The following is a 72,089-nucleotide window of genomic DNA, read 5'->3' on the forward strand; positions in this document are numbered from 1 at the left end:
GGTTAATTTTTACCCGCTAAGGTGGAAGGGTTGGTTCCAATGCCTAGTTATGGTGGTGTCTGAGGAAATAAAGGTCCTTTTAGACATCCCGATACTGACCATGAAAACCAGCGCCAATCGACGATACAGCGTGTCACAAGGAGCAATCATCGGTAATGTATGGGGGCAAACAATCGTTACTACACCAGACCCCGCACCGATCTGCCAGTCCAGCTGCCTCCGGGCACTGGACAATACTGCCGGAAGCAGATGGCTCCGATCACTGCATAGTGGCCGTTTGGCAGAACTGCAGCTCGGCCTCTATTCTTTGACCGGAGCCATCTGCTTCCGGCAGTGTTGTCCGGTGCCCGGAGGCAGCTGGAGTGGTGGATCGGTGCGGGGTCCAGGTGTCGGACACGCACCGATCATATATTGATGACCTAACCAGTGGATATGTCATCAGTTGTCAGAACGTGGAAAACCCCTTTAAAGGGAAGGTGTCACGTAAACTTTTTTTTTATATACGATTGCTTTTAGTATGTCATTAAAATAAATTGTATTTATTTGTGTTTTTGTGTTGTACTTTTTACTTTTTTCTTCCTTTTACTTATCTATTGGGACTGCCGTTTTTTTTTTTACATCTCTGTATCTGTCCATTAACGACACATACAGAGATGGAATACGGCACATACATCCAGATAGAGAATGTGAACGGGAGCCGTTCTATTCACTATAGCATACGCCCAGGGCCGCCATCAGGAATTTCAGGGCCCCATACAGCTAAATTTTCTGGGCTCCCCTACCGTGGCACCGCCTGTTAACGGTACTCCGTCCAGCTCTATATCATGCTACCCAGGACCGCCATCAGGGGTGTATTAGGTGTACTGATGTCAGGGGCCCGGCCAAACCTAATTGAAAGGGGGGCCCGGCAACTGTCGCGACTTGCCTTTGGTAGAAAAAAAACAGGCCCCTGCAATTGGGCCCGTTTTTTTCACCAAAAGAATGTCATGAGCTGCGCGCCCCCCCCCCTCTCGTCATGGGGGCCGTCAAACAGCGCCCGCGTGACCGATCCCGCGCACCCGCAAACTCCCGCGCGTGCGTACTCGCGAGCGTCCACGCACCCGCGACCGCCCGCGCGCGCACCCGCGTCCACCTGGAAGCGCGCACCGAATTTTTAGACAGATTTTGACCTGCCCACACTATCTTGCCACATTTTTTGCCTCGCGGTGATTGAGGACAGCAGACAAAAAACGCAGCGAAAAATGCATTTTCTGCCTCCCATTGATTTCGATGGGAGGTCAGAGGCGGAACCGCGGCAAGAAAGGACGTGCTGCTTTTTCTTTTTTCCGCGACTGGCTCCCATTGATTTCAGATTAAATCAATGGGAGGCGGTTTTGGAAGTTGTTTGGTGCTGATTCTGACGCAGTGTCCGAGTCAATATCAAGGCCCAAAAACTCTGTGAACTGGGCCTTATTGTTAGGGCTTATTCAGACGAACGTGTAATACATCCGTGCAACGTGTGTGATTTTCACGCGCCTCCCACGGACCTATGTTACTCTATGGGGCCGTGCGGACTGTCAGTGATTTTCACGCAGCGTGTGTCCGTGTGTCCGCTGCGTAAAACTCACGACATGTCCTATATTTGTGCGCTGTTCGCGCATCACGCACTCATTGAAGTCAATGGGTGGGTGAAAATCACGCCCAGCACTCCCGCAGCCGTATAAACTATGAATGAAAACAGAAAAGCACCACGTGCTACAAACATACAAACAGAGTGTCATAATGATGGCGGCTGCGCGAAAATCACGCAGCCACGCATCATACGCTGCTGACACATGGAGCTGTTATGGACCTTTTGCACGCGCAAAAAGCACACGCTTGTGTGAATCCGGCCTTAGGGTAGGAACACACTAGGCATGAACACAGCGGATTTTATGCAACACATTTTATTGTGGAAAATCCGCAGCGTATTACAGTCGCAGCAGAGTGGATGAGATTTGAACAAATCTCATTCACACGCTGCAAAAAAAATTGACCTGCAGTGTGGCTTTTTAAGTCGCAGCATGTCAATTTATTCTGTAGAATCGCTGCTCCTCTGTTGCGCAAATGCTGCGGTTCTGCCGCAAAAATCACGGCTCCGGCCGTAGTTTAGGTGACGCGATCCTCTATTCTTAGCGCAGCCTGGCCTCCTGTCATGACGTTTCATCCCATGTGACTGCTGCAGCGGTCACATGGTCTACAGCGTCATCCCTGTGTCGCTGAAGCGCGCAAGTGTGGGCGTTCGCGGGTGCGGGCGTTCGGTCGCGCGCGCAGGCGGGCGGTGTTTGACGGCCCCCATGACGAGAGGGGGGGCCCGCAGCTCACGACATTCTTTTGGTGAAAAAAACGGGCCCCCTTGCAGGGGTCCGTTGTTTTCTACCAAAGGCAAGTCGCGGCAGTTGCCGGGCCCCCTTTCAATAAGGTTTGGCCGGGCCCCTCACATCAGTACCCCTAATACCCCCCTGATGGCGGCCCTGCATACGCCGTCTGTGTGGGAACGACGCATGCGCAGCTCCCACACAGACCAAAATGAAGGTCTTTGGTAGAGCGACATCCGGCGCCATTTTCATGTGGACCAGAAGCCACGACCAGACAGTAAGATGACGACTTCCTGTCGCGGCTTCCGGCCATATGTTGAAGGCAGCGCAGACACAAGGACTAGGAGCGGCAGGGCGGAGGTGGCAGCGGTGGCAGAAGCAGGTAAGTTATGTTTGTGTATGTGATGTGTGTGTATGTTAGTGTTATACTGTCTGCTGAGCACTGTATCTAATTTGCAGCAATGAGGTTGCTTTACCACATGCCAATGCTGCAATTTTGGGAATTGCTCCCTCTAGTGACCAGCACATGGAAATGTTATCAATTAGAATCTAATTTATAATATTTCCTGACTTGTGAAAAAATTAAAAAAATTAAAACAATGTGTAATCATTTATATACAATCTGTTTAACTGAAAAAAATAAATAAAATTCTAGCGACACATTCCCTTTAATACTGGCGTTTCATACACCAGTCCTATTAAACAGTTTGCTGGAGTAAGTAAGATGCAACACATTTATTAACAGGCGAACGACTCTTAATAAATGTGTCGCATCTTTAAGCTGCAACGCGGCCTGTCATCAGTACTTTCTACGTGCTGCGGCCTGGTGTACATTTAAAGTACATTTTTAAAATGTATTTTATTGTCTGATTGGGGGGGCACACGGCCTGATTGGGGGGAGGTATGGGTCTGGCACGGACCTTTGCCTTGTTACGCCCCACAGAGATAAATCTGGGCCGCACTATACATATAGATTTCTGCTATAATTGACATCAGTTACTGGCTTAAATTATAGTAAAATTGTTGGCCATTTCTGCTAAGCCCCGCCCATTTTTTGCCCCCCAAAATGTCAACATTTGTGCATTTTGTGAATTTTCTACGCTAGTAAACTGTTGTAGAAAGGTTAATATATTCCCCCCAAAGGCTACAGAGCTAACACAATATCTTAACCCCTTCCCTCTTTAGCCACTTTTGACCTTCCTGACAGAGCCTCATTTCTCAAATCTGACATGTGTCACTTCAGGGGCGTAGCTAGGGGGGGGGGGGCAGGCGGGGCATGTTACCCGGGCGCAGCCTAGAGGGGGGCACCTCCTCCTGCACTATAATTGTACCTGTGTCTATAAGACACAGGTACAATTAGAAGCAAAGAATGACCGGGCACGTTCCGTGCCTGGCTATTCAGCGCTTTTGCATCGGTGAAGCGACTGGTACCTTTTGTACCAGTGACGCTTCCGTCGATGAAAGGCGCTGATTGACAGGGAAAGTCATCCTGCCCAGCCAATCAGCGCCTTTCATAGATGCTGCGTTCAACCCCCAGGAGACCTGCCCAGAAGAGAGCAGACCTCCATGGCTGCCGGGCGGCGTGGGTGCGGGATTAAGGTGAGTTTAAATAGTTTTTTGTTTTTTAAATTGTAATAAAAGTGTGTGGCTGTATCTACGGAGGGGGAACTTTGTCTACACGGGGGGGCTTTATCTGCGGGGGGGACTTTATCTACAGGGGGGACTTACGGGGGGGGGACGACATTATCTACACGGGGGGGGGGTTTATCTACGGGGGGACTTTATCTACGGGGGGACTTTATCTACGGAGGGGGGACTTTGTCTATACGGGGGGCCTTTATCTACGGGGGGGGGACATTATCTACGGAGGGGGCACTTTGTCTACACGGGGGGGCCTTTATCTACGGGGAGGACTTTATCTACGGGGGGCGGCTATATACTGGGGTGGGCTATCTATGGAGCACCATATACAGGGGTGGGCTATAGCTACAGGGGGGCTATATAGTATATAGCCCCCTGTAGATATAGCCCGCCCCTGTAGATATAGCCCACCCCTGTAGATATAGCCCACCGCTGTATATAGTCCCCCTGTAGATATAGCCCACCTCTGTATATAGTCCCCCTGTAGATATAGCCCACCTCTGTATATAGTCCCCCTGTAGATATAGCCCACCTCTGTATATAGTCCCCCTGTAGATATAGCCCACCTCTGTATATAGTCCCCCTGTAGATATAGCCCACCCCTGTATATAGTCCCCCTGTAGATATAGCCCACCTCTGTATATAGTCCCCCTGTAGATATAGTCCACCCCTGTATATAGTCCCCCTGTAGATATAGCCAACCCCTGTATATAGTATCCCACAAATAGCTCCCCCTATAGTGCTCCACAGAAAGCCCACCCCTGTATATAGCCCCCCTGTAGATATAGTCCACCCCTGTATATAGTGCTCCACAGATATATATATAGTATATACAGGGGTGGGCTATCTGTGGAGCACTATATACAGGGGTGGACTATCTAGTGGAGCACTATATATAGGGGTGGACTATATGTACAGGGGGGCTATATACAGAGGTGGGCTATCTGTGAAACACTATATACAGGGGTGGACTGTATGTGGAGCTATATCTACAGGGGGTTACACACAGGGGTGGGCTATATACAGGGGTGGGGCACTATATACAGGGGTGGGCTATATACAGGGGTGGGCTATCTGTGGAGAACTATATACAGGGGTGGGCTATATCTACAGGGGGCTAGAAACAGGGGTGGGCTATCTGTAGAGCCCTATAGGGGGAGTTATTTGTGGGACACTATATACAGGGGTGGGCTATATGGGGGCACTATCTACAGGGGGCACTATCTACAGGGGGCTCTATCTACACGGGGCATGGTGTGTGTGTGGGACACGGTGTATGGTGCTATTATAATTAGAGGTGCAGTGTGTGGCGCTATTATATTTAGGGGTGTAGTGTGTGGTATAATGAGAAATTTATCTTTATTTATAGGTGCATAAATGTTGGAAAAGTGAGAAGCTGAAGACATCTGAGCGGCAAACTGCAGAAATGGTCTGTCCCCGGGAGAAGTCATCATAGAGGTCTGGACCGGATGGAGAAAAAGCCATGCTGGGAGCTGTGGTTTTACGCCGTACAAACTTGTACAGCAGGGGTTGCACTAAATTGAACTGTATTTGTGCTGGGGCTGTATATATGTACTGAGCTTGGTTCTGGTGTTGTGTATAGAACTATATTGCTTAAAGTACAAATGTTTTTATGCTCGCGTTACATAAAAAGAAATGTGGAAAAGAAATGACACGTCATTGATTGGTAGAGAAAACAAACACGGTGAGGGGGAAGGAGATGTCGGGAAAGAGGTTGGGGGGGGGGCGCCAAACTGAATCTTTGCCCCGGGTGCTGGAGAACCTAGCTACGCCTCTGGTCACTTTATGTGGTAATAACGTCGGAATGCTTTTAGCTATATAAGCGATTCTGAGATTGTTTTCTCATGACACATTGGACTTGATGTTACTGGCAAAATTTGCTCGATATGTTCAGTATTTAATTGTGAAAAACACCAAAATTTAGCGAAAAATTGCAAACATTTGCATTTTTCTCAACTTAAATGGATCTGCTTGTAAGACAGGCAGTTATAACACACAAAATTGTTGCTAACTAACATCCCCATATGTCTACTTTAGATTGGCATCGTTTTTTGAACATCCTTTTATTTTTCTATGACATCACAAGGCTTTGAACTTTAGCAGCAATTTCTCACATTTTCAAGAAAATTTCAAAAGTCTATTTTTACAGGGGCCAGTTCAGTTGTGAAGTGGCTTTGAGGGCCTTATATATTAGAAACCCCAAAAAAGTCACCCCATTTTGAAAACTTCACCCCTCAAAGTATTCCAAACAACATTTAGAAAATTTCTTAACCCTTTAAACTTTTCACAGGAATTAAAGCAAAGTAGGGGTGAAATTTACAAATTTCATATTTTTTTGTAGAAATTAATTTTTAATCCAATTTTCTTTATAACACAGAAAGTTTTACCAGAGAAATGCAACTCAATATTTAATGCCCAGATTCTGCAGTTTTAGGAAATATCCCACATGTGGCCGTAGCGTGCGACTGGACTGAAGCAGCGGCCTCAGAAGCAAAAGGAGCACATAGTGGATTTTGGGGCCTTATTTATTAGAATATATTTTAGGCACCATGTCAGGTTTGAAGGGCTCTTGCGGTGCCAAAACAATGGAAATCCCCCAAAAGTGATCCCATTTGGGAAACTACACACCTCAAGGAAATTATCTAGGGGTATACTCAGCGTTTTGACCCCCCAGGTTTTTTGCAGAAATTATTGAAAGTAGGCTCTGAAAATAAATATCTAAATTTTTTCAAAGAAAATGTAGGTTTAGCTAATTTTTTCTCATTTCCACAAGGACTGAAGGAGAAAAAGCACCACACAATTTGTAAAGCAATTTCTCCCGAGTAAAACAATGCCCCACATGTGGTAATAAATGGCTGTCTGGACACACGACAGGGCTTAGAACGGATGGAGCACCATTTGGCTTTTGGAGTTCACATTTAGCAGGAATGGTTTGCGGAGGCCATGTCACATTTACAAAGCCCCTGAGGGGATAAAACAATGAAAACGCCCACAAGTGACCCCATTTTGGAAACTACACCCATTGAGGAAATTATCTAGGGGTATACTGAGCGTTTTGACCCAACAGGTTTTTTGAAGAAATTATTGGAAGTAGGCCCTGAAAATAAAAATCTACATTTTCTTCAAAGAAAATGTAGTTTTAGCTCATTTTTTCTCATTTCCACAAAGACTGAAGGAGAAAAATCATTGCAAAATGTGTAAAGCAATTTCTCCCGAGTAAAACAGTACCCCACATGTGGTAATAAACGGCTGTTTGGACACACGGCAGGGCTTAGAAGGGAAAGAGCGCTATTTGGCTTTTGGAGATCACATTTAGCAGGAATGGTTTGCGGAGGCAATGTCGCATTTGCAAAGCCCCTGAGGGGACAAAACAATGAAAACGCCCCAAAAATTGACTCCATTTAGGAAACTACACCCCTTGAGGAATCCATCTAGGAGTATTTTGAGCATTTTGACCCCATAGATGTTTCATAGAATTTATTAGAATTGGGCAGTGAAAATAAAAATAATCCTTTTTCTTCAATAAGTCGTAGCTTTACCGCAAAATTTTTCATTTTCTCAACAAATAAAGGAAAAAAAGAACCCCAACATTTGTAAAGCAATTTCTCCCGAGTACGGCAATACCCCATATGTGGTCATAAACTGCTGTTTGGGCACACGGCAAGGCTCAGAATGGAAGGAGCGCCATTTGAAGCAGATTTTGCTGGATTGGTTTCTGGGCGCCTGTGGGACCAAAACTGTGGAAATTCCCCAGAAGTGACCCCATTTTGGAAACTACACCCCTCATTGCATTTACCTAGTGGTGTAGTGAGCATGTTAACCCTGCAGGTGTTTTGTAGAAATTATTGTGCACTCGATGTTGCAGAGTAAAAATGGGATTTTTTTTCCATAGATATGCCAATATGTGGTGCCCAGCTTGTGCCACCATAACAAGGCAGCTCTCTAATTATTATGCTGGGTTTCCTGGTTTTAGAAACACCCTTCATGTGGCCCTAATCTTTTGCCTGGACATTTGACCAGGCTCAGGAGTGAAAGTGTACCATGCGAAATCGAGGCCTAATTAGGCGATTTATAAAGTATTGGATCACAATTGCAGAGGCTCAGATGTGAAATAATAAAAAGAAACCTTTGAGAAGTGACCCCATTTGGAAACTGCACCCCTCAAGGCATTTATTAAGGGGTGTAGTGAGCATTTTCACCCCACAGGTCTTTTCCATAAATGATTGCGCTGTGGATGGTGCAAAGTAAAAATTGATATTTTTCCCTAGATATGCCATTTCAGTGGCAAATATGTCATGCCCAGCTTATGCCACTGGAGACACACACCCCAAAAATTGTTAAAAGGGTTCTCCCGGGTATGACGATGCCATATATGTGGAAGGAAACTGCTGTTTGGGCACACTGTAGGGTTCAGATGGGTGGGAGCACCATTTGGCTTTTGGAGCGTGGAATTTGCTTGGTAGTAGTTTTGTTTGAGTATTGCTGGTGTTTCCATTTATAATGTGGGGGTACATGTAAGCCGGGCAGAGTACATCAGGGGCATAGTCAGGTGGTATAATAATGGGGTAAAAAACCAATAAAATAATCCATAGATGTGTGTTACGCTGTGAAGCAATCCCTTCTGCACAAGCCAGTGTTGCACTGATATATGGCGTCTTTTCTTATGCCCCTTTTGGTCCACACTCCGCACCTTTGCAGTTTGGGGAATTTTGCTGTGAAGTGTTGTCCTGGTATAATACGGGCACCGTCTCTTCCAGCGGATATGTTTGGGCCCTCCCTTTCCTGGTTCCCTAATTTAGATCCTTGATAAATCGCCTCTTGAAACAGAAGAAATGTTCCCCTCGGGCACAACTGCATATTTTTTATTTCCTGACTTATTGGAGCCATAACTAATTTTATTTTTTCATAGACGTAGCGGTATGAGGGCTGTTTTTTTACGGGACGAGCTGTAGCGATTATTGGTACCATTTTGATCACCTTTTATTCTATTTTTTGGGAGGCCAGGTAAACAAAAAAACGCAATTCTGGCACAGGTTTTTTAGTTTTATTTATACAGCGTTCACCATGCGTTATAAATTACATGTTAACTTTATTCTGCGGGTCAGTACGATTCCGGCGATACCTAATTTATAGAACTTTTTTATGTTTTACAACTTTTTGCACAATAAAATTACTTTTGTAAAAAGAATGTATTTTTTCTGTCGCCAAGTTGTGAGAGCCATAACTTTTACATTTTTTTGTCGACGGAGCTGTATGAGGGCTTGTTTTTTGCGGGACGAGCTATAGTTTTTATAGGCACCATTTTTGGATACGTGCGACTTTTTGATCACTTTTTATTCCAATATTTGTAGGGCAAAGTGACCAAAAAACAGAATCTCAGGTAAAGTTTTTTACGGGTTTTTTTCACGCTGTTCACCGCGTGCAATAAATAATATAATATTTTGATACCTCAGATCGTTACGGTCGCGGCGATACCAAATACGTATGGTTTATTATATTTTTTACAATAATAAAGGACTAGATAAGAGTAAAAGGGGGATTGTGTTTTATTTTATTACTTGAAACTTATTGTTTTCAAACTTTTATTTTTTTCACTTTTTTTACACTTTTTTATACTTTCTTTGACACTTTTTTTCAAGTCCCACTAGGGGACTTGAAGTTCCAACTGTCTGATGTTTCTTTTCTAATACATTGCACTAGCTACGTAGTGCAATGCATTAGATCTGTCAGTTATTCACTGACAGCAAGCCGAGTAGGCTTCACCTCACGGCGGGGGCTAATCGGCTTCCGTAATGGCAGACCAGGAGGCCATTGTGTCTCCTGTTGCCATAGCAGCAGTCGCTAGTCCTGATTGCCTGTTAGGGCTGGTGATCTGCTAGTAACCACTACGATGCAGCAATCGCTTTCGATTGCTGCATCGAAGGGGTTAATGGCAGGGATCGGAGCTAGCTCCAGTTCCTGCCATTACAGCTGGATGTCAGCTGTAAAATACAGCTGAGATCCGGCGATGATGGCACAGGCTCAGCTTCTGAGCCGGTGCCAAACATTTGGCGTATGGATACGGCAATTTGTGGGAAGTCATAGCTTTCCATGGCGTACCCATACGGCAAATGTCGGGAAGGGGATAATGTAAGGATGTGTACACTTAATTGTGCAGCAACGCTTGTTGTCTCCATTCTATGTCAGTGTGGGAAGTAGATGTCCGGCCTTATGATTTTGTGATATGTGATAGACCCAGAATCCCAATCACCAAACCAAAGAATGCAAAATAAAGACACAAAACATTATAATTGGGTGTTAAATGGTCAAAACTTTTATTATATTATATGACCAAACCCAAAATGGCAAACCTCCGACTCACGAAGAGTCACCCTCCAGCACGCAGGAAAGGAAAAACCCCCTGTGGGGGAAACCTCTAGGGAAACCATGGCTGGAGGATTGCCCTTCCTCTGGGCTTAGAAGGTGCCAAAATATCATTTGTAACAGAATTTGTACGTTTTCTCAGATTTTCAAGGAAAGACAATACAACGAACGAACGAACGAACGAACGAACGAACGAACGAACGAACGAACGAACGACATAAAACACATAAATCGGCTGATCTGGTTGGCTAGGCGGATGTCTCTCTTCCTGGGCACCTATTAAAATTAATGGGCGATCCACGGATGAGACGGGTCCTCCAGATGCCTCCTTGTAGCACGTGTCTCCGCTCTGGCTAATAGAAGGGGATCTCCTGCTGGAAACCCCCCTCTATTACAGACAACCCGTATGAAGAGGATGGCATCACTGTGATGAAGAAGTGGTCTGGGGTGAAGGGTTTCCCTGCTAGAACCTCCAAATTACATCAGGTCGGCATTGGTGGGGAAGTCAAGCTCAAGGTCCTCAGTCCCATCCAATATGGCGCTGAATGTGGCAGTAAAACCTTCTAATATGGAATCTTCTTTATGTCATAAACATTTGTATTTATGACATCAGCACCTTCATCATCATTACTGCAGGAGTTTATTACCACTGCCGCCTCGTTCATTGTGACATCACCCACAGTGGTCTGAAGTGTTAACCCTTTAATGACTGGCAGTGTACTTACCACAGAGGCCATAAAGCTGAATAGAACATATCAGCAGCCATAAAGGAAAAGGGATAATGCAGGGAGCATCTCCGCACAAGAACAATCCATGACAAAGGGTTGTCCAGGATGAGATAACTTATCTGCTTTCTCAAAACACCAGCACCACACCTGTCCATAGGTTGTGTGCGGTACTACAGCTCATTACCATTCACTTCAATGGAGCTAACCTGCAATACCAGATACAACCTGTGGATAGGTGTGGTGCTGTTTTTGGAAGAAAGCAGCCATATTTTTCTAATCCTGCACAGCTCCTGTTAGAAACAGTTCAAAAAAAGTGGGGGGAGAAGGAGAAGAAGGGGAGAGGGAAAGAAGAAAAACAGGGAAAAAGAGGAACTCTGAGGTAAAAGATATCAAACTAGACTGAAAGGAGTCTGCTGGAGGTGCCAGATGGAAAGACATATTTCTGCCATGGGGACCAGATTAGTTGAAATGTATCTTGAAAGGGGGCTTCAGAGAGTGGGTTTTAGCACTTTCCTGCCCTATGAAGTGCTGTTGCATTGAAAAACTATGCAGTTCATCTTCGAATGCAGCGTCACAAAAACAAATTATTTTGTAAAAAATAAAACTATAAAAATTTGGTATCGCCATAATTGTAACGACCCGCAGAATCAAGTTATCATGCAATTCATGCCGCCCGATGAACACTGTAAAATCAAAACAAAAATGGCGGAATTACAGGTTTTTTTCTTCAATTCACCCCACAAAATGTAGGTTTTTTTACTTTTTTTTTTTTTAATACATTATATGGTACATTAGGCCGCAGGGTAAATTCCACATAAACAGCGCCATTCATCGGTTAACTGTTTAAATGATACCAGTTCAAGTGACCTTTATCGAAAAACTCTATAAGAATTTTTTTCCCAATTAACCTTTTAATTGGGCCTAGCATGTGTGATACTGTCTGCTGAGCCGTTGTATCTATGTATATTTATGCCCCAAAATACGCCTGAAAACACAGATATATAGATATAGATACGCTGTCTCAGATATATATTTCTTTTTTTTTTTTTTTTTAGGGGGGTGGGCAAAACACGTCTTGTGGCACAAGACAGGCTGATTAGTGAGGGAGATACGGGGTCTGGCTTAGGCCTTTTGTTGCACGCTCAATGTAATATTGTACACTAGCTCGGGGCTGGCGTTGATTTCTGCTTTACATTACGCCCGTTACTGGCGTAAATGATAGTAAAATTGTCGGCCCTTTCCGCAAAGCGCCGCACACTTTTCAAAAAGTGCCAAGCGCAGCATAAACTGCCCAAAAACTTTCCCGCACTTTTGGGACTTTTCTATGCCAGATAAGAGGCTTAGCAAGGTTAATAAATTCTCCTCTAAGGCTACAGACAGTAATACAATATCTTAATGCAAGGATCTGTACACTCAGGTACCTCTGACTGAGGTACCTTGGACCCACCAAAGGAAATAATTCTTGGGGGTCTACCCTTCAACTATATAGAAATAATTTGAACACTCTTAATTGTATACTAAAACGTGTGTAGTAAAACAAAGACCAACATTCCCACCATATTGTGACAGATATCAGTCCTACACAGGCATTCTGCAGACCATATAAGTGAATACAGTGCAGTGAAATTCAGTGACTCACAGGTGACATCTTCTCAGATTGGAGTTGTTCACGTTCTCTTTTCTTCTTCATAAGGCCCAGAACGCCATGATGACTTCTTCCAGTCTTCATCAACTCCAATGCCCAAGCGCGAACCACAAGATACATCATGAAAGTGTTGATGTAGCCTAGATACCACATGTAATGACGGGGTAGGGAGACAGACAGGTGAGCCCTAATCTACCCGCCACTCAGTCCCTGCCTTATTGCACGGCCCGTCCTAGGCGACGGCGTACAACTGACGAGTTACTGAGCCGGTTATTAAGGGAAAATTCGGCGAGGGAAATGAAGGAGACCCAATCATATTGACAGTCAGAGATAAAACACCTTAAATATTGTTCTAGAGACTGATTAGTCCTCTCGGTTTGGCCATTCGTTTCAGGATGGAAGGCCGAGGAGAAGGACAGATCAATCTCCAACTCTTTACAGAAATCTCTCCAAAACAATGAAACAAATTGTACCTCTCTGTCAGAAACAATATTGACAGGAAACCCATGGAGACGCAGGATGTGTTTGACAAACAAGGTAGCTAACGTCTTAGCATTGGGTAGTTTCTTGAGGGGCACATCTTACTGAAGCGGTCTACTACAACCCACACCACCGACTTGCCTTGAGATGGAGGCAGATCGGTGATAAAATCCATGGAGATATGGGTCCAAGGTCTCTGGGGAATGGGCAAAGAACATAGTAAGCCCGCTGGTCGGGACCCGGGAGTCTTAGACCTAGCACAAATTTCACAAGCGGCGACGTAGGACTTAACGTCTTTAGGCAACCCAGGCCACCAATAGTTTCTGGCAATTAGGTGCTTGGTACCCAGGATGCCTGGATGCCCAGATAGTGCAGAGTCATGATTTTCCCTGAGTACCCTTAGCCGGAATTGCAGGGGAACAAACAGCTTGTTCTCAGGAAGGTTCCCGGGAGCTGAACCTTGATCAGCCGTAATTTCGGAGACTAAGTCAGAATCAACAGAGGAAATGATTATACCTGGGGGCAAAACACAAGCAGGATCTTCCTCCGACGGAGGGCTGGCCATGAAGCTACGCGACAGTGCATCAGCTTTAATATTTTTAGACCCAGCCCTATAGGTGACCAAAAACTTGAATCTAGTAAAAAAACAACGCCCATCAAGCTTGTCTCAGGTTTAGCCTCCGGGCAGATTCTAGGAAAACCAGATTCTTGTGGTCGGTAAGGACCGTTACCTGGTGCCTAGCCCTTTCCAGGAAGTGGCGTCACTCTTCAAATGCCCATTTAATGGCTAAGAGTTTGCGGTTGCCAATGTCATAGTTACTCTCAGTGGGCGAGAACTTCCTGGAGAAGTAGGCACAGGGACGGAGATGGGTGAGGGACCTGGTACCCTGGGACAAGACAGCACCCACTCCGACCTCTAAGGCGACAACCTCCACGATGAATGGCTCCATTTGGTTATGCTGAATCAGCACCGGGGCCGAGATAAAGCACTTCTTAAGGACCTCAAATGCCTGGACCACCTCCGGAGGCCAGTGGAGATCAGCACCTTTGCGAGTAAGAGGCTTAGCGATGACCGAGAAGTTAGCAATAAATCTCCTGTAATAATTAGCAAACCCCAGGAAGCACTGTAACGCCTTCAGGGAGGCAGGTTGGACCCATTCAGCCACAGCCTGAACCTTGGCAGGGTCCATGCGGAATTCAAGAGGGGTGAGGATTTGACCCAAAAATCGTATCTCCTGCACCCCAAACACACATTTTTTGGTTTTAGCAAAGAGTTTGTTTTGCCGAAGGGCCTGGAGCACCTTCCTGACATGCTCAATGTGGGAGAACCAGTCTTTGGAAAAAACAAGTATGTCATCAAGGTAGACTACAAGAAATACCCCCAGGTAGTCTCTTAAAATCTCATTTATGAAATTCTGGAAGACCGCAGGAGCATTACACAACCCAAAGGGCATGACGAGGTATTCAAAATGACCTTCAGGTGTGTTAAACACAGTCTACCACTCACCCCTCTCTCTGATGCGGATAAGGTTATAAGCCCCCCGAAGATAAAACTTAGAGAACCATTGGGCCCCCTGAACCTGATTGAAGAGATCAGGAATCAAAGGAAGGGGATACTGGTTCCTTACAGTGACCTTATTCAATTTTCGGTAATTGATGCACGGCCTAAGACCACCATTCTTCTTCCCCACGAAGAAGAAGCCAGCACCTACCGGAGAAGTAGAGGGGCGAATGTAACCCTTGGCCAGGCATTTCTGGATATACTCTCTCATGGCTTCACGTTCGGGACAAGAGAGATTAAATATCCTACCCTTAGGGAGCTTAGTTCCTGGTACCAAATCGTTTGCACAATCGTATTCTCTATGAGGAGGTAACACTTCGGAGGCCTTTTTAGAAAAAACATCAGCGAAGTCCTGAATAAACTCAGGTAGAGAGTTCACCTCCTCAGGGAGAGAAATAAAATTAACAGAAAAACATGACGTCATGCATTCATTATCCCATTTGGTAAGATCCCCAGTATTCCAGTTAAACGTGGGATTATGCATCTGCAACCAGGGAAGGCCTAAAACCAAATCGGATGATAACCCCTGCATCACCAGTACAGAGCACTGCTGCAAATGCACGAAGCCAACAATGAGTTTAAAAACAGGGGTATGCTGTGTAAAATAAGAATTAGCAAGTGGAGTGGAGTCGATACCCACTACCGGGACAAGTTTAGGCAAATCAATCAATGGCATAGCTAGAGACATAGCAAATTCCACAGACATAATATTAGCAGAAGACCCTGAATTCACGAAGGCACTGCCGGTAGCAGACCTACCCTCAAAAGAGACCTGAAAGGGAAGCAAGATCTTTTTAGGTTTCATATTTACGGGAAATACCTGAGCACCCAAGTGACCTCCCCGATGGTCACTTAGGTGCGGAAGTTCTTCCGGCTGCTTATTCTTACACCTAGGACAGTTGTTCACTTGATGCTTGTCATCCCCACAGTAGAAGCAGAGACCATTCTTCCTGCGGAGCTCTCTACGTTGTTGGGGAGACTCGGAGGCCCCGAGTTGCATTGGTTCATCCGAGTTTTCCGTGGAAGAACGAAGCAACGGAACCTCAGGAGCCATCATGGGGGAGCCAGAGGAGAAAGCACAAAAACGTTCAAGTCGTCGTTTCCTGAGACGTCTGTCAAGACGTACCGCTAAAGCCATAACCTGATCTAGAGAGTCTGAAGAGGGACAACTAACTAACAGGTCTTTCAGGGTGTTCGACAGACCCAAGCTAAACTAGCACCTCAAGGCAGGGTCACCAGCTGACTCTCAGCAAAGGCAGTCTTGTCAGTCTCGTCATATATGAGCCCGAGAGCAAAAAAAAAAAAGATTAACAGATCTGGAGATCTGGAGCCGGGACATAATTATACCCACTCGAAGGCTCTCAGAACCTGAGGAGTGGGGCCTTAGAAGGAAATAGAGCATATAACTCTCCCGAAAGGAGAAAAAAGTCTTCCGGTCCCCTGAGAACCGGTCAGGCAACTTGAGGTGGGTTCAAGAGGTGAGGTGGGGGGCACTACTAGGGTTGCATCACGCTGGTTGCCCCTCTGAGCCAGGGCTTTTAAGCAGGTAAAAGGTCTGGAGTTGATTCCAGATGTGGCATTTGCATTCTGAAGCTGTTGTTGTGAACCCACAACATGAGTTGAAAGGAGCTCTCAATGCAAGTGAGACAGACCATCTTTAGGCCAAAAAAAAATTAAGAAATCCATCAGAGAGAAAACACAAATGTTAGGAGTGGCCAAATCAACAGTTTGGTACATTCTTGAAAAAAAAGAGCGCACTGGTGATCTCGTGAACTCCAAAAGGCCTGGACATCCACAGAAGACAACAGTGGTGGATGATCGCAGAATCCTTTCCATGTTGAAGAAAAACCCCTTCATAACATCTACCCAAGTGAACAACACTCTCCTGGAAGTAGGTGTATCAGTATCTAAGTCTACCATAAATACAGAGGGTTCAACACAAGCTGCAAACCATTAATCAGCCTCAAAAATAGAAAGGCCAGATTAGACTTTGCCAAACAGCATGTAAAGAAGCCGCCCAGTTCTGGAACATCATGAAACTAAGATCAACCTGTACCAGAATGATGGGAGGAAGAAAGTATGGAGAAGGCTTGGAACGCCTCATGATCCAAATCTCACCACGTCATCTGTAAAACATGGTGGAGGCTTTGTGATGGCATGGGCATGCATAGCTGCCAAAGGTACTGGGTCACTAGTGTTTATTGATGATGTGACTGAAGACAGAAGCAGCCGGATGAGTTCTGAAGTGTTCAGGCATTTACTTTCTGCTCAGATTCCACAACATGCAGCAAGGTTGATTTGACGTCGCTTCACAGGACAGATGGACAATGACCCAAAACATACTGCGAAAGCAACCCAGGAGTTTATAAGGCAAAGAAGTGGAATATTCTGCAATGGCCAAGTCATCACCAGGGAATGTGCTGTTAGCAAAAAAAAAAATTTTATTTAAACAATTAGTGTGTGGGTGATTAAACATTGTTCAAATTTTTTTTTTTTTTCACGAGTCAGGAAATATTCTAAATTGGATTCAATTGGATTCTAATTTATAATATTTACCATTTCTGGTCACTAGATGGAGCCATTCCCAAAATTGCAGCATTGCATGTGGTAAAGCAACCACATTGCTTTATGCTGCAAAATTGGGTAAAAAGCCCTCGCTCTAGTGAGCTCTCAGCATCCCCCCCTCCTTTATCCTGGCTAGTGCCGGGATAAACGAAGGGATTGAACAGTCTAACCTCCTACACTGTGTGTCGCCATTTTTTGAGCTAACACACAGTGTAGTAGGTTTACATACAGTAGTAAAGAACACACAAACACGAACATACATAGAAATCTCTTACCTGCTCCTGCCGCCGCGGCTCCCTCTGGCCCGTCCACTCCGTCTGCTGCCGCTGGTCCAAGTGCACAAGTCCGGAAGCCGCGACCGGAAGTAGTAATCTTACTGTCCGGCCGCGACTTCCGGTCCACAAGAAAATGGCGCCGGACGGCGCGCATTTCAAATTGGACTGTGTGGGAGCGGCGCATGCGCCGTTCCTACACAGACGGCGTACATTGAAGTGGATGGAACGGGCCCTGTTCGCAGTCCCTATGGGACTGGAGCTGCCGTATTCCATGTCTGTATGTGTCGTTAATCGACACATACAGAAATGGAAAAAAAAATGGCAGCCCCCATAGTGAAGAAAAAGTGTAAAAATAAGAAAAAGTAACACACAAACACACAAATTAATCCAAACGTTTTTAATAAAGCACTAACATCTTTAACATATTAAAAAAAAAATTGTGGTAACACTGTTCCTTTAAAGAGACTCTGTCACCACATTATAAGTGCCCTATCTCCTACATAAGGAGATGGGCGCTATAATGTAGGTGACAGTAGTGCTTTTTATATAATAAAACGATCTGTTTTCACCACTTTATTAGCGGACAAATTCTACGGTAGTGTGCATGGGGCCTAAGGTAACACAAGGTTTGTAATTGTAATGCATGTAATGTATGTTACTATCTGATGGTCTCCCCATTGTGTATATGGATAACTATTGATGTTTTTGTAAATGAAAATAAAAAAAAATAGAACTCCACTTACGTAAAACACAATTAGATTTTTAGATATTTCACTTGTAAAAATAAGATGGCCCGTACGGGGATTGAACCCGCGACCTTGGCGTTATTAGCACCACGCTCTAACCAACTGAGCTAACCGGCCATATGATGTCCCCATCCAAAAACATTTTTTTTATAGTATTACAGGAGTGTTTGCGTCCATCGTTGGGCCTGGGGTGGCTGATAGGCCCGGCATGATGTATAACTACAGTGTAGCAGTAATACCTGGAGAGCTCCTTCCAAATAGTCCTTTGCATTTTAGAGCTCCTTCCAAACAGTCCTTTGCATTTTAAGCTTCTTTGGCCGAAAGAAATGGTCTATACTGGACGTGAATCTTCCACTTTGACCTCGATGTTTAACCGACAGATCCGGGAAGACTTTATAAGCTCGGCATTGCTGGTTATCATTTTCCTGTTTATGTTTCTCATGAATTATCGGTGCCGGGAAGTAATAAGCAGCATTACAAGCTCGTAAGACCAGTCTTATCTAGGGAACTGCTTTATAGGTCGATGTGTTGTAAGCTCTTTACGGACCACGGCTTTTGCTGTCACATGCAACAAAGAAAATGTCAGGAAAATCATAATAGAACAGCTGAACTTTATATGGGGTTACTCCGAATCACTTTAAATAATGGCAGCTGTGTACTCACTACTATTTAACATGAGCTGAAATGTGATTCGCCAATTCTGAACACAACCACATCCCCAATTATAAGAGGGTGTTCACACTTATGCAACCACATTATTGTAGTTTAGTTATTTTTCCCCTATAAATGATTTCAGTTTGTTTTTCAATGGAATTGTACAGATTATGGGTCACATTAAAGGTGGAAAAAGTTCTGAAATTATTCATCTTGGTCTTATTTTTTGACATGACAAAAACCTGGCATTTTAAAGGCCTAAAAACGGCGTATTTTCCACAACCGATTAATTGCGGAAAACTCGCAGCGTATTACAATAGCAGCAGTGAGGGTGAGATTCCCACAAATCTCGTCCCCCCCACTGCGGAAAAATTTGCCGTAAAAACGCATATAAATTGACGTGCGGTTAATTCAGCGGATACGCAACTCTTCTGTTGCGGGTCTTCCCGATTTAATTCATCGGGGTGCTTAAACCCATAAATAAAAAAGCAGTGTGTGTTGCGATATTTGGGACGGAATCACAGCAATGCTTCTCAAAAATCGCAAGTAAGAAAAAAATGTAAATACATTTATATTTACCCAGAGTTCCCTGCTTTTTCTCCAGTCCGGCCTCCCTGGTTGACATAGCAGGCCATGTGACCGTTGCAGCCAATCACAGCCTGCAACATAATCCAGGGAGGCATGACTGGACATCAGAAGATGGAGGGAGTAAGCATGTGCGATCATTTATGCCCAAATTAATGCACTACAGTGGGGGTCAATATCAGAACATTACACCCCATGAGTTGGCAGATCAGGGGGTGCAGGAGTCTTATGTAATCACACACTCAGCCTCCTCCATTCATCATATACAGCGCCCCCATCTGGAGGAACAGGGAAGGAATAACCTCACTGATAATACAGCGGAGCGGGCTGAGCTGCGGACACCCATATACAGATACTGAGTAACATTAAGGAGATGTGTCACATCTGTCATCTATCAGACACTACATCCATCATAGCCGCTTATAAATTGTCTGATAGTCCAATCCACAACAGATCAGCACTGGAATAGAAGCTGCTGTAAGGACATGTTCACACACGGCTTATTTTCAGGCGTATTTCGGAGCGTAAGACACTCATATTACACTCAGAAATACGCTTTTAATAACCCTGCAAACAGCTTCCTATTGATTTCAATGCACATTGCACTGTGATACATTACACCTGCCACAATACCACCACCACCTTTGTTTCTGGAAATGAAAACTTTTCAAGATTAAAAAAACTAGAACCTCCTTTACCTAAAACACAAAAGATTTCCATTAGTCACTTGTAAAACAATTGAAATTGCTGCTCAGTGTCCATAGTCCTGTTTTCAGATGAAAGTAAATTTTGCATTTCATTTGGAAATCTCGGTCCCCGAGTCTGGAGGAAGAGTGGAGAGGCGTCAATCCAAGTGTCTTGCGGTCCAGTGGTTGTGAAGTTTCCACAGTCAGTGATGGTTTGGGGGGCCGTGTCATCTGCTGGTGTTGGTCCACTGTGTTTCTAATTCATTGAGAAGGACTAGTATATTCTACCTGTTAATAATTTGATAACTCCTGTGACTTTTTCCGGAGATCTGATCATCTGATGAAACAGGTAAATAATATTGGTAGATACAGATTGTTACATATTTACAGAGATATTTATGTTGGATTGTCATCACTTTGCCATATGGCAGATACAAATATGGGTCATAATAAGAGGCTCCATTGAGTACTATGGAGAGATTACGGGCTCAACTCTAGATGTACAAAGGTGCCACCCAACATGCCCCTTGTTTCATGTTTTTGAGCAACAGATTTTCAGAGTTTTCACTTCTCCGACTGTAAAACAAGGGGCCCATACAGAAATCAAACCCACCACCTTGGTGATATGTTCACCACACTCTAGGCAACTGAGCTAACCGACCAATTGACATTTGCTTCCGAAATTTTTTTTTTTTAATGTTATCAAAGGCCAGCAAGATATTGTCGTGTATTAAAAGAGGCATGGACTCGCGGGACAGGGATGTAATATTACCACTTTACAAAGCATTAGTGCGGCCTCATCTAGAATATGCAGTTCAGTTCTGGGCTCCAGTTCATAGAAAGGATGCCCTGGAGTTGGAAAAAATACAAAGAAGAGCAACGAAGCTAATAAGGGGCATGGAGAATTTAAGTTATGAGGAAAGATTGAAAGAATTAAACCTATTTAGCCTTGAAAAAAGACGACTAAGGGGGGACATGATTAACTTATATAAATATATTAATGGCACATACAAAAAATATGGTGAAATCCTGTTCCTTGTAAAACCCCCTCAAAAAACAAGGGGGCACTCCCTCCGTCTGGAGAAAAAAAGGTTCAAGCTGCAGAGGCGACAAGGCTTCTTTACAGTGAGAACTGTGAATCTATGGAATAGTCACCGCAGGAGCCGTCACAGCAGGGACAGTAGATGGCTTTAAAAAAGGCTTAGATAATTTCCTAGAACAAAAAATATTAGCTCCTATGTGTAGAAATGTTTCCCCTCCCTTTTCCCGTCCCTTGGTTGAACTTGATGGACATGTGTCTTTTTTCAACCGTACGAACTATGTAACTATGTAACCATGTATGTAACTATGTAACCATGTATGTAACTATGTAACCATGTATGTAACTATGTAACCATGTATGTAACTATGTAACTATGTAACTTTGTAACTATCAATTTATTCTCAGAAGATATTGAAGTTGATGTGTTGGAAGTGGGAAAAATGGACAAGTGTAAGGATCTGAGCGACTTTGACCAAAAAAAAAAATGGTGTCTAGAGTACTGGGTAAAGGCCGGTCTTGTGGGGAGTTCCCGGTACGCAGTGCTTAGTATTTATCCAACATGGTTCAGGGATCGACAACAGGTGTGAGGGTCATGGGCACCCAAGTCTAGCCCCTCTGGTCTTATCCTGTAGAAGAGCTGCTGTAGCATAAATTGATATAATAGTTTCTGCTGGTTATGATAGAAAGTTGTCAGAACATCGCAGCTTGCTGGGTTTATCTACCATGTGCCATTTATAATACTGGTGTCTTCTTATGTGGCCTTCATACCCTCTTTTACTTTTTAGCGAATTATTTACTAGAACCCCATTTACCTAAGAAAATAGAATGTAAAATAAGTGGAAAAACATTCTGGCCCGTACGGGGCTCAAACTTGCAACCTTAGAGTTATCAACACAACTCTCTCACCAACTGAGCATAGTACCACAGATCGTTACCGGCCTTGTTCATAACGTGATAACGCCTGCGACTCTTTCCAGAAATCTGATCATCTGATAATACGGATATATAAAATTGGTTGATAAGTTCATAACTTAGATGTGATGGATAAGGCCCCATGCACACCACCGTATTTTTCATCCGTAATTATGGACCCATTCATTTCTATGGGCTACGGACACCTTTCCGTATCTTTACAGATGGGTGTCTGTGCCGTAGAAAATATGGAACATGTCCTAATTACGGCACGGACTCCTCATAGAACTCTATGGGCGCTTCCGTAATTTCGGCTGGCTACGGATGTGCATCTGTAGCCGTCCGTAATTATGGAAGCTTTGCTATGCGACGCCAGGGGATTACACAAGATTCCTCCCGTTTTTTTTGCAGATCTGTAAATACGGATGCATTACGGATGACTATAAATGACTATGGATCTGTATTTACGGATGGATGAAAAATACGGTTGTGTACATGGGGGCTAAGAGGTGGATCCTGCTTTTTAGGGACACGCAGGACGCGCTGACACTGAACCCATCATGTGCATGAGGCCTTAGAAGTAAGAAGGAGACAGAGGGATTCAAAAAAGGACAAACTAAAGGAAAGGATTTCTCTATATGCCGATTTGTTATAATTTTTTGGCAATACTATGATAGCGATCCCGATTATTGGGAATATTTTAGATACTATTGATCAATTTTTCGGTTAATATATAAATTGTCCGAAATCTCTCCTGTTTCCAGTTGACCCAGGAACATATTTTCTGATAATCTCTACAGTTTATTCATCATAATTCATCCTTCAAATATTTGGGGGTTTTGGTCTCTAGAAGGGTCCAGGACTTTATCGATTTAAATTGAATCCCTCCTATTGAGCTAAAGTGAAAACCTGAAAGAGTCTCCCAATATCAGAGGCTTCAAGAGCGGCCCTTGTTATAATAGTCATGTGGCCACAGGTCATTTTTAATATTACAAAGTCCAATCTGGATTCCCCTAAAATTTATTTAAACTCTTGATGCTTTAATTTCAGAATTATTTCCAATCTTCAATGTCCAAAGGAAAAGGGGGGAGTCCCAGTCCCAAATATGTTGTATTAGGCTATATTCACATGACACCGTGTGACGGACATTTTTTTAATGCCTGGCAATTTTTTTTTTAAACTAATTGTAAATACTGGCCATCAATAAAAAGAACATGTTCTATTTTCAGCCGTTTTCTTGGCCCGATGCCCCGCATGGAACTTAAAGGATAAGTTCTTAACAGCCGTTTTTGAGAAAGCAATCTGTGTGACGGCCGCTAAAAAATGATTGGTTGCTAGCAGTTGCCCCGAAAGTGCTGGTGAAGCAAGAAAACCATTGGTTTCCTTCCCCGCCATTCAGCATTTTTATTTTGATGCATGCGGTGCAATGACGTTATTGTGATATCTGCGATGTTCCGCTGGAGCAGACCTGGTCAGAAGAGACTAGGCATGCCTCGCTGGAGGAGAGGATGGCACGGAAACGGGGGACAGGTGAGTGTTGCACTATTTACAGGGGCAGTATGGCACTATCTATATGGGCACTGTGGCAATATGTGGACACTATCTAAAGGGGACACTGTGGCGCTATCTATATTTGCACTCTGGCAATAACTACCGAGGGTGGTGTGTGGCATTATCTACATGGACACTGTGGCACTATCTACAGGGGGCACTGCGGGCACTATGTGCATAAGACCATGGGCCCTGGGCTTTTACCCAAACTGGGGCCCCCCACCGCACCGCCGCCCTGCCGCACCGTAACTATTTTTAACACTACCTTTTTGGGCAAGCATTAACAAATGGGTGTTACGATTCCCCTTGTCACAGGGCTGTATCCCTACATACTGACAGTATCACACTGTGCTGGGACACATCCTCCTGACAAGGGGAATTGTCTATCAGTCCTGGACTTCAGAAAGACTTTTTGTGAAATACAAGAATTTCCTATAATAAACATGTCAGGAGAGGTGACTCACAGGTGACCTCTTTTCTTATCCAACCAGTCCAGAGCTCATGACGACTTCTCCCGCCCATGACCCATTTCTGCAGAATATGCCACTCAGATGTCTGCGGCTCCTCACTTTTCCAACATTTCCACACCTATAAACGAAAATAAAGTTATCATGGTGCCACATACTATGCCCCTAAATATAATAGCACCAAAGACTGCGCGCCTGAATATAATAATACCAAACGATGTAAAACACCACATATACACAGCCCTCTGTACATAGTGCCACACACATCCCCCCGTAGAGAGCGTTACACACAGCCCCCTATAGATAGCGCCATACAACCCTCCCCCTCTTGTAAATAGCGCCACAGAGTCCCCCTGTAAAGAGTGCCATACACATACCACTGTGGATAGCGCCACACAGCCCCCCTTGTATATAGTGTCACACAGCGCTCCCCCTTAGTATCTAGGGCCACACAGCGCTCCCCCTTGCATATAGGGCCACTTAGCGCTCCCCCTTTGTATATAGTGCACACAGCGCTCCCCCCTTTGTATGGAGTGCCACACAGTACTCCCCTCCCCCTTGTATATAGTGTAACAGAGAACTCCCCCCCTTGTATATAGTGTCACAGAGCACTACCCCCTTTGTATATAGTGTCACACAGTGCTCCACCCCCCCCTTGTATATAGGCCCACACAGCGCTACCCTCCCCCTTGTATATAGGGCCACCCAGCACTCTCCCCTTGTATATAGTGCACAGCGCCACTCCCACCTAAAAAAATAAATATATATTTTACTTACCTTGCTGCGTTCTTGTGGCGGCCGCTCAAGCTGGACGCATGTGAAGCCTCCCGACTACACGCATGCGCAGACCGGCGTGATGTAGTACCTCATCACGCCGGCCTGCGCAGGGAGTCTTCCCAGCGCCTGATGGGCTGCAAGCCTAATGTGGCCTGCAGCCTATAATATTTGTTTGTATCTGAGGACTCAGATACAAATTAATGTGGCTACCGCTAGCACCGGGACCCTCTCCGTGCGGTCTTGTGCGGTTCGAGCGGCCATGGGCCCCCTGGGAGCCTTGGGCCCCAGGCGACCGCCCGAACTGCCCTAATGATAATCTGCCCCTGCGCTGTTTACATGGACACTGTGTGCAGCACTATCTACATTAGCACTGTGCAACTATCTACAGGGGGCAGTGTGTAGCACTATCTAGATTAGCACTAATTAAAGGAGCACTGTCTACGTGGGCCCTGCGTATGGTACTATCAACAGGGGGTAGTGTGTAGCACTACCTACATTAGCTCTGTGGCACTATCTACATGAGCACTAACTACAGTGGCGTTAAGGAACTATCTACATGGGCACTGTGTGTGGCACTATCTACAGGGGGCAGTGTGTGGCAATATCTACAGGGGCTTTGTGGCACTATCTACATGGGGTAGTGTGGCACTTTAAACAAAGGGTCCTGTGGTGGTTTCAAAAACCCCCTGACAAATTAAATTCATCAGTTTTTTTAACGGACATACGAAACGAATGTCACATAGATGACAAACGGCCGTTAAAAATGGTCATACAGCCAGGAAATATATAGAAATTTGGTGACACACAGATGCAAAATGTCCGTGAAATACAGTTTAACCCGTTTTTAACAGTTGTCTCTTTTCCCTGTCCTGTGTATATAGTCTTATTATCTGCCTACACAAATAAAATACTTTGCAGACCGGGAATCTGATATGGTAAACCAGTGGGTTGAACAATTATATTGTATGGCCAATAATCTTAATCTGTGTGAAGTATTAGGTGGAACTTTTTTATTCTGATTAAGATTATACCAACATGTCATATGCAACAGAAAATATGGGTAATTGTTAAAAAAAATATTTGTTGTTGTGGGATAGACCAGGGAAACCTCTCTTTGGGGCAAGTAATATTTAAAACATTTAAATAGGAATATTGGGAGGCATTTTTTTTTTTACATTTGTAATTTGTAGATTACATAATTTATCTGATCTATGGGTAACTGACAATCATAATAGACTCCTGTAAAACCAGGTTGCTTATTGTTATTGCTGCTTTCCAGGGACAAGTGTAGGGCAATAATTATTTGCTGGATACATTTTAACTAATTCCATTATTATTCTTTTTAATATTATTATTTTATTTTTTTTCTTATTTTTCTTAAATCCACAGGAGCAGGAGTTGGGGGTTCTGCTATAGATCTAATATACCTGTGGGGATAACTGACAGAACTACCGGTGAGCATTGTAATGTATGTTACTATCTATCTCCTGCTCTCCCCATTGTGTATATGGATAACAATTTATGATTTTGTAGATGAATATGAAAAATATTGAAGATAAAAAAACTCAGCTTACCTAACACAATAGATTTTGATATATTTAACTTGTAAAAAAAAAAAATTGGCCCACACGGGGATCGAACCCGCAACCTTGGCACTCTAACCAAATGAGCTAATTGGCCACATGACATCTACTTCAAAAATCTTTCTTTTTTTTTTTGATGGTAACAATAAAAACTCAGATGATTTTTCAGATATTAAGATCTATATTCTCTCTGTTTATATTGTGATAATGCCTGTCACTCTTTCCAGAAATCTGATCATCTGATGAAACATATAAATATTATTGGCTTAATACACATTGTTTTATCCATAATCTTTTTTCCATTTTTTTTTATAAAAAATCTTCAACGGCTGCTTGGTGTTGTATATATTTAAAGAGGCTCTGTCACCAGATTTTGCAGCCCCTATCTGCTATTGCAGCAGATCGGCGCTGCAATGTAGATTACAGTAACGTTTTTATTTTTAAAAAACGAGCATTTTTGGCCAAGTTATAACCATTTTCGTATTTATGCAAATGAGGCTTTCAAAAGTACAACTGGGCGTGTTGAAAAGTAAAAGTACAACTGGGCGTGTATTATGTGCGGACATCGGGGCGTGTTTACTACTTTTACTAGCTGGGCGTTGTGTATAGAAGTATCATCCGCTTCTCTTCACAACGCCCAGCTTCTGGCAGTGCAGACACAGCCGTGTTCTCCAGAGATCTCGCTGTGTCGTCACTCACAGGTCCTGCATCGTGTCAGACGAGCGAGGACACATCGGCACCAGAGGCTACAGATGATTCTGCAGCAGCATCGGCGTTTGCAGGTAAATCGATGTAGCTACTTACCTGCTGATGCTGCTGCAGAATCAACTGTAGCCTCTGGTGCCGACACGATGCAGGACCTGTGAGTGACGTCACAGATCTGCACTGCCAGAAGCTGGGCGTTGTGAAGAGAAGTGGATGATACTTCTCATCAGAACGCCCAGCTAGTAAAAGTAGTAAACACGCCCCGATGTACGCACATAATACACGCCCACTTGGACTTTTACTTTTCAACACGCCCACTTGGACTTTTGAAAGCCTCATTTGCATAAATACGAAAATGGTCATAACTTGGCCAAAAATGCTCGTTTTTTAAAAATAAAAACGTTACTGTAATCTACATTGCAGCGCCGATCTGCTGCAATAGCAGATAGGGGTGGCAAAATCTGGTGACAGAGCCTCTTTAAGTTGATACTGCTGGCTTCGTTATCCCTCCACTAGGTGGCACTTGTGCAGTGGTGAGACCGGTCACAGTCTGGCAATGATTTGGAGAAAATATGCTACGAATTGCTACATAGGAGTAAAGGGTGGTTGGTCCGGGCACCGAAGACGTCGTGTACATATTGAATCCTGTTGTGTTTACTGACGGTTTTAATAAAGCCTCATGCACACCGCCGTGCCCGTAATCACTGCCCGTAATTGCCTGACGGCTGCGGACAGCCACACGCATTTTCGGCCAGTGCTCCCATACAAAGTATAGGAGCACAGTCCGTAAAAAGCAAAAGATAGGACATTTACTATGTTTTGCGGCGGCTTTCTACAGCCCGGACACCCTCCCATAAATATACAGGACGGTGTCCTTGGTCAATAGAGTTGAATGGGTCCGTAATTGCGGACCGCAATTACGACCCGCAATTGCGGACAAATTCTACGGTCGTGTGCATGTAGATTTGTAATTGTAATGCGTGTAATGTATGTTACTATCTGATGGTCTCCATATATGGATAACAATTTATATTTTTGTAAATTAAAATAAAAAATAATAGAACTTCACTCACGTAAAACACAATAAGATTTTTGTATATTTCACTTGTAAAGAAAGTGGAAAAATATTCTGGCCAGTACGGGGATTGAACCTGCGACCTTGGCGTTATTAGCACCACGCTCTAACCAGCTGAGCTAACCGGCCTTGTGATATTTCCACTCAAAAACATATTTTTTTTTGCAGTATCACAACTGTTTATAGATTAGACACTTTATGTGGTCTAGTGGGTAACTGAAAATCTTAAAAGTCTCCTGGAAAACCAGGTTATTATTGCTTTCCAGGGACGAGTGTAGGGCAATAATTATTTGCTAGATACGTTTTCATTCCATTATTTATATTTTTATTATTATTATTTTTTTATTTTTCTTAAATTCACAGGAGCGGAAGTTGGGGGTTCTGCTATAGATCTAATACACCTGTGGGAATAACTGACAGAACTACCGGTGAGCATTGTGATATATGTTACTATCTGATGGTCTCCCCATTGTGTACATGGATAACAATTGATGTTTTTGTAAATGAATGTGAAAATATTGAAGATAAAAAAAACAACATTTACATAAAACCCAATAGATTTTCATATATTTACCTTGTGAAAACAGTTGGAAAAAAATAGGGATGAGTGCAAGATCAACAATGCTTGTATGACAGATAGTAATACCACACAAAATAGTTACCAATTAACATTTCGAATATGTCTACTTTATGTTTGCATAATTTTTTGAACATCCTTTTATTTTTCAGGGATAATCCTCTATAGGTTATTCTTCATAATTCATCCTTCAAATATTTGGGAGTTTTGGTCTCTAGAAGGGTCCAGGACGTTATCGATTTAAATTGAATCCCTCCTATTCATAGACTGAGAGCTAATTTTGATCAAATTGTGTGAGCCCACCTGCCATGACAAGGTGGCCTCTATAAGGTGGGTCCCTATGCCGCTCGTATCCCCAGAACTGGGACTATCTACACTATCTATCTATCTATCTATCTATCTATCTATCTATCTATCTATCTATCTATCTATCTATCTATCTATCTATCTATCTATCTATCTATCTATCTATCTATCTATCTATCTAGGCAAACAAATAGATCCAGCAGCACCGGCAAACAGTGGGTGCAAATCCTCAGGAACAGACCACGTTCCAAACTTGATAGTATTCAAAAAATAGGCAGCACTCCGCAGTAAATGTGAATAAAAGTGTACTTTTATTGCCCCCTGTGCACAGGGGGCAATAAAAGTACCCTTTTATTCACATTTACTGCGGAGTGCTGCCTATTTTTTGAATACTATCTATCTATCTATCTATCTATCTATCTATCTATCTATCTATCTATCTATCTATCTATCTATCTATCTATCTATCTATCTATCTATCTATCTATCTATCTATCTCATATCTATCTATCTATCTATCTATCTATCTATCTATCTATCTATCTATCTATCTATCTATCTATCTATCTATCTATCTATCTATCTATCTATCTATCTATCTATCTATCTATCTCATATCTATCTATCTATCTATCTATCTATCTATCTATCTATCTATCTATCTATCTATCTATCTATCTATCTATCTATCTATCTATCTATCTATCTATCTATCTATCTATCTATCTATCTATCTATCATCTATCTATCTATCTATCTATCTATCTATCTATCTATCTAGACACTGGTTAGATCAGATGATGATGTTTATTAGCAGTTTTTACATTTGGAACCAGAAAATACCCTGAGCTGTCAATGTGAGTTCTAAATCTTTTAAAGGACTAGTGTTATCAGAAACACCCCAGGGTGCCTCACCCCTTCATGTAGTATTACATGGCGGCCATTCAGATGAATAGACATCTATGTAATACATGGACAGCTTGATTCAGCCATAATGGTACCTGCTCTTACAGATTGGTGCTGGCACATAGTGGGCAGTGCCGTAACTACCGCTGTAGCAGCCATAGCGGCTGCTACGGGGCCCGTGGCATGAGGGGGCCTGTGCCGCCCGCCATCACGAGTCACCCCAGGCCCAGTGGCGCCGCTATGATTGCTACAGCGGTAGCAACGCCACATTCAACAGTATCTGCGTCCTTAGGACCAGGGTCAGACTGGGACTTAAAATCAGCCCTGGCATTTTTGAGCACACAGGCCCACCGCAGGCCATACACAGCCGCCAGTGTTGGACTTGGAGTACATGGGACCACCTTTCAGCTATACAAGACATGGGGAGATTTATCAAAACAGGTGTAAATGAAAACAGGAATAGTCCTGATAGCTCCAATTCCAATGAATCCACTGCTCTTCCACGAGAATAATGAACATGCTCGTTATTCTAGAGGATTTTTTTTTGCGGAGCGGAAAAAAATTCAAGCAGATTTATTATTGTAACTAATTAAAATTTGATATTCAGCCATATACACACACACTCACATGCAACCCACAACCTGGACACATGCTGCATTCATGCCACTCACACCTAGGACACATGCGCACGCGCACCACTCACTCCTAGGACATATGGCGCACATGCACCACTCACACCTAGGATATATCCTCCACTCTTGCCACTCACACCTAAGACATATGCCGCACATTGTCTACCCACATCAAGGACACACGTTGAACACGCACTACTCACACCTGGCACAGATCCTGCACACACCACTCACATACTAGACACATATACTCACACACTAGACACATACCACACACACTACTTACACTAGACACATACCGCACACACCATACAAATGCTAAACACATACCTCACATAACACTTACACACTAGACCTATACCACACATACCACTCACACTCACATTGAAAACAACACGCACACAAATGCCACTAATACATTAGAAGAAGACACAAAACTCACAAAAATTGCATATTTCACTCATACAATTGACATACACAGTGAACACTACATCAACCAGTCACACTACAAAAATCAATCCAACACTTCACTCACAATGTATTTACCTGCTTTTGACTGTATACTGCCGATTCTTGGTCACTGGCATGCAGGATGCTTGCAGTACATAGGCATCTATACCTGAGATGCCCCATCCACCACTAAGCCCCATCCATGTACCGATGAAGCCACGCCACTTTTACAAAGCTCCTCCCATCTGTGGCTCAAATTAACCATAAGCTGATGCTCCCCCTTTTAACCCTATAGCTCCTCCTATCTACAGTATCTGGACCCCCACACAAGCAGGTTGCTTGCTGATACTGTGTGCATCACACATGTCCTTTACACGTACTTATGCCCCCCTACCCCCCTCATTGTAGAAGGCTGCTCGCTGCTTACATAAAGCTGAAGCAGATAAAGAACTAAACCTGCTGGCATAACAGCCATCAGCATTATACCTTGCAGGTTCCCGTTCAATTTACAATTAATTGAAAACAACTCCATTTGCCCTGTAATTTTATTATTACAAATATATTCTATATAATTACAGTTCCAGAACCAATCTCTGACATAAACAGCCCTAGAACCAAGTTCACAACATATATATATAGCACTGGAACCAAGCTCATTACATATATACAACACCAGAACAAAGCTCATTACATATATACAACACCAGAACAAATCTCATTACATATATACAGCACAAGAACCAAGCTCTGTACATAAATAAAGCACCAGAACCAAATGCAGTACATATATACAGCACCAGAACTAAACTCAGTGCATATATACAGTACCTGTAATGACAGGGATAGGGAAACAGACAAGTGAGCCCTAATCTACCCGCCACGTCCCTGCCTACTTGCAACGACCCGCCCTAGGCGACGGGGTACAACTGGGTGGCGGTCCCTACGCTCAGTAAGTGCACGAGACAAACATACAAGGGAATACAAGGCAAAGGGAAAGGGGCAGTTGCCCACGGAAACACCGTGAGCAACAGAGTGGTGAACGAGCCAAGTCAAACCAGGAGAGCACGAGGTACCAAACGCAGAGCAGAAGAGTAGTCAGTAAGCCAGGGTCAGTATGGAGCAGGATCAAATAGTTAGGAGCTGTAGCTGGGCCAGGAAACCACACAGAAAGAATCACAAGCAAGGGAGAAACAGGAAAGGCAGGTATAAATAGACAGAGGGCGGGAGCTAGCTCCGTCTGGCCAGGCTGTGATAGGCTCTCCCACTCCTAAGCCTGCCATCCTGAGTGGTGGAAGAAGGAGTCAGTCTCAGAGACGTAGATTCAGGTGTAGACTGATTACCTATGGGAGTTAACCCCGAAGCTGTGCCTGGCAGATCCTTTACAGTACCCCCCCCTTTTATGAGGGGCCACCGGACCCTTTCTAAGTGGACCTGGTTTACTGGGGAAATGAAGGTGGAACTTCCTGACCAATACCCCAGCGTGAACATCCCGGGCGGGTACCCAAGTCCTCTCCTCAGGCCCGTATCCTCTCCAATGGACCAGGTACTGGAGGGAGCCTTGGACCATCTTGCTGTCCACAATCTTGGCCACCTCGAATTCCACCCCCTCAGGGGTGAGAACGGGAACAGGAGGTTTCCTCGAGGGAGCCAAGGATGGGGAGCAGCGTTTAAGGAGGGAGGCATGAAACACGTCGTGTATACGAAAAGATGGGGGTAACTCCAGCCGGAAGGACACAAGATTGAGGACTTCAATGACCTTATACGGCCCAATAAACCGGGGAGCAAACTTCTTGGACGGGACCTTAAGACGCAAGTTCCTAGACGATAACCACACCAGATCCCTGACCATAAACAAGGGGTTAGCAGAACGTTTTCTATCAGCCTGAGTTTTTTGTACGCTCTGGGACGCCTCTAGGTTCTTCTGAACCTGGGCCCAGACTGTGCACAGTTCCCGATGAACGACCTCTACCTTGGGATTGTTGGAACTACCAGGTGAAACGGAGGAGAACCGTGGATTAAACCCAAAATTACAGAAAAAGGGGGAGACCCCTGACGAGTTACTGACCCGGTTATTAAGGGAAAATTCAGCGAGGGGAATGAAGAAGACCCAATCATATTGACAGTCAGAGATAAAACACCTTAAATATTGTTCTAGAGATTGATTAGTCCTCTCAGTTTGGCCATTGGTTTCAGGATGGAAGGCAGAGGCGAAGGACAGATCAATCTCCAACTTCTTACAGAAGGCTCTCCAAAACAAAGAAACAAATTGTACCCCTCTGTCCGAAACAATATTGACAGGGACCCCATGGAGACGCAGGATGTGTTTGACAAACAAGGTAGCTAACGTCTTGGCGTTGGGTAGTTTCGTGAGGGGCACAAAGTGGCACATCTTACTGAAGCGGTCTACTACCACCCACACCACCGACTTGCCTTGGGATGGAGGCAAATCGGTGATAAAATCCATGGAGATATGTGTCCAAGGTCTCTGGGGAATAGGCAACAAACGTAGTAAGCCCGCTGGTCGGGACCTGGGAGTCTTGGACCTAGCACAAACCTATCAAGCGGCGACGTAGGCCTTAACGTCTTTAGGCAACCCAGGCCACCAATAGTTCCTGGCAATGAGATGTTTGGTACCCAGGATGCCTGGATGACCAGATAGTGCGGAGTCATGAATTTCCCTAAGTACCCTTAGCCGGTATTGCAGGGAAACAAACAGCTTGTCCTCAGGAAGGTTCCCGGGAGCTGAACCTTGATCAGCCGCAATTTCAGAGACTAAATCAGAATCAATAGAAGAAATGATTATACCGGGAGGCAAAATACAAGCAGGATCTTCCTCCGAAGGAGGGCTGGCCATGAAGCTACGCGACAGTGCATCGGCCTTAATATTTTTAGACCCAGCCCTATAGGTAACCAAAAAGTTGAATCTGGTAAAAAATAGCGCTCATCGAGCTTGTCTCGGGTTTAGCCTCCGGGCAGATTCTATGAAAACCAGATTCTTGTGGTCGGTAAGGACCGTTACCTGGTGCCTAGCCCCCTCCAGGAAGTGGCGCCACTCTTCAAATGCCCATTTAATGGCTAAGAGTTTGCGGTTGCCAATATCATAGTTACTCTCAGTGGGCGAAAACTTCCTGGAGAAGTAGGCACAGGGGCGGAGATGGGTGAGGGACCTGGTACCCTGGGACAAGACAGCCCCCACTCCCACCTCGGATGCGTCAACTTCCACGATAAATGGCTCCATTTGGTTGGGCTGAACCAGCACCGGGGCCGAGATAAAGCACTTCTTAAGGACCTCAAAAGCCTGGACAGCCTCAGTAGACCAGTGGAGGAGATCAGCACCTTTGCGAGTGAGGTCCGTAAGAGGCTTAGCGATGACCGAGAAGTTAGCAATAAATCTCCTGTAATAATTAGCGAACCCCAAAAAACACTGTAACGCCTTCAGGGAGGCAGGTTGGACCAATTCCGCCACAGCCTGAACCTTGGCGGGGTCCATGCGGAATTCATGAGGAGTGAGGATTTGACCCAAAAATGGTATCTCCTGTACCCCAAACAAACATTTTTCGGTTTTTGCAAACAGTTTGTTTTCCCAAAGGACCTGGAGCACCTTCCTGACATGCTCAATGTGGGAGGGCCAGTCCTTGGAAAACACCAGTATGTCATCAAGGTACACTAAAATAAATATCCCCAGGTAATCTCTCAAAATCTCATTTATGAAATTCTGGAAGACCGCCGGAGCATTACACAACCCAAAGGGCATGACGAGGTATTCGAAATGACCTTCGGGCGTGTTAAACGCAGTCTTCCACTCATCCCCCTCTTTTATGCGGATAAGGTTATACGCTCCCCGTAGATCAAACTTAGAGAACCATTGGGCCCCCTGAACCTGATTAAAGAGATCAGGAATCAAAGGAAGGAAGATTAAATATCCTACCCTTAGGAAGCTTAGCTCCTGGTACCAATTCGATAGCGCAATCGTATTCTCTATGAGGAGGTAATACTTCGGAGGCCTCCTGTAGGGAGAGACCCTGCATTTGCTTAGCCAGGGTCTCAAGGGGGTCCATAGTGGTGTCAGGGACCAGGGTAGACTAGGTATGGGCTTGTGATTATGTAATGACAGGGATAGGGAAACAGACAAGTGAGCCCTAATCTACCCGCCACTCTGTCCCTGCCTACTTGCAACAACCCGCCCTAGGCGACGGGGTACAACTGGGCGGCGGTCCCTACGCTCAGTAAGTGCACGAGACAAACATACAAGGGAATACAAGGCAAAGGGAAAGGGGCAGTTGCCCACGGAAACACCGTGAGCAACAGAGTGGTGAACGAGCCAAGTCAAACCAGGAGAGCACGAGGTACCAAACGCAGAGCAGAAGAGTAGTCAGTAAGCCAGGGTCAGTATGGAGCAGGATCAAATAGTTAGGAGCTGTAGCTGGGCCAGGAAACCACACGGAAAGAATCACAAGCAAGGGAGAAACAGGAAAGGCAGGTATAAATAGACAGAGGGCGGGAGCTAGCTCCGTCTGGCCAGGCTGCGATAGGCTCTCCCACTCCTAAGCCTGCCATCCTGAGTGGTGGAAGAAGGAGTCAGTCTCAGAGACGTAGATTCAGGTGTAGACTGACTACCTATGGGAGTTAACCCCGAAGCTGTGCCTGGCAGATCCTTTACAGTACCAGTGTAAAGGATCTGCCAGGCACAACTTCTGTGTATACGCCCATAGGTAATCAGTCTGCACCTGAGTCTATGCCTCTGAGACTGACTCCATCTTCCACCACTCAGGATGGCAGGCTTAGGAGTGGGAGAGCCTATCGCAGCCTGGCCAGACGGAGCTAGCTCCCGCCCTCTGTCTATTTATACCTGCCTTTCCTGTTCCTCCTTTGCTTGTGATTCTTCTCGTGTCTTTTCCTGGCCCAGCTACAGCTTCTGACTATTTGATCCTGCTCCATACTGACCTTGGCTTTCTGACTACTCTCCTGCTCTGCGTTTGGTACCTCGTTCACTCCTGGTTTGACTCGGCTCGTTCACCACTCTTGTTGCTCACTGTGTTGCCGTGGGCAACTGCCCCATTTCCCCTAACTTTGTGTACCCTTGTCTGTTTGCCTCGTGCACTTACTGAGCGTAGGGACCGCCGCCCAGTTGTACCCCGTCGCCTAGGGCGGGTCGTTGCAAGTAGGCAGGGACAGAGTGGTGGGTAGATTAGGGCTCACTTGTCCGTTTCCCTACCCCCATCATTACAACCAGAACCAAGCTCAGTACATATATACAACATCAGAACAAAGCTCAGTACATATATACAGCTCCAGAACCAAGTTTATTACATATATACAGTACCAGAACAAAGCTCAGTACATATATACAACACCAGAACAAAACTCAGTACATATATACAGCATCAGAACAAAGCTCAGTACCCATATACAGCACCAGAACAAAGCTTAGCTTATAAATACAACACCAGATCCAAGCTCAGTGCATATATACAATACCAGAACGAAGCTAAACACATAAATACAACACCAGTACCAAGCTCAGCACATAAATACAACACCAGAACAAAGCTCAGTACATATATACAGCTCCAGAACAAGGCTCAGTACATATATGCAGCACCTGAACCAAGCTCAGTACATATATACAGCTCCAGAACCAAGCTCAGCACATATATACAACACCAGAAACAAGCTCAGTACATATATACGGTACCAGAACAAAGCTCAGTACATAAATACAGCACAAGAAGAAATGCAGCTCAATTTAGTGGAACCCCTGCAATATAGGCTTGTACGGCGTAACACTACAGCTCCCAGCATGGACCGAACAATGGTAAGGATATGCTGGGAGTTGCTGTGCCACAAAATAAAAAATGATACCACCCATCATCTCACGGCAGATAATATAATGACTACAGTACTGATTAGAGGCAGATTACACATACACAGTGCTCTGCGTAGATAGTGCCCCCATATATCCCCCTGTAGATAGTGCCCCCGGTAGAGCCCCCTCTAGATAGCGCCCCCTGTATATAGTGCCCCAAATATAGCCCCCCTGTAGATGGTGCCCCATATGTAGCCCCCTGTATATTGTGTCCTACATATAGCCCCCTGTAGATTGTCCTTCACATATAGCCTCCCCTGTAGACTATGCCCCACATATAGACTCTCGTGTAGATTGTGCCCCACATATAGTCTCCCCTGTAGATAGTGTCCCACATATAGCTCCCCCTGTAGATAATGCCACTCACTTTTAAGCGGAAAAACTTTCCCCGTCAATCACCGCCTTTCAACAATGGAAGCGGCGCGATAAGGTCATCGCGCCGCTAGCGTCATTGAAAGGCGCTGATTGGCAGCGCAGAATGGCTTGCCCCGCCAATCAGCGCCTTTCCACAACGGTAGCAGTGCAATGACATCATCGCGCTGCTAGCTGCTTCTCATGGCTCCCTGTTTTCATCGGACCCCCAGCGAACACCCATGTATCCCCTATCCTGTGGATAGTGGATTTTTGTGTTTTGTGGGTCAACCTCTTTAACTAGGCTACAGGCCTTTTTTTGGGGGGGCTGCATGGCGCTGTTTATAGGAGGGGGGGGGCGGTATGGCCCTATCTACATGAGGGCGGCTTTATGGCGCTATTTACAGGAGGGGGACTGTGTGGTGCTATCTACAGGGGGACTGTATGGCGTTATGTACAGGAGGCAGCTCTATGGCACTATCAACAGGGGGCTGTCTGCCACTATCTACAAGGGGGCGGCTGTATTGCGCTATCTATAATGGGGTCTGTATGGCACTATCTACAAGGGGGAAGTGGGGCACTATCTACACGTGGTGGTATGACACTACAAGGAGGCGCTGTGAGACAGAATCTACAGGCGGGCTATGTGTGGCATCATCTACAGGGGGGGTCTGTGGCATCAACTACAGGGTGTTTGTATGCGTGACCTGCACTCTATTCATTTCAATGGAGCTTCCGGACACACAAGCTGGACACAAACCCTCATGAAGCACTTCGGGGGGACTTTTGGTTCCCTGTTCTCCTTATGGCACCCCCAGCAAACACACATGTATCCCCTATCCTGTGGATAGTGGATTTATGTGTTTTGTGGGTCAACACCTTTAACTAGGCTACAGGCCTTTTTTTGGGGGAGGGGGGGGGGTGTATAGCGCTATCTACAGGAGTGGGGGCTGTATGGCGCTATCTACAGGAGTGGGGGCTGTATGGCGCTATCTACAGGAGTAGGGGCTGTATGGCGCTATCTACAGGAGGGGGCTGTATAGCGCTATCTACAGGAGGGGGGCTGTATGGTGCTATCTACAGGAGGGGGCTGTATGGCCCGATCTACAAGAAGGGGGATGTGTGGTGCTATCTACAGGGGGCTGTATGGCTCTATGTACAGTAGACGGCTGTATGGCGCTATCTATAGGGGGGCTGTAGAGGCAGAACACACATACAGAGTGCTCTGCGTAGATAGAGCCCCTATGGCTCTATGTACAGGAGGCCGATGTATGGCACTATCTGTAGGGGGCTGAGAGGCAGAACACATATACACAGTGCTCTGCGTAGATAGTGCCCCTATGGCTCTATGTACAGTAGACGGCTGTATGGCGCTATCTGTAGGGGGCTGTAGAGGCAGAACGCAGAACACACATAACAGTGCTCTGCGTAGATAGTGCCCCCATATATCTACTGGAGGGGGGCTGTATGGCGCTATCTACAAGAAGGGGGCTGTGTGGTGCTATCTACAGGCGGCTGTATGGCTCTATGTACAGGAGGCGGCTGTATGGCGCTATCTATAGGGGGGCTGTATAGCCCTATCTACAATGGGGCGGCTGTATTGCACTATCTACAAGGGGGAGTTGGGGGCTCTATCTACACTTGGGGTGTGACACCATCTACAAGGAGGCGCTGTGAGGCCGAATCTACAGGGGGGTTGTGTGTGGCTCCCAAGAGAGGGGGAGCAGTCAATAATGGGCTGTGGGGCCCAGTCTTTCCTAGTTACGCCCCTCTTAGAGACAGATTTCCTATGTGCGTTAATAGGAATATTGACAGCATTTGCGGTTTTAAGAGAATCTCTTCATATATGAACCTACAATAATATCTTCGGATCCAACACTTTATACACCAGTGGGGTTCAGTATCAGAACATTACACCCCATGAGTTGGCAGATCAGTGGGTGCAGGAGTCTTGTGTAATCACACACTCAGCCTCCTCCATTCATCATATACAGCGCCCCCATCTGGAGGAACAGGGAAGGAATAACCTCACTGATAATACAGCGGAGCTGCGGACACCCATATACAGATACTGAGTAACATTGGGGAGATGTGTTATTTCTGTCATCTATCAGACACTACGTTCCTTATACATTTCTGGCTGCAGGAAGTTATTTCATGTATTATAAAGTCTTGTTCACATTGACACAGGATTCCAAATATAGTCAACGATTTCATCTATATTTACATATTGAACATTCCTTCTTTCCTAGTCCTGCACACACAGCTGCTGGAGTTGTTACAACGTATCAGTAATAGAGATAAGTGAATGGTCTGAAATTGTACGTGTCCCGATTGCTCATAAAACTCGTGTCTGACTTGCTGAGATCTTCTAGGACTGTGTCTGACCACTTTCAAGATCTTTAGTGCGAAGTCGGCATTACTATTGTCATAGTGACAGCAACATACTAGACCTTCTCAATGAATTAGAATATCATCAAAAAGTTTGTTTATTTCAGTAATTCAATTCAAAATGTGTCTCTCGTATATTCTATAGATTCATTGCACACAGAGTGATCTATTTCCAGCATTTTTTTCTTTTAATGTTGATGATTATGGTAACAGTTAATGAAAACCCAAAATTTAGTGTCTCAGAAAATTAGAATATTATATAAGCCCAATGTCAAAAATGATTTTTAATACCGAAATGTTGTCCTACTGAAAAGTATGTCCAGTATCTGCCCTCAATACTTGGTCAGGGCTCCGACTCTGCATGAATTACTGCATCAATGCAGCGTGGCATGGAGGTGATCAGCCTGTGGCACTGCTGAGGCGTTATCAATGCGGCGTGGCATGGAGGCGATCAGCCTGTGGCACTGCTGAGGTGTTATCAATGTGGCGTGGCATGGAGGCGATCTGGCTGTGGCACTGCTGAGGTGTTATCAATGCGGCGTGGCATGGAGGCGATCAGCCTGTGGCACTGCTGAGGTGTTATCAATGCGGCGTGGCATGGAGGCGATCAGCCTGTGGCACTGCTGAGGTGTTATCAATGCGGCGTGGCATGGAGGCGATCAGCCTGTGGCACTGCTGAGGTGTTATCAATGCGGCGTGGCATGGAGGCGATCAGCCTGTGGCACTGCTGAGGTGTTATCAATGCGGCGTGGCATGGAGGCGATCAGCATGTGGCACTGCTGAGGTGTTATCAATGCGGCGTGGCATGGAGACGATCAGCCTGTGGCACTGCTGAGGTGTTATGGAAGCCCAAGTTGCTTTGATAGCTCGTCTTCATTGTTGGGTCGGGTGTATCTTCCTCTTGACAATACCCTATAGATTCTCTATGGGGTTTAGGTCAAGTGGGTTTGCTGGCCAATCAAGCGCAGTGATACTGTGGTTATTACACCAGGTATTGGTACTTTTGGCAGTGTGGGCAGGTGCCAAGTCCTGCTGGAAAATGAAATCAGCATCTCCATAAAACTGTCAGCAGAGGGAAGCATGAAGTGCTGGGAAATGTTCTGCTAGACGCTGCGCTGACTCTGGACTTGATATAACACAGTGTGGGGGTATTACTCAGTCACTATTTGGTCATGGTGGGACAGTATTATTCAGCAACAGTATGGGGGTATTATTCAGTCACTATGTGGTTATGGTGTGGCGGTATTATTCAGTAACAGTATGGGGGTATTATTCAGTCACTATGTGGTCATGGTGTGGTGGTATTATTCAGTAACAGTATGGGGTTATTATTCAGTCACTATGTGGTTATGGTGTTGCGGTATTATTCAGTAACAGTATGGGGGTATTATTCAGTCACTATGTGGTCATGGTGTGGTGGTATTATTCAGTAACAGTATGGGGTTATTATTCAGTCACTATGTGGTTATGGTGTTGCGGTATTATTCAGTAACAGTATGGGGGTATTATTCAGTCACTATGTGGTCATGGTGTGGTGGTATTATTCAGTAACAGTATGGGGGTATTATTCAGTCACTATGTGGTTATGGTGTGGCGGTATTATTCAGTAACAGTATGGGGGTATTATTCAGTCACTATGTGGTCATGGTGTGGTGGTATTATTCAGTAACAGTATGGGGTTATTATTCAGTCACTATGTGGTTATGGTGTTGCGGTATTATTCAGTAACAGTATGGGGGTATTATTCAGTCACTATGTGGTCATGGTGTGGTGGTATTATTCAGTAACAGTATGGGGTTATTATTCAGTCACTATGTGGTTACAGTGTGGTGGTATTATTCAGTAACAGTAATTGGGTATTATTCAGTCACTTTTGTGTTATGTGTGGAGGTTTTATTCTGTAACAGTATTAGGGTATTATTCAGTCACTATGTGGTTGTGGTGTGATGGTATTATTCAGTAACAGTATGGGGGTATTATTCAGTCACTATGTGGTTATTGTGTGGCGGTATTATTCAGTCACAGTATGGGGGTATTATTCAGTCACTATGTGGTTATGTGTGGCGGTATTATTCAGTAACAGTATGGGGGTATTATTCAGTCACTATGTGGTTGTGGTGTGATGGTATTATTCAGTAACAGTATGTGGGTATTATTCAGTCACTATGTGGTAATAGTGTGGCGGTATTATTCAGTAACAGTATAGGGGTATTATTCAGTCACTATGTCACATGATGTGGTGGTATTATTCAGTAACTGTATAGGGGTATTATTCAGTAACTGTATGTGGCTATGGTGTGGTGGTATTATTCAGTAACAGTATGTGGGTATTTGTTCAGTCACTATGTGGCTATGGTGTGGTGGTATTATTCAGTAACAGTATGAGGGTATTATTCAGTCACTATGTGGCTATGGTGTGATGGTATTATTCAGTAACAGTAATTGGGTATTATTCAGTCACTATGTGGTTATGGTGTGGTGGTATTATTCAGTAACAGTATGGGGGTATTATTCAGTCACTACGTGGCTATGGTGTGGTGGTATTATTCAGTAACAGTATGAGGGTATTATTCAGTCACTATGTGGTTATGGTGTGGTGGTATTATTCAGTAACAGTATGAGGGTATTATTCAGTCACTATGTGGTTATGGTGTGGTGGTATTATTCAGTAACAGTATTGGGGTATTATTCAGTCACTATGTGGTTATGGTGTGACGGTATTATTCAGTAACTGTATGGGGGTATTATTCAGTCACTACGTGGCTATGGTGTGGTGGTATCATTCAGTAACAGTATGGGGGTATTATTCAGTCACTGTGGTTATGGTGTGGTGGTATTATTCAGTAACAGTATGAGGGTATTATCAGTCACTATGTGGTTATGGTGTGGTGGTATTATTCAGTAACAGTATGAGGGTATTATTCAGTCACTATGTGGCTATAGTATGGTGGTATCATTCAGTAACAGTATGGGGGTATTATTCAGTCACTATGTGGTTATGGTGTGACGGTATTATTCAGTAACAGTATGAGGGTATTATTCAGTCACTATGTGGGTATGGTGTGGTGGTATCATTCAGTAACTGTATGGGGGTATTATTCAGTCACTGTGGTTATGGTGTGGTGGTATTATTCAGTAACAGTATGGGGTATTATTCAGTCACTATGTCGTTATGTGTGGAGTTTTTATTCTGTAACAGTATTGCGGTATTATTCAGTCACTATGTGGTTGTGGTGTAGCGGTATTATTCAGTAACAGTATGGAGGTATTATTCAGTCACGTTGTGGTGTGGCAGTATTATTCAGTAACAGTATGGGAGTATTATTCAGTCACTATGTGGTTATGGTGTGACGGTATTATTCAGTAACAGTATGTGGGTATTATTCGGTCACTAAGTGGTTATGGTGTGGTGGTATTATTCAGTAACAGTATGAGGGTATTATTCAGTCACTATGTGGTCATGGTGTGGCAGTATTATTCAGTAACAATATGGGAGTAGTATTCAATCACTATGTGGTTATGGTGTGGTGGTATCATTCAGTAACAGTATGGGGGTATTATTCAGTCACTATGTGGTTATGGTGTGGCGGTATTATTCAGTAATAATATGAGGGTATTATTCAGTCAGTATGTGGTTATGTGTAGTGGTGTTATTCAGTAACAGTATGGGGGTATTATTCAGTCACTATGTGGTTATGGTGTGGAGGTATTATTCAGTAACAGTATGGGGGTATTATCAGTCACTATGTGGTTATGGTGTGACAGTATTATTCAGTAACAGTATGGAGGTATTATTCAGTCACTATATGGTTATGATGTGGAGGTATTATTCAGTAACAGTATGGGAGTATTATTCAATCACTATGTGGTTATGGTGTGGTGGTATTATTCAGTAACAGTATGGGGGTATTATTCAGTCACTACGTGGTTATGGTGTGGCGGTATTATTCAGTAACTGTGTGGGGGTATTATTCAGTCACTATGTCGTTATGGTGTGATGGTATTATTCAGTAACAGTATGGGGGTATTATTCAGTCACTATGTGGTTATGGTGTGGCGGTATTATTCAGTAACAGTATAGGGGTATTATTCAGTCACTATGTGGTTATGGTGTGGAGGTATTATTCAGTAACTGTATGAGGGTATTATCAGTCACTATGTGGTTATGGTGTGACAGTATTATTCAGTAACAGCATGGAGGTATTATTCAGTCACTATGTGGTTATGGTGTGGTGGTATTATTCACTAACAGTATGGGGGTATTATTCAGTCACTATATGGTTATGATGTGGCGGTATTATTCAGTAACAGTATGGAGGTATTATTCAGTCTCTATGTGGTTATGGTGTGGGGGTATTATTCAGTAACAGTACGGGGGTATTATTCAGTCTCTATGTGGTTATGGTGTGGCGGTATTATTCACTAACAGTATGGGGGTATTATTCAGTCTCTATGTGGTTATGGTGTGGAGGTATTATTCAGTAACAGTACGGGGGTATTATTCAGTCTCTATGTGGTCATGGTGTGGAGGTATTATTCAGTAACAGTATGGGGGTATTATTCAGTCTCTATGTGGTTATGGTGTGGGGGTATTATTCAGTAACAGTACGGGGGTATTATTCAGTCACTATGAGGTGGTAATGTGGTCATGATGTGGATGTATTATTGGCCCTTAAAAATGGTATTACATGGTAACTGTATGACTATTATCAGGAAACTGTGTACAGTACAGCAGACTATGCTGAGCAGAGAAAGTAAGCCCAGCGTAATGTAGGCGCAGCCGTAATGAAGGAAGCGCATGACTAGGTGTTTGGGAGTTCTAGGCTATTATGTTCTAGGTATTATGTTTTAGGCTATATTTATAGGGATTGGAGGGTTATGTGAAAGGGGCATGGGGCAAAATTTATCTATATGTGGTGGGTGGAGAATAAAGTATATAAGTCCATGCGGGGAAGAGGCAGCCCTCTTTCCCGCTGGACAACAGGAGAAAGTTTTGTCCTGTTATTATAGTGAAAAGAAAAATATACAGATAAATAATTTTACTTACCTGATGGAAGCGGCGATGGAGTCAACGATGGCCAGGATCCGGGATGCAGCGATGCAGCACGGCGTGGGATGGCTGGATGCGCTGATTGCCGGGGCTCTTCCTCCGGTTCCAGCGGCTGGAGAGGAGAGTGAGGGACGCAGCAGCAGGCGTTCCAGGCCTCAGGAGAGGCCTTCATCTGCAGAGACGCCTCGGTCTGGTCGGCGCCGAGGGAGCCCCTCCAGGGACCCTCCTCCTCCTGCTGGTCCGGAGCTGCACCCTGGCGACGGTCCACGGAGGTCAGGGAGGAATCCCATCAGGCGGGCGAGACCGGAGGTGACAGGAGGGGGGGGGCCGCGGCGGCCATCTTCCTCCCTCCTGTCTTCAACAACAACGCCGGAAGTGGAGGCGGGACCGGATGCGCGCGCAAGACCGGATGCGCGCACAGGACCGGATGTGCGCGCTGGGCCGGATGCGCGCGCAGGTCCGGAAGTGACGGCTTTCTCCGGCGCCGATGCTCCAGGTGCCGGAGGAGCTCAGCGTACAGACATCAGGACACCAGCACCGACCCGTAGGAAGAGGCGGGCGGCATCTAGATGGGGAGCGAGATCGCCTACTGCAGGAGCAGGGAGGCGTGCGGCGGCGACAGCGACCGGAGGTACCCGGGCAACTTCTTGGAGTGACGCCGGGCCCCATCCGGACGAGGGGGGGCAGCGGTCTGCTATACAGGCAGCGACAACGACAAGAAGATTTTATTTTGACAGCCCTGCAGAAGGACTGGATCGGCAGGGCTGTCGTTCTGAATATGCCACGCCACCAGGGGGTGGCAGGATCGTGGACGGGCCGCATTCCGCGGAGCCTAGAGCAGCAGCGACTGGAAGTGCGGGGAGCTACGGGGAGCGTGGGGTGCAGGAGCACCACTCCCCAGGATCGTCACGACCGACGCCTGGATTATCGGGAGTGATGGACGCGTCCGCTGGGAGGTCACCTCAGGGACGGCCGGGTGAGTCTACCACGGATGTGGTGACGGGGATGTGTGGGGGGGATGTGGGGGGGATGTTGTCAATGTCACAGATGCAATTGTTGTTTAGAGGGATGCAGGAGTATTTTAGGAGAATTGTGCCAGGCGTAGAGCAGTCGCCAGCGAGGGTATGGGGCGCTGCTAGTGAGGCGTTTGCTAGTGCGGCAGGGAGTGCGGTTGCTAATGAGGCGATTTCTGGTGCAACTGCGGCAGTGATTGCGGGTGTTAGTGAAGTGGCGCCGGTTGTGGGTGCCGTAGTGGCTGTGGGAAAAGCGGTTGACGAGGCGGCTAGTACAGCTAAGAAGGTGGTGGAGGATGTGCGTTTGGCTGACGCCGCTAAAGGTGAGGTTTATGTGTGTTTTGAGGGCCCGCTGGGGGCACATTTGAAGGTGGAAATTAGGGAAAAGATATGGAAAGATGAATATGTTGAGATTTTTTCTTTGCTGCCGTCAGAGAAGTTTAATTTGGACCGGTGGAAACCGGATGAAAGTAAGAAGGAGGAGGAGGAGCGGCGGCGGTATCGTTTGATTCCACGGACTTTTGCGAATTGGCTGCAGGCCTTCGCTATCTTGGCTAGTGTGGTGGGTGAGAAGGCGCCGGAGAACTGTTCGGCGCTATTCTGTTATATGGATTCGGTAGGGGAGGCGTATCGTGTATACGGTGGTAATGCGTGGTTGCGGTATGACGAACAGTTTCGTCAGCGGAAGTCGGTGCGCCCGTCGTTGCGATGGGATCACAAGGATATCAGTTTATGGATGCGTCTGATGTCTGCGCCAAAACAGGGGCAGCAGCCCTTTCGGGATGCGGCCGGCGGTCAGGGGTCAGCAGCGGGTCGGTCAGGATCCTCAGGAAAGGGGTGTTGCTGGCAGTATAATGAGGGGCATTGCAAGTTCGGCCCAGATTGTAGGTACAAGCACGAGTGCTCCGGTTGCGGAGGCGCCCATGGTTTGTCCAGATGCTTCAAGAAGCATAAGGGCAGGCAGGGAGATGCTGAGCAGAAGAGGGGCGACGCCGGTGAGGGTGGAAAGGATGCTCCCGTTTTTAAGGGGCTATCCAAATAGGAAAGTGGCGGATTTGTTGTGGTTAGGATTTTCAGAAGGTTTTCGGATTCCTTGTACGTCGGTTGGACGTGATGGGGTAGTCCGTAATTTGTCGTCTGCTTTGGCGCGGCCTGATCTGGTTACGGATAAGCTGCTGAAGGAGGTGGCTTTGGGCCGCATGGCGGGGCCGTTTTCCTCCCCGCCTGTTCAGAATTTGCGTGTTTCCCCGTTAGGTTTGGTTCCAAAAAAGGAGGTGAATAAATTCCGCCTTATTCATCACTTGTCTTATCCGGAAGGCGAGTCGGTGAATGACGGCATTGATCCGGCACTGTGCGCGGTTAGTTACACTAACTTTGATGCGGCGGTTGTTTGGGTTCGGAAATACGGGAAGGGCTCTCTGTTAGCGAAAACTGACATTGAGGCCGCTTTTCGTTTATTGCCGGTGCATCCGGATAGTTTTTGTTTGCTGGGATGTTATTGGCAGGAGGAATATTTTGTGGATTGTTGCCTCCCGATGGGCTGCTCCATTTCATGCGCTTATTTTGAGATGTTTAGCACGTTTTTGGAGTGGGTGGTCCGTCGGGAGGCGCAGGTGCAATCTGCGCTGCATTATCTGGATGATTTCCTGTTTATCGGTCCGCCGGGTACCTATGTGTGTGCAGGATTGCTACACACTATGGAGAGAGTGGCAAGGGATTTTGGGGTACCTCTGGCGCCTGAAAAAACTGAGGGACCCATGACGGTCATTAAGTTTTTGGGAATCATGATTGATTCAGATAACATGGAGTGTCGCTTGCCTGATGATAAGTTGCTGGAGATGAGAGAGTTGGTGGTGAGTGCGCTGCGCAGGAAGAAAATACAGTTGCGGGACTTGCAATCCTTGTTGGGGCATTTGAATTTTGCTTGTAGGATTATGCCCATGGGGCGGGTGTTTTGCAGGCGATTGGCAAGTGCTACCGCAGGGGTGCATTCCCCTCATCATTTCATTAGGTTGTCGGCGGAGTTGAAAGCTGACTTGTTGGTGTGGGGGGAGTTTTTGCAGACCTATAATGGGCGGTCGGTGCTCATGTATCAGCCGGTGTCTAGTGTGGACTTGGAGCTGTATACTGATGCGTCAGGTGCTTGTGGATTTGGGGCTTATTTCCAGGGGCAGTGGTGTGCAGGAGTTTGGCCTGATACATGGCATGAATGTGGTTTTGTCCGTAACTTGGCTCTGCTGGAATTGTTCCCGATTGTGGTGGCGGCGGAGTTGTGGGGGGATTGTCTGCGGGACCGGAGAGTGCGTTTCGTATGTGACAATCTGGGTGTGGTTCAGGCTGTTAATGCGCAGACAGCTAATTCTCCGCCAGTCGTGCGGCTATTGCGACATTTAGTTTTGAGAGGTCTGATGTTGAATGCGCATTTTGTGGCAGTGCATATTCCTGGGGTGCTGAATTCTGTGGCTGATTCCCTTTCTCGTCAACAGTGGGACAGGTTTCGTCTGCTGGCGCCGGGGGCGGAGTCTCATGGCCTGCCTTGTCCAGAGCATCTGTGGAAGGTGGTGTGACAATGGCGATGTCGCTCGTGGAAAGGTCGGTTAGTGCGGTTACGTGGCAGAGGTACAGTGCGGTATGGCAGGTATGGGAGGCGTTGTTGGAAAATGCGCAGGCAGGTACTGCAGATCGGCAGGCGTGTTTGCTGTATTTTATAGGAAAGGCGTACAGTGAGGGGTTGTCTGCAGCAACGGTCGCTCGGAGTTTGTCGGCCTTGGCTTTTTGGTTCAAGAAGAAAGGTGAGGAGGACGTGACTAAGTCCTTTCTGGTGCGGCAGGCAATGAAGGGTTTCAGGAGGGGTTCCGCAGTTAGGGATCTCAGGAAGCCGGTGTCATTTGAGCTGTTGGTAGCGATTTGTGATTTGTTGAGGGAGGTTTGTGTTTCAGCATTTGAAGTACGGCTATTTACACTGGCCTTTTCTTTGGCTTTCTTTGGGGCGTTCCGGATATCGGAGTTGGTGTCGGCCAGTAAGAGTGTGGCAGGGGGTTTATTGTACGCTGATGTGGATTTGGATGGCTCCTGCCTTTCTTGTTTGCTCCGTAGATCTAAGACAGATCAGGAAGGGAGAGGTTTTGTGGTGCGCTTGTATGAGTTACCTGGGTCGCGGGTGTGCCCGGTCCGCGGTTTTCGGGAGTTTGTTGCGGTGAGGCCTGAGGGCCCGGCATCCTTGTTGGTTCATGCAGACGGGCTGTCTCTGTCAAAATTCCAGTTTTCACAGGTGTTCAAAAAATGTATCCTGTTGTCTGGCAGAGGTGGAGCAGGTTTTAGCTCTCATTCTTTTAGAATTGGCGCAGCTACGGAAGCAGCTCGGTGGGGTTTATCCCCGGCGATGGTTAAGAAGATCGGTAGGTGGGAGTCAGACCGATATAGGTTGTATGTGCGGCCTCATTTGCTGTGAGGCGGTGGAGATAAGATGTGCTGGAGGTGGATATGGAGTAGTTACGTTGTTGTTTTGTGTTGTTTTAGGTGCAGGTCCCTGCTTGATTTGGATCATGGGGCACTCCTACGTGCACTGGGGAGGTGTGCGTGCTGATGTTCGTCCGGCCGGACGGCAGTTGGGCATGGATCACGCAGAAGTGCAGGTCAGATGGTTGGGCCTGCGGGGCATGCTGTGGTGTAGGCTGTTATCAGAGGTACAATTTTATGCGGGTTTGGACAGGGCGCCGGATATCTTAGTGGTGCACCTTGGCGGCAATGATTTGGGCATTCGGTCGTCCAGGGATTTAGTGAGGGATGTGAAGATTGACCTTTTGCGGTTGTGGTCGGCGTTCCCAGGAGTGGTTATTGTATGGTCTGATATTGTGGCTCGCAAGGTGTGGCGGCAGGCACGTTCCGTACATAGCTTAAACAAAGCGCGAGCAAAGGTCAACAAGGTAGTTGGCAGATTTGTGGCACGCAATGGCGGTGTTGTGGTGCGGCATAAGGAGTTGGAGGGTAGAGAGGTAGGTTTCCTCAGGGCGGATGGTGTTCATCTAAACGAGGTGGGTCTGGATATGTGGACCCTGGACATTAAGGAGGGCATGGAGAAAGCCCTGCAGTTGTGGAGGGACAATCATGTGTAAGGGGTCACACATGATTGTCGTGGCGGTAGGAGGAGGGGTCTTTGGAGGCACGGAATGGTAAGAAGGAGAAGCAACAATGGAGATTGTTGCAAGAGAACTCGGGGCGTTTAACCCGGGATAGTATTGGAGGGGCTGGGGAGTGGTTACCCAGCTCATATATATTCCTGATGGGCAGGGTCCCCAGGAAGGGAGAGAGAGGTCTTGGACATGGTTGGTGCCCTCGGGTCAGGTGCAGAACGGCTGTAGGGTAAGGGGTCCAGACCTAATAAGGAAACGATGGAGTTTAATGATTGAAGTGCCTTCAAGGATCCTTTATCTGGAGTTGGGAAATAGAGCAGGATGTTATCATGGAGTTATGATGTGTTTATGGTTATGCTCTTTTTCAGAAAAAAGGTGTGTTTAATAAATGGCTGCTGTGGCCTTTACACCAAAATTCATGTGTGGTCTCTTATTGGGGTTTGGGGTGTAAGGTCGTAGATAGCGGAAGCATCAAACATACCTTAAGTCAAGTAAGCCCAGCGTAATGTAGGCGCAGCCGTAATGAAGGAAGCGCATGACTAGGTGTTTGGGAGTTCTAGGCTATTATGTTCTAGGTATTATGTTTTAGGCTATATTTATAGGGATTGGAGGGTTATGTGAAAGGGGCATGGGGCAAAATGTATCTATATGTGGTGGGTGGAGAATAAAGTATATAAGTCCATGCGGGGAAGAGGCAGCCCTCTTTCCCGCTGGACAACAGGAGAAAGTTTTGTCCCGCCCGCCCTCCCAGTATTTTCTCCTGTTTATGGGAATTTGTCGGTTGGGGTTTTGTTTTGTCACAGTAGCAATGGCGGTAGGAGGAGGGGTCTTTGGAGGCACGGAATGGTAAGAAGGAGAAGCAACAATGGAGATTGTTGCAAGAGAACTCGGGGCGTTTAACCCGGGATAGTATTGGAGGGGCTGGGGAGTGGTTACCCAGCTCATATATATTCCTGATGGGCAGGGTCCCCAGGAAGGGAGAGAGAGGTCTTGGACATGGTTGGTGCCCTCGGGTCAGGTGCAGAACGGCTGTAGGGTAAGGGGTCCAGACCTAATAAGGAAACAATGGAGTTTAATGATTGAAGTGCCTTCAAGGATCCTTTATCTGGAGTTGGGAAATAGAGCAGGATGTTATCATGGAGTTATGATGTGTTTATGGTTATGCTCTTTTTCAGAAAAAAGGTGTGTTTAATAAATGGCTGCTGTGGCCTTTACACCAAAATTCATGTGTGGTCTCTTATTGGGGTTTGGGGTGTAAGGTCGTAGATAGCGGAAGCATCAAACATACCTTAAGTCATGTGGCTGCAGATGTTTGGGAAAAAATATTCCAGATTCCTCTCCAGATTAGTAGATTACCGTAGGTTGTATGAACCTTTCTCTTTGACAGCCGGCAGCCACATTCTCTGGTAGGGGTTATGAGAATGATGGAAAGCCCTCTGAGTCCGAAGAAAGCTTCATAATGATTTTTCTTAACCCCATCCCCCTTACAGAAAATCCTGTGTTCGAACGTGTGTGTATGTGTTTGTGTTTCTTAGAAATGATTAGTGCCAGGCAGCGAAGAACAGCTTTATAGGCTCATAAGATCCATCTTATCTAGAGAACGGCTTTATAGGCTGTTGTTAAAGTTGTTTACAGGGACAGAGGTTTTTAAAACCCTATTAAACAAACATAATTTTTAGCCCTTTCCCGCCGCAGCCGTTTTTTTGATTTTCTGTTTCGTTTTCTTGTATTGCCGTATGAGGGCTTGTTTTTTGCAGGACAATTTGTAGATTTTCACGGCACCATTTATTGTACCATATAATGTAGTGGGAAACTGGAAAAAATATATTTGTGGGGTAGAATAGGAAAATGACAGTGATTCATCATTATTTTGGGGGGTTTTGTTTTTACGGCGTTCACCGTGTGGTAAAAACGTCATTCTGCGGGTAAATACAATTACGCCGATGCCAAATTTCTATAATTTTTTATGTTTTCCTACTTTTACAGGGAAAAAACTGATTGTTAAAAATAAAATTTGAGTTTTGTCGCCAAATTCTAAGAGGCCAAGGTTTTTTTTATTTTTCGGTCGATTGAGAAGTGTGAGGGCTTATATTTTGCGGGGCGAGCTGTAGTTTATATTGGTACAATTTTTAGGGTACATGAGAGTTTTTGATCAGTTTTTGTTTTATTTTTTGTGGGGGATGAAGTTACCAAAAACAGCGAATCTGGTGTTTTTTAATTTTACATTTTTTATGGCGTTGATCGTGCGGACTCAACAATGATATATTGTAAGAATTTTACGGACAGAGGCAGGGCTTCATAAAAGTACAAAGATGGCAGACCTGGGGGCCTCTATTTGGCCCCCAGGCTGCCATGCCAATTAATAGGACCCTGCGACCTTACAGGGGGCCACCCCTCTTTCCAGTCATTTAGATGCTGCAATCACTATTGATCGTGGCATTTAACAGGCTGAACGAGCAGGATCGCGTGAGCCCGCTCGTTACTCTAAAGTGTCGGCTGTAACACACAGCCAACACGCTCGTTTTATAAAGCAACTATCTTAGCTACAATATCTGCAGAGCGATACCATCTGGTTACCAGTTTGAATGCGTTTTCCTGAGACAACTAGACTCTAAATTTGCCGTTCCATGTGAATGGAGAATAATAACAATAAAAGTTAAATGTGTGTCTCAGGGTCCTCCTCATTCATTTTATCATTGAGGACTCTTCATATGAATCAGGTTTTTCAAATCCTTTAAGTAAAGACATCAGTATTCAGGAGGTGCATAGGTGGCAGCTGCACACGGACCAACGTGTCCGAGGACCCACAAAGTCCCTTCTTCCACAACAGTATTCCAAAAGACACATGGTAGGTGAGGGGCCCTGCTGTAGATTTTTCCTTGTGGCTCAGAAGCTTCACGTTATGCCTCTGTCAGCATATCAATATACTCATACCCATAAAAAATACGTATCCCCCCCCCACACATACATACAGCAACAGCATATTTCTAACATTCCCATTTTTGAGTTCCAATACATTAAAGCAAGCCTAAGTGCAGCCATAAGAGACAGCTATGGCCCTATTGAGTCAGCCGAAGAGTTCCCATAAGTGCCAGCCCGAGCCTTCATAACTACCTGCCAATGGAACAGAGCTGGAACATTTACTAACTTCTTCCACACTGTTTGTCCTACTAATACCAGAAGTTCGGAGATGATGTCTGAGTTAAGGATAGTGGTATAGATGTATTAATTTATGTGAGAGCTATAGACCAGTCCATAAAAGATTCTTACTTCTTAGGGCTCATGTAAACAAAACCTTCAAATATTATCTGAGGCATTCAGAGATACAGTAGTAGCCCCACATACCTCTATGAAAGCCCTATTACACCTCCATACAAAACAGAGCCAAAATACAGCCACGCGTAGGAGACCTTACATAGACATACTTGTTTGTATTACTTAAACCCTTCCTATCCGGCCCCGTAATAGTACATCACGGCTCGCAGTTAGTTAATCTGAGCCGCCGTACTATTACTGTACCATCAATTTCAGGTGTTGGATGTAATATATAGTCAACACTCCATTATAAAGTCTGGGATCGGAGATAAATCCGATCCCGGGCGTTCCCTTTAGATACTTCCGTCAACCTCTCAGTGCCCCACACAAACGCGATCACGGGTTCAGATGAGTTGCTATGGCAGCTGGGGCTGAAAAATGGCCCCCAGATCTGCTATACACGAATCCTATTAGGCCCTGCCATAAGAAGAACCTAATAGGCTGCTTGGCAGTTTTATACTGACACATATAATACATTGCAATATAGAAGTACTGAAATGAATTATACGAGTGATTAGGTGGTTACATTTGTCGCATAGTGGGATTAAAAAAAAGAGAGTTAAAAAAAAAAAAATATATATATATATATATATATACACACTACCGTTCAAAAGTTTGGGGTCACCCAGACAATTTTGTGTTTTCCATGAAAACTCACACTTATATTTATCAAATGAGTTGCAAAATGACTAGAAAATATAGTCAAGACATTGACAAGGTTAGAAATAATGATTTTTATTTGAAATAATAATTTTCTCCTTCAAACTTTGCTTTCGTCAAAGAATGCTCCATTTGCAGCAATTACAGCATTGCAGACCTTTGGCATTCTAGCTGTTAATTTGCTGAGGTAATCGGGAGAAATTTCGCCCCATGCTTCCAGAAGGCCCTCCAACAAGTTGGATTGACTTGAGGGGCACTTCTTGCGTACCATACAGTCAAGCTGCTCCCACAACAGCTCTATGGGGTTGAGATCTGGTGACTGCGCTGGCCACTCCATTACAGATAGAATACCAGCTGCCGGCTTCTTCCCTAAATAGTTCTTGCATAATTTGGAGGTGTGCTTTGGGTCATTGTCCTGTTGTTGGATGAAATTGGCTCCAATCAAGCGCTGTCCACAGGGTATGGCATGGCGTTGCAAAATGGAGTGATAGCCTTCCTTATTCAAAATCCCTTTTACCTTGTACAAATCTCCCACTTTACCAGCACCAAAGCAACCCCAGACATCACATTACCTCCACCATGCTTGACAGATGGCGTCAGGCACTCTTCCAGCATCTTTTCAGTTGTTCTGCGTCTCACAAATGTTCTTCTGTGTGATCCAAACACCTCAAACTTCGATTCGTCTGTCCATAACACTTTTTTCCAATCTTCCTCTGTCCAATGTCTTTGTGCTTTTGCCCATATTAATCTTTTCCTTTTATTAGCCAGTCTCAGATATGGCTTTTTCTTTGCCACTCTGCCCTGAAGGCCAGCATCCCGGAGTCACCACTTCACTGTAGACGTTGACACTGGCGTTTTGCGGGTACTATTTAATGAAGCTGCCAGTTGAGGACCTGTGAGGCGTCTATTTCTCAAATTAGAGACTCTAATGTACTTGTCTTGTTGCTCAGTTGTGCAGCGGGGCCTCCCACTTCTCTTTCTACTCTGGTTAGAGCCTGTTTGTGCTGTCCTCTGAAGGGAGTAGTACACACCGTTGTAGGAAATCTTCAGTTTCTTGGCAATTTCTCGCATGGAATAGCCTTCATTTCTAAGAACAAGAATAGACTGTCGAGTTTCACATAAAAGTTCTCTTTTAGAGCCATTTTGAGAGTTTAATCGAACCCACAAATGTAATGCTCCAGATTCTCAACTAGCTCAAAGGAAGGTCAGTTTTATAGCTCCTCTAAACAGAAAAACTGTTTACAGCGGTGCTAACATAATTGCACAAGGGTTTTCAAGTGTTTTCTAATCATCCATTAGCCTTCTAACACAGTTAGCAAACACAATGTACCATTAGAACACTGGAGTGATGGTTGCTGGAAATGGGCCTCTATACACCTATGTAGATATTGCATTAAAAAACAGATGTTTGCAGCTAGAATAGGCATTTAGCACATTAACAATGTATAGAGTGTATTTCGGATTAATTTAATGTTATCTTCATTGAAAAAAACGGTGCTTTTCTTTCAAAAATAAGGAAATTTCTAAGTGACCCTAAACTTTTGAACGGTAGTATATATATATATATATATATATATATATATATATTTTTTTTTTTATTTATTTATTTTTTTCCTGAAATAAAGTGCTAAGGTGTAGTGCTTTCTATTCTACAGGGGTGTGTGTGTGGCACTTTCTACAGGGGGTGTATTTAGCACTATCTACAAGGGTGGTGTAGCACTATCTACAGGGGGTGTGTGGCACTATCTACTATGAGGGGTGTGGCACTATTATCTAGGTGGAAGTGTGGCAATATCTACAGGGGGGGCTGTATGGCACCTTCTACAAGGGAGGGCTGTGTGGCAGTATCTATAAGGGAGGTTTATGTGGCACTATCTACAGGGGCTGTGTCAGTATCTACAAGTTTTGTGTGTGCCACTGTCTACAGGGGGGTTCTGTAACACTATCTACAAGGGGGGGGGGGGTGCGGCACTATCTACAGGGAAGTGGCATCTAGAAGAGGAGGCTGTTCATTATGTTACCATACAGCCTCCTTAGCCTCAGTTATACATTCTGTTTTAGTCAGGCACGCTGACTTTGTTAATTTATTTTCTTTTAATTTATTGTTATGTTAACTTCCTTATAGAACTACAAAGTCAAGTCACATTATTATGACCACCAGCTAATAGCCAGAGTAACCGCCGTCTGCAGCACGGACAGCAGCTAGACGGGCTGGGGCTGACTGAATGAGGTGCTGGTCAGTTGTCTCAGGTATCTGGAGCGTGCGTGGGGGAGGATCCATAGAGGAAACAAGACAATCGAGGTGGTCCCACAGATGCTCAATTGAGTTCAAGTCTGGTGAATTAGGGGGCCAGGAAAGTACTTGGAAGTCTTGGTCGAGCTCTTCCAACCACTGTCGGACATTTCTAGCCGTGTGACGTGTCACATTGTATTGCTGTAAGATTCCATCTGCCCCAGGGAAGACAAACAGCATGTATGGGTGGACGTCAACTGCAACGATGGATTTATACTCAAATTGGTTCAGATGCCTTTCACGTGGATGAGTGGCCCAGAGGATGCCATGAAAAAATTCCCCAGACCATGAAGCTGCCGCCACCAGCTTGTGTTCTTCCAGCAATGGTTGCAGGGTGTTTGTTCTCTGATGTTTCTCGCCTGACACGCCAACGTTCATCCGTTCGATGAAGCAGAAAACGTGACTCATCGGAGAAGACAACCCGTTGCAAAATTTGGTGGTCCATTTCCGATACTGTCGTGCAAATTGAAGCCTTTTTTTTGATGCACCTTTGTCAGCATAGGAGCAGTGACCATCCGTCTGCTTCGGAGCCCTATATGAAGTAGGGTTCGCTGAACTAGTGTTTTAGACCCTGTGGTTGATTTTCACAGGGAGCTGCTCCACTGTAGAATGTCGTTCGGCCCTCGCTCACCTTCGTAGCTGCCATTTGTCCACTCACTATACACTTTCACCACAGCAGCACGCGAACAGTTCACAAACTACAATGTTTGAGACATACTGCCACCCTTGGCCCGTCGTACACCTTATATACCCACCAAGCCAGCCCACAACACATCACTTCCTTAATGGCTACGCGCTGCCAATGTTGAAAGTAGGAGGTGGTCATAATACTGTGACTCGACTGTGTATATTGCTTGTAAAATGTAGAGAATGTAGAGATGGCAGAAAAAGCAAACATGGCGAGGAGAAAGGAGATGTTGGGAAAGAGGTTGGCGGGGGCGCCAAACTGAATCTTTGCCCCGGGAGAACCTATATACGCCTCTGCGCTGTAGTGTAAAGCCCCGCACAGGCACCTGGGGAGGAGGGTGGAGCCTCACCAGATGGTATAAATGGGTGAAAATGTTGGCACTAGGGGGTTAAGCGTTATCCGGTGAACAGAGAGGGATTCTCCCCTCTTGCTGCGGAATGTGACATAGTGTAAGTAGAAAGAGGGCCTCTTGTTCCTGAGATATGGGTGGAATTACCGCAGCTGATTTACAGAGATTGAAGTGTTCAGTGTCCTTGTAGGAGCTGAAGGCGGAGCCGCTGAACAGGCCAACGCGTAGGCAGGAGTTGGAAACGGGAGAAGTCATTACCGCTGACCAGTGGAAATAGTTTTTAGTTGACTTCATGTGTAACATCTGCAGCATTCATATAGGGGCTGGAAAGTTTATCCGGTCTTAGACTACTATAGCTGTTAACTTCACAGCACGCCCCTGGTTAGGGTCCCGTTACAAGGGTTGTGACATTTTCATCTATGTTTACATATTGAACAGTCCTTGTGTCCTAGTCCTGCACACACAGCTGCTGGGGTTGTTATAATGTATCAGGGACAGCAATCCTCTGAGAATTAAACAAAGCAGCAGCACAAATCTCTCTGCTGTCCTGGACTGTAGACTAATAGCTCTTTTCTTCTCTGATACACTGTAACCAGCCCATCAGCAGTGTGAGCAGAGATAAATTAGATTTTTTTTTTCTGAATGTAAGTATTAGTACTGTACAGGGGAGACATAACCTCACTAATGATAGAGGCCTGAGCTGGGGACATGCACATGGGTTAGGGAGATGTTTGTTCAGCAGTAACTTTCTATGTAATTGTAGGTAGAACAAGATAATCTGTGTTAAGAGGACAATTCTATTAATCCAACATCCATCCAAGCCTTATACCCCAGCGTGTCCTCCACAGGTCATCCCCAGACATTTGGACTCCCCATCACCCAATAAATTCTATACCCTACGGCATCATGATATACTTGTATGTGTTGGCTCCGTATTCTGTCCATATGGGGTAGGTACAGAATTTGCGCCAATTTTGTTCTATGGAGGTTGTTTCCACATGGACATATTTTCAAAGTGTACAGCAATTCTGTAGAAAATTGTACCACTGATACACCAGATAACAAGCTATGGAGCACTGCACACAGGAGACATGCCGATCTACAGAGATTGGCATATTTCCATGTCCACACAACCGCAAATGACTTTATATGCCATATGATTATATGTAATGGAGGTGTTGGATGGGGTTGAGGACCGGACTCTGTGCGGCCAGTCAAGTTCTTCCACACCAAACACCCCCAACCAACCAACAATTTTTTTATGGACCTTGTGCACTGGGGCGCAGTTATGCTGGAGCAGAAAAGGGCTGAATCCCAAACTGTTCCCACAAAGTTGGAAGCATACAAAATGTCTTGGCGTGCTGAAGAATTAAGATTTCCCTTCACTGGAACTAAGGGGCCGACCCCTGAAAAACATCCCCATAATATTATCCCTCCTCCAGCAAACTTTACAGTTGGCACAATGCAGTCAGGCAGGTATCACTCTACTGGCATTCATCAAACCCAGACTCATCCATCAGACTGCCAGATAGAGAAGCGTCACTCCACAGAACACGTTTCCACTGCTCCAGAGTCCAGTGGCGGCGGCTTTACACCACTCCATCCAATGCTTGGCATTGTGCTTGGTGATGTAAGGCTGACATGCATCTGCTCGGACCCTCATGCCATAAAGATCTTGGCGCCCAGTTTTTGTGGGGATGTTAATACCAGAGTAGTTTTGGTTTCTGCAGCAGAGCGTTGGCGACACTAAGCTCCTCAACACTCGGCGCCCCCGCTCTGTAACTTTACGTGGCCTGCACTTCGTGGCTGAGTTGCTGCGGTTCCTTCCACTTTACAATAATATCACTCGCAGGTGATAGTGGAATATCTAGGAGCAGGGGTGAACCTAGCCCCTCTGCTGCCTGAGGCGAACTATAAAAAGGCGCCCCCCCCGGCAAATCTATCAGAGTTTTCACATTACTAGCTTTACACAAGCACGCAATATATAAATTTTTGTAAATAGGAAAACATTTGATGTTTGTTAGGCCCTGTTCACATGGAGTATTTTGACGAGTTTTTTGGCACGGAAACCGCTCCGCAAAACTCGTCAAAAACCAGCCGAAAATGCCTTCCGAGAAAGAAGGGACATGCCCTATCTTCACGTGTTTACGCCTCTGACCTCCCATTGACATCAATGGGAGGCAGAGAAAGCGTATTTCGCTGAGTTTTTTGCCCGTAGCACTCAATGGGCGCAAGCGAAAAACGCAGCGAAAAACGTGGCAAACGACGTGCAGGAAGGGACAAAATCTGCCTCAAAATCTCAAACAGAATTTTGAGGCAGAATTTTCCTCCTGCAAAAAACTCAGTGTGAACATAGCCTTAGGCTATGTTCACACGGAGTATTTTGCAGGAGGAATATCTGCCTTAAAATTCCGTTTGGAAGTTTGAGGCAGACTTTCTTCTCCCTGCACGCCGATTTTCGCCCGCGGCCATTGAGCGCCGCGGGCATAAAACACCGCAAAATACGCTTTCTCTGCCTCCCATTGAAGTCAATGGGAGGTCAGAGGCGTAAACGCACGGAGATAGGGCATGTCGCTTCTTTTTCCCGCGAGGCAGTTTTACTGCTCGCGGGAAAAAGACGCCGACGCCTCCCATTGAAATCAATGGAAGGCATTTTAGGGCCGTTTTTGCCGAGTTTTGCGACGCGGTTTCCGCGTCAAAAAACTCGGCAAAATACTCCGTGTGAACATAGCCTTAAAGTGCTGTTTGAAGTATGGAAAATATTTAAAGAATTATTCTTACTGCCAATCAGTGCAGTGCAAATAGTACAGTCTGCACTGCACTGCCCCATATCTCTCCTCGGCAGCCGGTGTCATTTGTGGCGTCACTCTCTGCAATTGCATTCAGGCCAGGACGGATCGCGCTTAGCGCTGTTTTGAAGCGGCACGACCTGGGCTGGTTTATTTTCTCTACCTGCTGTATTGTTGTGGTCTGCCTGGGCTGGCTTGATGCCAGTGGTGGATTAATATGATCTTAGGCCCTGGGCTGTACACAAGTTATGGGCCCACATCCTACACGTAAGTGTCACCTACATGTCAAAGTACATCACATGCCACTCTGTAGACTGTCTCCTAGCCTGATCATCTGCTGCCACACTCACACTTCCCCACAGCCCACACCACAATAATTTACATAGATTGTAACACCAACATTACCAATAATACCCCATACTGTTACTGAATAATACCTCCATACTGTTACTGAATAATACCTCCATACTGTTACTGAATAATACCCCCATACTGTTACTGAATAATACCCCCATACTGTTACTGAATAATACCCCCATACTGTTACTGAATAATACCCCCATACTGTTAATGAATAATACCGCCACCCCATAACCACATAGTGACTGAATAATACCTTCATACTGTTACTAAATAATACCTCCACACCATAACCAGTGACTGAATAATATCCACATACAGATACTGTATGTATCCATACCTCCATACTGTTACTGAATAATACCGCCACCCCATAACCACATAATGACTGAATAATACCTCCATACTGTTACTAAATAATACCTCCACACCATAACCAGTTACTGAATGATACCCCCATACAGATACGGAATAACACCCCCATACTGTTACTGAATAATACCTCCATACTGTTACTGAATAATACCTCCATACTGTTACTGAATAATACCTCCATACTGTTACTGAATAATACCCCCACACCATGACCACATAGTGACTGAATAATACCCCCATACAGATACTGAATACCGCCACACCATAACCACATAGTGACTGAATAATATCCACATACTGTTACTGACTAATACCGTCACACCATAACCACATAGTGACTGAATAATACCCCCATACTGTTACTGAATAATACCCCCACACCATAACCACATAGTGACTGAATAATACCCCCATACTGATACTGAATAATACCACCACAGCATAACCACATAGTGACTGAATAATACCCCCATACTGTTACTGAATAATACCGCCACACCATAACCACATAGTGACTGAATAATACCCCCATGTACTGTATATGTATATATATATATATATATATATATATATATAATGCTGCCATATATTGTACATATAGAGTCCAACATATGCTGCAAGTATAATTAATCAAATCACTTTATACTTTACCACTTTACCACTACATATTGTTTGTATAAAAAATACTGCTATAACTGTAGACATATAGTACCATTATATTCACTGCACACCTATTATACTGCTATATACTACACTCAAATATAATACCGCTATATACTGCATACACCTATAATCAGGGGCATAGGTAAAGGCTCATGGGCCCCGATGCAAAAGTTCTTATTGGGTCCCCCCCACCCACAAACTTCTCATGCCCGACGGTCCGCTGGGTCTCCTAAGTGACAACAATGCAGCACTAGCAGCCAGGGGCGTCACTAAGGACTTAAAGTGTCAGGGGAAATAGCCCTAATACATATGCCAAAAAAAATGTGTGTGTGTGTGTGTGTGTGTGTATAGCACTACGACCCTATAAACTATGGATAGGATACATTGGCTCAGCAGACAGTATCACACATGATAGGATTAGATACAGAGGCCCAGCAGACAGTATCACACATAATGGTATTAGATACAGTGGCTCAGCAGACAGTATCACACATGATAGGATTAGATAGAGTGGCTGAGCAGACAGTATCACACATAATGGGATTAAATACAGTGGCTCAGCAGACAGTATCACACATGATAGGATTAGATACAGTGGCTCAACAGACAATATCACACATGATTGGATTAGATACAGTGGCTCAGCAGACAGTATCACACATGATAGGATTAGATATAGGGCCCAGCAGACAGTATCACACATGATCGGATTAGATACAAGGCCCAGCACGGTGACATTGCGGCTCCAGCGCTGGACCCAGGAAAGGTAAGAATAATAATTGTTTTGCTTTTTTATGTGTTTCTAATTATTTTTGTGTGTTTGTGTTTTTTTCTTTTTCAAGTTTGGTTTTTGGACTTCGGATTCGAGGACAATTTCAATGACAGCGTTTTTTTATTCTCAATAAAATGGTTAATGAGGGTTGTGTGTGTTTTTTTATTTCAATAAAATATTTTTTCTATGTGCTTGTACTTTTTTAAACTTTATTATCACTGGCCGCTAGCTATCACTGGCCGCTAGCTGATTGACAACCTCCATTACTAAGGTGGGGCTTAATGTTAGCAGGTGCAGAGGCCAAAACTAACCCCCATTATTACCCCAGTACCCACCGCCACCAGGGGTACTGGGAAGAGATGGGTACGAACCAGTACCCGACCATCTGTAGTGACAGGCCGGCACCGGGGTGGCCGCAGGCTGGTTGTATTAGGCTGGGGAAGGCCAAAAACAGTGGCCCCTACCACCCTGGTAATGCTGCCTGCTGCTGCTGTGTTGTATCTGGCTGGTTATAAAAATTAGGGGGGACCCCACATCGTTCTTTCCAATTATTTTGTATTTTTTTTTTTTAAATGACGTGGGGTCCCCCCCATTTTTCATAACCAGCCAGATACAATAAAGCAGCAGCAGCCTAGCATTACCAGGGTGGGATGGGCCACTGTATAAGGCCTTCCACAGCCTGCGGCCACCCCAGTGCCCGACCATCACTACAGATGGTCAAGTACTGGTTCGTACCCGGATCTTCCCAGCACCCCTGGTGGCGGTGGGTACCGGGGTAATAATGGGGGTTAGTGTTAGCCTCTGCATCGGCTAACACTAAGCCCTGCCTTAGCAATGGATGCTGTCACTCAGCCGGCGGCCATTACTAAGGCGGTAGTAATAAAGTTTAAAAAAAACCACAAAGACATAGAAAAAATATTTTATTGAAATAAAAATAAACCACACAACCCTCATTAACCATTTTATTGATAATAAAAAAAGCCGTCATCGAAGTAGTCCTGGAATCTAAAATCTTGTGTAAGAAAACACACAAAAAACGATTAGTAACACATGTGTTAGGCTTAGATACAGGGCCCATGTGTGATACTGTCTGTGGGACCCTGTATCTAAGCCTACCACAAGGTAGGCTTAGATACAGGGTCAGGCAGACAGTAATCTTATACAGTAATACAGGGCCCATCAGACAGGATCACACATGCGCCATGTATATAAGCCTACCATGTGATTGGCTTAGATACAGGGCCCAGCAGACAGCATCACACAATCTGTGATCCTGTCTCATGGGCCCTCTAAACCTGCTACATCGTAGGCTTAAAGGACTTGTCCAGTCCCTAAACATTGATGGTCCATCCTCAGGATAGGCCATCAATAGCTGATGTGTTGGGGTCCGTCTCCCGGGACCCCCCAATCAGCTGTTTAGAAGGGGCCGCTGCACTCGTACGAGAGCTGCTCCCCCTTCATTTCCCTTACTCGCTCACACTGTGAATCGCCGACACCGATTCACAGTGTGACCGGAATGAAGTGACCGGAATGAAGGGGAAGCAGCTCTCGTACAAACACTGCGGCCCCTTCAAAACAGCTGATTGGCAGGTCCCGGGAGTCGGACCCTGCCAATCAGCTTCAGCAGACGGATATTAATCTTACCCTCCTCTTCAGCCGCGGTGGAAATTCTGTCCTGACTCTCTCCAGGATCACGATGTTGTGCGCGGCGCATAGCGGTGTGACGTCATGCGCTGCACACAGCGCTTGACGTCAGGACCTCCACTGCACTCCGGAACCAGGAGGGTAAGTACTGTCAGTTACTATAGTAACAGGGGCCCGCGGCCCGAGTTACTATAGTAACTTTTTATTGATGTGGTGCGGGGGGCTGCAGGCCCCCCTGGCTTCGGGGCCCGGTCGCAATTTCGACCGCTGCGACCCCTATAGCTACGCCACTGTCTATAATATTGCAACATACACAGTCTACACACACAATACCAGTATATACACTATATACTCTACACATCAGTTTTCCCACTATTTACACAAAAGCACAGCAAAAACAGTTTCTAAATTATTGCTGCAAAACTACAATGTGTGAATGTCCTTACAGTATCATATGTACACGAGAATCATATTTTCACATACACACAGATTATATATACATATATATATATATACACACACACACACATATATATATATATATATATATATATATAAAACACATTTACACACTCATACACACACTTACCTTCTATGTAGGATCTCTAATGCAGACAGTCTCGTATATAGACGAGAATCATATATACACACACATACACACACACACACACACACTTACACACACACACTTACACACACACACACACACACACACACACACACACACACAAACATTTACACACTCATACACACCCACTTACCTTCTATGTAGGATCTCTCATGCAGTCTCTTGAAGCAGCAGAGGCATCCCAGGACAGCAGATATAACCAGCTGCAGAAGTAGCTGGTCTGTTAGACAAATAGGGGGACACAGCACACGAGAGGAGGGGGGCAGAGGAGAGGAAAGCAAGGGGACACAGGAGAGGAGGGGGATACAGGCGACACAGAAGAGTGACACAGGAGAGGAGGAGGGCACAGGAGAGGGACACAGGGGAGGACTAGACACGGAGCTTCCTCTCTGCAGACGCTGAGGCTGTGAACTCTCCCCTCCCCCTCTTCTCTGCCCCGACTGCTTCAGACGAAAGGGACTGAGAGGGAGAGGACGTAGCTTGTATGCACAGCAGTCCACCGCTCACCTCATTCGTCTGGTCACTTGCTTGAGGAGACGACCGCTCCTCATGCAGACCTGCTCCTCTCTGGTGGCGCGTGCTTCATACAGCGTCAGAGAGAAGCAGGAGTGTTCTCACAGACGGGCACATCTGCTAAGTAAAATAATCCCCCTCCCCGGTCCAGTCCGTCTCTGGCTCAAAATGCCGCCCCCCACTTTCAGCTGGGCTGCGCCGCCTGAGGCTGTCGGCTCACCTCGCCTCATGTTAGATGCGGCACTGTCTAGGAGGAAAGAAATGTCAGGACCTGACTTGTTACAACGGTGGCATCCTATTACAGGACCTGGTGCGGGATGTTATACATCTGTGGTAATGGGACTGAATGAATCACCCAAATTCAATGATTAAGAGATGTGTCCCAATACTTTTGTCCACATAGTGTATATACTGTAGATGACTTGTGATACCAATGGTAGTCCTTTGCGTGACAGGTAGATGGTTAAGGTTCTAGTGTAAAGGCATCACCGCGTCTAGAGGTTTATAGGGGATATAATCGCACTTCAGGAATGTTGTTTGTAATTTACAATAAAAGAAGATTCACAAGTCATAAAATACGTTCTCTGGTTTGACTTTGCTTATTTTATTTTGCTAAGACAAAAAAAATTACAATCATTGTTGACCAACAAAGTGAACTGTTATATTGCAATATTTAACCCATTAATCACTGGCATTACTGTATGTATGTATGTATGTATGTATGTATGTATGTATAAAAAAAATTATCTACTTGGGCAAAGTTACATTGTTGCTTCTTTTTGTTTTATTAAACAGGTTAAACCTGTCAAAATAGTGATATTTCCATTCTAATCCAATTTTTGGAGAATATTTTTGGTTCACTATTTGAAACCATAAAAATATAACAGAGACATAAAATGAAGCTCCTGGGCCTCAATGGAAAATCTTTACCACAAGACGTTAGCCGCAGATCCTGTAAGTTATGAGGTGCGGCCTCCATGGATCAGACTTGTTTTTTCAGCACATCCCACAGATGATCGACCGGATTTCGATCCGGGGAATTTGGAGACAAATCATCACCTTGATCTCTTTGTCATGTTCCTCAGACCATTCTTGAACAATGTTTGCCGTGTGGCAGGGGCATTATCCTGCTGAAAGAGGGCACTGCCATGAGGGAACACCGCTGCCATGAAGGGGGTACTTGTCTGCAGCAATGTTTAGGTAGGTGGTACGTGTCACATCCACATGAATTATCAGGGCACAAGATTTCCCAGCAAAACATTGTCCAGATCATCACACGACCTGCACCAACTTGTCTTCTTCCCATAATGCATCTTGGTGCCATCTCTTTTTCAGGTAAGCGACGCACACGCACCCGGCCATCCAAATGATATAAAAGAAAATGTGATTCATCAGCCCAGGCCGCCTTCTTCCATTGCTCCATGGTCCAGTTCTGATGCTCATGTGTCCATTGTAGGAGCTTTCAGCAATGGATAGGGGTTAGCATGGACATTCTGACCGGTCTGAGATTATGCTGCCACAGCAAGCTGCGATGCTCTGCGTGTTCTGACACCTTTCTATCATAGCCAGCAGTCAATTTTTCAGCAATTTGCGTTTACAGTATCTCTTCTGTGGGATCAGACCCGACGGGCTAACCTTTCCTCTGCACGCGCATCAACTAGCCTAGAACCCACATAACCCTGCCGACGGTTCACCGCTTGTAATTGATTGGACGGCTTGACGTTACTGTATCGAGATAATCAATGTTACTCACTGCACTTGTCTAAACTGTGTATATTTTGTAACTATTTTAATGTTCATTAAATGTTAATGTTATTTTTTGTTGTTAATTTTTTATTTCATTATTTTAGACTTTCTGTTTTTTTAGATAGATAATTTTCTATATTTTTTTATATTTCATTTAATTATTTATAAATGTTTATTACATACACTACCGTTCAAAAGTTTAGGGTCACCCAGACAATTTTGTGTTTTCCATGAAAACTCACACTTATTTATCAAATGAGTTGCAAAATGACTAGAAAATATAGTCAAGACATTGACAAGGTTAGAAATAATGATTTTCTCCTTCAAACTTTGCTTTTGTCTTGGATTGCTCCATTTGCAGCAATTACAGCATTGCAGACCTTTGGCATTCTAGCTGTTAATTTGCTGAGGTAATCGGGAGAAATTTCACCCCATGCTTCCAGAAGCCACTCCCACATGTTGGATTGGCTTGATGGGCACTTCTTGCGTACCATACGGTCAAGCTGCTCCCACAACAGCTCTATGGGGTTGAGATCTGGTGACTGCGCTGGCCACTCCATTACAGATAGAATACCAGCTGCCTGCTTCTTCCCTAAATAGTTCTTGCATAATTTGGAGGTGTGCTTTGGGTCATTGTCCTGTTGTGGGATGAAATTGGCTCCAATCAAGCGCTGTCCACAGGGTATGGCATGGCGTTGCAAAATGGAGTGATAGCCTTCCTTATTCAAAATCCCTTTTACCTTGTACAAATCTCCCACTTTACCAGCACCAAAGTAACTCCAGACCATCACATTACCTCCACCATGCTTGACAGATGGCGTAAGGCACTCTTCCAGCATCTTTTCAGTTGTTCTGCGTCTCACAAATGTTCTTCTGTGTGATCCAAACACCTCAAACTTCCATTCGTCTGTCCATAACACTTTTTTCCAATCTTCCTCTGTCCAATGTCTGTGTGCTTTTGCCCATATTAATCTTTTCCTTTTATTAGCCAGTCTCAGATATGGCTTTGTCTTTGCCACTCTGCCCCGAAGGCCAGCATCCCGGAGTCGCCTCTTCACTGTAGACGTTGACACTGGCGTTTTGTGGGTACTATTTAATGAAGCTGCCAGTTGAGGACTTGTGAGGCGTCTATTTCTCAAACTAGAGACTCTAATGTACTCGTCTTGTTTCTCAGTTGTGCAGTGGGGCCTCCCACTTCTCTTTTTACTCTGGTTAGAGCCTGTGTGTGCTGTCCTCTGAAGGGAGTAGTACACACCGTTGTAGGAAATCTTTAGTTTCTTGGCAATTTCTCGCATGGAATAGCCTTCATTTCTAACAACAAGAATAGACTGTCGAGTTTCACATGAAAGCTCTCTTTTTCTAGCCATTTTTAGAGTTTAATCGAACCCACAAATGTAATGCTCCAGATTCTCAACTAGCTCAAAGGAAGGTCAGTTTTATAGCTCCTCTAAACAGCAAAACTGTTTACAGCGGTGCTAACATAATTGCACAAGGGTTTTCAAGTGTTTTCTAATCATCCATTAGCCTTCTAACACAGTCAGCAAACACAATGTACCATTAGAACACTGGAGTGATGGTTGCTGGAAATGGGCCTCTATACACCTATGTAGATAGTGCATTAAAAACCAGACGTTTGCAGCTAGAATAGTCACTTAGCACATTAACAATGTATAGAGTGTATTTCTGATTAATTTAATGTTATCTTCATTGAAAAAAAACTGTGCTTTTCTTTCAAAAATAAGGACATTTCTAAGTGACCCTAAACTTTTGAACGGTAGTGTATCAATTTAATTATTATATGGAGCTAAAAGCATCAAAATATGGAGAGCGGAAAGTTGGAGTCCCTTGGGAATAGAAAAAAAAAACACAAAAGAGAATCCTGTCCGCTAAAGACATGATGAGACACTGTCACATTACATCTGCGCTTTCTTGACGAATACCTCCAATTAAATGCTGTAACGTATGTCACTAAATAGGTATACAGCTACATATGTCACGGCAATAGGCTCGCATTGTAAAAAAATAACAATACTATATATATTGTTTTTACAGATTATTTTTTTTATGTATGGAATAGCATTGATTTTTTTTCTTCACAGCAAAATAAAAAAAGGAATGGCGAGGACACTCTATTGACATCGCCGGGTGAATGTGACTATATATACATACGATTTTCGTATTCACCCGGGGGATTCCCAGCACAGACACAGAACGTAATTTGTGAACGTCATGTGAACAGAGCGTAACATGGTTATATGAATGCCTTGGTTATGGACAATAAAGACGGTGTAAGTGCAGGGTAAATATGTTATTGCCTCTAAAAGTTTAAAAGTAAAAGCTTGACAAAAGGTGAAAATTTTATTTTTGGCTAGTTGTTGTTTTTCTCTTATGACATCGTCGTGCGGCTGCCCACATTTTCTTTGTATCATGGAAGACTGTCAAAAGCTTGGGCAGAGTTGTACACCACTACTAAAGTCTTTATTAGCTAAACACCTACGCAGAAATTTATTGTATCTCCCCTGCTCAATTATCCGATCACTTCCACTCAGAGGCGTAACTTGAATCTCCTGGGCCCCAATGCAAAATTGATAACAGGGCTCCCACCTACTATGTGCCACTTATAATACTGATGTATTCTTATATACCAAATGGATTATTAGCCCTCTTGCACATGACCGAGCGCCACTTGGGCCATTTTTCACAGCATCCGAGTGGCACCCGATAGTTTACACGGACCCATTACTTTAATGGGCGAATCGGGTCCGTTTTCACAAACCCGACTCTCCGATGTGTGGAAAGACTCGGGCGGTACACACCCGGTCGTGTGCATTAGGGCTTAGGTTCCCTGAGAGACCAAGTCCCGGGTGCGACTGCTACGTCTTCACCCACTATAGCTACATCCTTGCTCCCACTTGAGAAGGCAGCTGTAATGATGGGGGTAAGGAAACAGACAAGTGAGCCCTAATCTACCCGCCACTCAGTCCCTGCCTACTTGCAACGACCCGCCCTAGGCGACGGGGTACAACTGGGCGACGGTCCCTACGCTCAATAAGTGCCCGACAGACAAACAGACAAGGGTACACAGAAGAAAGGGAAAAGGGGCAGTTGCCCACGGCAACAACGTGAGCAACAAGAGAGGTGAACGAGCCGAGTCAAACCAGGAGTGTACGAGGTACCAAACGCAGAGCAGGAGAGTAGTGAACAAGCCGAGTCAAACCAGGAGTGAACAAGGTACCAAACGCAGAGCAGAAGAGTAGTCAGTAAGCCAGGGTCGATATGAAGCAGGGTCAAATGGTTAAAGAAGCTGCAGCAGGGCCAGGAAACAAAACAAGAATCACAAGCCAGGAGGAACAGGGCAGGCAGGTATAAATAAACAGAGGGGGGGAGCTAGCTCCGTCTGGCCAGGCTGTGATAGGCTCTCCCACTCCTAAGCCTGCCATCCTGAGTGGTGGAAGATGGAGTCAGTCTCACAGACATAGAAGCAGGTGCAGGCTGATTACCTATGGGCGTGGATACAGATGCTGTGCCTGGCAGATCCTTAACAGCAGCATCAAAAATGATGTTGCAGGCCCCAATTTTTTACAGTAAAGCTGGCTGTAGTCAACATCTATGTCCTCCAACTATAACATTGGATGGTTATAGTAGGACCTGTCCAAACTGTATCTCTCCTTGTTTGGCAGTCACAAAAAAACAAAAAATTGGTGGATCTCTGATGTCTACAGCAGGATTAGATCATGATGATCTTGTAGGCACTGTCAATGCACCATCGAGATCATCGTTAGGAGCGGGGCTGTAATACACTGCCCTGCTGCCGCAACTGTTGGGATCTGAGAAAATGCTGATACCGGCTGCTAACCCTTTGAGTGGGGTACTCAAACATGTAATAGTGAATTCCTGGGCTGTCTGATTAGTTTGACTATTAGGGCATATTTGTAGTATGCGCTAATAAGAAAATAAAATGTTAAGTTAAAGCCCCTACATGGAAAAATTAAAAAAATAAAGTTTAGTATAAATAAAGATTGAAATTACACAGAAAACTAAAATATATTTTATTTAACAAAACATATATAATAAAATATTTTGTATCCTCATGACCGTAAGAACCTATGCTATAAATATATATTCTTCGTTTTGGTCATCAATACAGAAAAAAACATGAAGGAATTGTGCCTTTTTTTTTTTTTGCTTGTGCCTCCAAACTTAAACTAATAAAAATGTAAAGCTAACAAAACCTAGATAAACTGGCAGCATAAACAAAAACTTTGCAGATGAAATTGAATGTTGATACATGTAAAGTAATGCACCTAGTACCAGGGGCGTAACTAGGAAAGACTGGGCCCCATAGCAAACTTTTGACTGGGGCCCCTCTCCCCTGGGTATCACACAACCCCCCCTTGTAGATAGGGCCTCCCTATAGATTCCGCCACACAGCGCCCCCTATAGATAGCACCACACAGCCCCTTGTAGATAACATCATACAGCCCCGTTGTAGATAACGCCATACAGCCCCCCTGTAGATAGCGCCATACAGCCCTCCCCTGTAGATAATGCCATACAGCCCTCCCCCTGTATATAACGCCATATAGCCCTCCCCTGTAGATAATGCCATACAGCCCTCCCCCTGTATATAACGCCATACAGCCCCCCTGTAGATAACGCCATACAGCCCTAAACCCCCCTGTAGGTAATGCCATGAAGTCCCCAACCCCGCCCCCAAAAAAACGGCCTATAGTTTGTGCTACAAAAGACATGCATCCACTATCCACAAGATAGGGGATACATGTTTGATAGCTGGCAGCGATAAGGAAACCGGGGGAACGAAAGTCCCCCGAAGTTCTTGCATGACAAACCTCGGACTTCCGGGGTCTGCGCAGTTCACTAAAAATGAAAGCTCTTTTGCATGCATGCACACAAGCGTGACCGGTGCACAAGTCATTTCTATGGAGCTGCAGACAGACCCCGGAAGTCCGAGGTCTGTCATGGAGAACTTCAAGGGACTTTCGGTCCCCTGTTCTCCTTATCGCTGGGCGTCCCAGCAATCCCACATGTATCCCCTCTCCTGTGGATAGGGGATGCATGTCTTTTGTAGGAACAAGTATTAATTGTGGAAGGGGAAAGAAGGGAAAGACTTGTGGTTCAATTGAACAATTGAAAAAAAAAAAAACTTTATTTATAAACAATTATTATGAATATTTAAAATTATCCAACGCAGGTCCAATTG

At 45.0% G+C, this 72,089-nt stretch overlaps 1 protein-coding gene and 3 non-coding genes across 4 annotated transcripts; 1 reads left to right on the plus strand and 3 right to left on the minus strand.

The window, feature by feature from the left end:
- Positions 1-18,404: 18,404 nt before the first annotated feature.
- Positions 18,405-18,478, minus strand: TRNAI-AAU (transfer RNA isoleucine (anticodon AAU)). Its single transcript has one exon. It is a non-coding gene; the product is annotated as a tRNA-Ile (tRNA).
- Positions 18,479-19,777: 1,299 nt separating this feature from the next.
- On the minus strand, positions 19,778-19,913 carry LOC142751355 (U8 small nucleolar RNA). Its single transcript, XR_012882902.1, has one exon. It is a non-coding gene; the product is annotated as a U8 small nucleolar RNA (small nucleolar RNA).
- Positions 19,914-39,388: 19,475 nt separating this feature from the next.
- LOC142751356 (U8 small nucleolar RNA) lies at positions 39,389-39,524 on the minus strand. The gene has a single exon (XR_012882903.1). It is a non-coding gene; the product is annotated as a U8 small nucleolar RNA (small nucleolar RNA).
- A 714-nt stretch (positions 39,525-40,238) lies between these two features.
- On the plus strand, positions 40,239-48,610 carry LOC142750558 (uncharacterized). The gene is made up of 2 exons (XM_075859556.1): positions 40,239-40,299; positions 46,829-48,610. Exons 1-2 carry the CDS (start codon positions 40,239-40,241, stop codon positions 48,505-48,507), a joined length of 1,740 nt encoding a protein of 579 aa, XP_075715671.1. The 3' UTR covers positions 48,508-48,610.
- The last annotated feature ends 23,479 nt before the right edge of the window (positions 48,611-72,089 follow it).

This window comes from Rhinoderma darwinii, chromosome 3, assembly GCF_050947455.1.
Source record: "Rhinoderma darwinii isolate aRhiDar2 chromosome 3, aRhiDar2.hap1, whole genome shotgun sequence".
In the NCBI taxonomy this organism is placed as follows: Eukaryota; Metazoa; Chordata; class Amphibia; order Anura; family Rhinodermatidae; genus Rhinoderma; species Rhinoderma darwinii.

Excerpts from the sequence above, each read along its gene's own strand:
- LOC142750558 (XM_075859556.1), top strand. The coding sequence starts at position 40,239 with ATGAATTACTGCATCAATGCAGCGTGGCATGGAGGTGATCAGCCTGTG. Across the intron at positions 40,300-46,828 it reads GCCTGTGGCACTGCTGAGGC|GTACAAGCACGAGTGCTCCG; the intron begins GTTATCAATGCG and ends CCCAGATTGTAG.